At 46.4% G+C, this 71,857-nt stretch overlaps 3 protein-coding genes, 1 long non-coding RNA gene and 1 pseudogene across 5 annotated transcripts; 2 read left to right on the top strand and 3 right to left on the bottom strand.

Annotated features, from left to right (window-relative positions):
- Nucleotides 1-7,376: 7,376 nt before the first annotated feature.
- On the bottom strand, nucleotides 7,377-8,043 carry LOC141042626 (secreted RxLR effector protein 161-like). Its single transcript, XM_073511474.1, has one exon. It carries the CDS (start codon nucleotides 8,040-8,042, stop codon nucleotides 7,377-7,379), a length of 666 nt encoding a protein of 221 aa, XP_073367575.1. The 5' UTR covers nucleotide 8,043.
- Nucleotides 8,044-19,579: 11,536 nt separating this feature from the next.
- LOC109769244 (uncharacterized) lies at nucleotides 19,580-22,779 on the top strand. 2 transcript variants are annotated; one of them, XM_020327994.4, is made up of 3 exons: nucleotides 19,580-21,017; nucleotides 21,197-22,224; nucleotides 22,306-22,779. In XM_020327994.4, exons 1-2 carry the CDS (start codon nucleotides 19,873-19,875, stop codon nucleotides 22,182-22,184), a joined length of 2,133 nt encoding a protein of 710 aa, XP_020183583.1. In that variant the 5' UTR covers nucleotides 19,580-19,872; the 3' UTR covers nucleotides 22,185-22,224; nucleotides 22,306-22,779. The 2 variants fall into 2 exon arrangements, with proteins under 2 accessions (XP_020183583.1, XP_040259224.1); XM_040403290.3 differs by having other exon boundaries at nucleotides 21,197-22,779.
- Nucleotides 22,780-26,093: 3,314 nt separating this feature from the next.
- Nucleotides 26,094-27,632, bottom strand: LOC109769246 (reticulon-like protein B9). Its single transcript, XM_020327995.4, has 5 exons — nucleotides 27,455-27,632; nucleotides 27,189-27,369; nucleotides 26,889-27,030; nucleotides 26,728-26,797; nucleotides 26,094-26,631 (listed from the first exon to the last, which is right to left on the bottom strand). Exons 1-5 carry the CDS (start codon nucleotides 27,546-27,548, stop codon nucleotides 26,414-26,416), a joined length of 705 nt encoding a protein of 234 aa, XP_020183584.1. The 5' UTR covers nucleotides 27,549-27,632; the 3' UTR covers nucleotides 26,094-26,413.
- Nucleotides 27,633-45,819: 18,187 nt separating this feature from the next.
- LOC120975289 (reticulon-like protein B9) lies at nucleotides 45,820-46,933 on the bottom strand (annotated as a pseudogene).
- A 915-nt stretch (nucleotides 46,934-47,848) lies between these two features.
- Nucleotides 47,849-49,046, top strand: LOC120975287 (uncharacterized). The gene is made up of 2 exons (XR_005771070.2): nucleotides 47,849-47,975; nucleotides 48,695-49,046. It is a non-coding gene; the product is annotated as an uncharacterized lncRNA (long non-coding RNA).
- Nucleotides 49,047-71,857: the final 22,811 nt, after the last annotated feature.

The raw sequence follows: 71,857 nt of genomic DNA, 5'->3' as shown, positions 1-71,857 counted from the left end.
GACGGAGAGGTATCTCTGGGCCCACTCGGTATTGCATCATCATAACGAGCTCAATGTGACTAAGTAGTTAGTCACGGGATCATGCATTACGGAACGAGTAAAGTGACTTGCCGGTAACGAGATTGAACGAGGTATTGGGATACCGACGATCGAATCTCGGGCAAGTAACGTACCGATTGATAAAGGGAATTGTATACGGGATTGCTTGAATCCTCGACATCGTGGTTCATCCGATGAGATCATCGTGGAACATGTGGGAGCCAACATGGGTATCCAGATCCCGCTGTTGGTTATTGGCTAGAGAGGTGTCTCGGTCATGTCTGCATGATTCCCGAACCCGTAGGGTCTACACCTTAAGGTTCGATGACGCTAGGGTTATAAGGAAGGTTTGTATGTGATTACCAAATGTTTTTCGGAGTCCCGGATGAGATCCCGGACGTCACGAGGAGTTCCGGAATGGTCCGGAGGTAAAGATTTATATATAGGAAGTCACCATACGGTCACCGGAAATATTCGGGGGTATACCGGTATTGTACCGGGACCACCGGAGGGGTTCCGGGGGTCCACCGGGAGGGTCCACCTGCCCCGGAGGTCCTTATGGGCTGTAGGTTGAAGGGAACCAGCCCTTAGTGGGCTGGGCGCTAACCCCCCTAGGGCCCATGCGCCTAGGGTTTGGGGGAAACCCTAAAGGGGGGCGCCCCCCCTTGCTTGGGGGGCAAGCCACCTCCCCCTTGGCCGCCGCCCCCCCTCTAGATCCCATCTAGAGGGGCCGACCCCCTTTCCCCTTCTCCCTATAAATAGAGGGGTGAGGGGAGGGCTGCAGCACCACATCCAAGGCGCAGCCCCTCCCCTCCCCAACACCTCTCCTCCTCCGCGTGTGCTTGGCGAAGCCCTCCCGGAGAACTGTCACTCCACCACCACCACGCCGTCGTGCTGCTGTTGGAGCCTTCTTCCTCAACCTCTCCCTCCTCCTTGCTGGATCAAGGCGTGGGAGATGTCACCACTCTGTACGTGTGTTGAAAGCGGAGGTGTCGTCCGTTCGGCGCTTGGATCATCGCTGATTTGGATCACGGCGAGTACGACTCCATCAACCCCGTTCTCTTGAACGCTTCCGCTCGCGATCTACATGGGTATGTAGATGCACTCCTCCCCTCTCGTTGCTAGTAAACTCCATAGATTGATCTTGGTGATGCGTAGAAAATTTTAATTTCTGCTACGATCCCCAACAGGTTTTGTACCCTACAATAATCTCTTCGTTTGTTCTCCGCTATTAGTGACTTTGGAGTGACTCTTTGTTGCATGTTGAGGGATTGTTATATGATCTAATTATGTTATCATTTTTGAGAGAACTTGCACTAGTGAAGGTATGAACCCTAGGCCTTGTTTCGAAGCATTGCAATACCGTTTTCGCTTACTTTTATTACTTGTTACCTTGCTGTTTTTATAATTTCAAATTACAAAAACCTATATCTACGATCCATATTGCACTTGTATCACCATCTCTTCGCCGAACTAGTGCACCCATACAATGTACCATTGTATTGGGTGTGTTGGGGACACAAGAGACTCTTTGTTATTTGGTTGCAGGGTTGTTTTAGAGAGACCATCTTCATCCTACGCCTCCCACGGATTGATAAACCTTAGGTCATCCACTTGAGGGAAATTTGCTACTGTCCTACAAACCTCTGCACTTGGAGGCCCAACAACGTCTATAAGAAGAAGGTTGTGTAGTAGACATCACCTTTGCATTAAAGAGTATGGTGTTAGCCTCTCCCATCTGAATCAGTCTGACAAATGGCTCTCTTTTTCCAATAAATTCTCTGATGTTCCAAGAGTAGTTCAAGATATGTTTTGAGTACTTTCCTCCCATTAGATTCTTGAATAGTCAATGCTCTGAAATCCTCAAAGTAATCATAACAAAGAATTAGGAAATTAGTATCTGCAATGATTTTTCTCAAATCAGAGATTTCTCCGGACCAGTTTTTGAGCCCCTTCCTCAGCCTCTTGAATTTTGCAGTAATAATTTTGACAATATCCTTGAACTGGGAGTGTTTTAGCGAGAAGTTCCCAAATATGAATATTTTAGCTTTTGGAATTACAGATCCAATTCTTATGTTGATGGGTACATGGTCAGAAGTTGTCTTGGCCAGAGGGTAGGCAAATGTGGAGGGGTATTTGAGTGCCCAAGACTCTTATGTAAAACACCAGTCCAATTTTTCCAGAAGAGGTGCATCTTTGCATATTACTCCATGTGAAATTCCAGCCCTTCAATGGGATTTCTATAAGTGCCTGTTGGTTGATGGCTTCATTAAAGCTGAGCATGCCATTAATATTATCACCCTCTCTGTTTATGCTGTCAGGGTATCTTATATACTCCCTCCGTCCGGGTTTATTAGGCCTAAAGACAACTTCTCTTAGACCAAGACACATAGTAATTTTCTCACATTAATTCTTCAATTCCACTCCCAATGCACTCTCTCACATGCATGCAGCCAATGAAAAAGCACGCACGAAATGTATTATTTTTCCAGTCATGACACCAACAACAATGGCTTTTATTGTAACCAATGAAATGATTGCATGCATGCACCTTTCCAAAGCGAGATCTTATAAAAAGGGACATGCTTCTGATGCTAAGAGGCCTAATAAACCCGGACGGAGGGAGTAGTTGAAATCCCCTAAGATAATCCAGTTTATGTCATCCTGTATCTAAAAGTTTTGCAGCCAATGGATGAATAAAAGTCTCTCTTGCTGTTCACATGGTCCATAGACATTAGTGAGGATCCACTGTTCCTCATTGTGTCTTGAAGTGATTTGGATGGATAGGGCAAATGTATTAATATGATAGATTTGTCCACTAAAAACTTGGTCATTCCGTGCCACTAGTAGTCCTCCAGATGGTCCTACTGATGGGAGGAATTCAAATTTGTTAACTCTTTTAGGGAAAAAGTTCTTGACGTATTGAAAGGATCGAGATGGACCTAGAGGGGGGGGGGGTGAATAGGTACAATTACAAATTTTAATTGTTACTTAGCAATTTTAGGCACTAATGCGGAATATGAGAGTGAGCCTAACAATTGCAAGTGTAGTACTAAGTGCTAAGCAAGATAAACAAGTAACACAAGTATGTAAGTAAACAAGCACAATATGATATAAGTAAGTGCTAAGAGACAAGTAACCATAAGTAGAGAGTTAGGGTTAGGAATAACTACAACTCCGGGAGACGAGGATGTATGCCGATGTTCACTTCCTTGGAGGGAAGCTACATCACCGTTAGAGAGGTGGATGTTACCACGAAGGCACACCAACGCCACGAAGGCTCACCCTATTCTCCCTTTGAGACAACACCACGAAGGCGTTTCTCAACCACTAGTTGTAGACCTTGGGGTGGTCTTCAAACCCTCACAAACTTTTCCGGGGGTAATCACAAAGGTCGATTCCTCTCCGAAAGACTCCTACCGCCTAGGAGTCTCCAACCTCCAAGAGTAACAAGATCGATGGGGAAAAGCTCAAGACTTGCTCAAATCACGAATTCCTTGGGTGCAAAGAAGGGGAAGAGGTGGATCTATCACTTGATCGGACAACTTCTCTCCAAAGCTCTCAAATCCCTTGGGGATCTAAGATTTGGTGTGGAGGAATGAGAGAGAGAGAGTGAGAAGTGTTCTAGGGTTTGTTCAAAGTGAATGGGCAAACCTCTCTTGTGAAGAAGAAGGGCTATATATAGTGTGAGCACAAATATGGCCGTTGTAGTGCAAGTGAACGGGCAGGCCGGACATCCGGGCTAGGGGCCGGACATCCGGCCTGGCAAGCCACTTGAAGAACAAGGAAGAACAGAGTAGGAAACAGAGGGGCCGGACATCCGGGGGTCAAGCCCGGACATCCAGAAGATAGCCGGATATTCGGGGAGCCCACAAGCGTTTACAGAATCATATCAGTTTTACGGGCAGTAAGGGGCCGGACATCCGGGATAGGGCCCGGACATCCGGCGAGATAGGAAGGCCCGGATATCCGGCGAACACCCGGATATCCGGCGTAAAAAAGACAACCTTTTGTAAAGGGGAAAGGCAAGAGCCAGATATCCGGGGCATGAGCTGGACATCCGGAGAACGGCCCGGACATTCGGCACGAGGCCCGGACATCCGGCACTCCCAAAGACAGAATGATTCAAAGATAAGGATGGATAAAAAGAACTATGGGAAGAAGTATTTTGACTAGAGCAAGTCTTTTACGAACCCAATCGATCCCCTCTTAATAGTGCGGGATCCTATACTCAAGGAAACAAAATGTAACATCATTTTAACACTTCATCCTTGAGAGAAACCACTTCGTATGCTCTTGATCCACACACAATTTGACGAACTGGGGACCAACACCTGAGATTCACTTGACAACCATTGTTAGTCCCCTACATGTAGATTGTCATTAACATCAAAACATAATGTAAGGGCATGATTGCACTTTCAATCTCCCCCTTTTTGTTTGTTGATGACAATCATACATGTAGTATCATAGATGTAATAAATAATCTTAGCAATGACAATCATGAGAGAAAAAAAAGGATACAAAATATGTTTAGTTACAATTTGCTTTTAGCTCCCCCTCATTGTGTGCATGCGATGAATATATTAGGATGACCAACACAAAAGTTCGTATGGTAGCATATGTAACTCAAAGAGATAAAAAAATGAGAGACAAGCACATATGAAATCATCATAACACATCAAATAGACTGAGAACATTTCACGGCCACACGATAATAACATAGTCTCAGACGAACAAGTGCCATAGGTAGCAACATAAAGTTGGAATAACATATCATAGCTAACATATCATAGCATGACCATTTACTAAGATACTACTTCTCCCCCTTTGACAACAACAAGTACAAAGGGGCGAAGAACTAAACGGCCTCGGTCACTCCTGGTGGATGTCAGCATCAGCAACAAAGAACTCTGGGTACTCATCATGAGACGGGAAACCGAAGGTGGAGGTGGATGGAGCCGCAGGAATAGGATCATCATCACTCACGGGGCTCCCACGGTCACGAAGACGCTGCTTGAGCTGATTCTTGGAGATGATGAGGCGCTTCTGAACATCATGATTCTGCTGACAGCTGAAAATGATCGCCTTCATGATAGCAGACTGAGCCTTACCCAAGAATGATGCAAGACGGCCACGAGGAGCAGTCGAGGAAGATGGAACAGAAGAACCAGCGGGCTGAGTAGGAGCAGCTGTCTTCCCACCAGCAGACCTCTTAGGCTGAGTAGGAGCAGTAGCCACCACGCGCATATGAGGAGGAGGCTTCCAAATGGAGTGCACAACTGACTTAACCACCTCAAAGGGAGCAGTGTGATCAATCAGAGCCTGAATAAATGGAGCATGAGGGAACTGGCATGTCTGAATGAAACTGCAAAGACGGATCTCATGCCAAATGAAATTGGTTGTGTCCAGAGGCTCAGTGGGTTTGTCATGCATACGAACCATCAAGTCAATGCAATAGTTGCAAGCCATCGAGCGATCTCCCTTCTTAGGGTAGAGAGTGCGAAGCACACACTGATAGAGGATGAAGAAGGGAGCACAGAAGATGGATACCTCATTGACTGGATATGCTTTTTCTTCTTCAGTGAGCTGAGAGGGAGGTTTTACAAGTGGCAAGCAAGCATCAATCCCTTTGGGCTTGTACTCTGGATCCATACTGTGGATGCAATGGCCAACACCGGAGAGACCCAAAATCTGAACAAACCTATCATAGGTGATGCTCAGTGTAGTGTCATCAGTCATCCAAGTGAGAGTGTTGTCCGGACCAAAGAAACAGGTGGCATAGAACTGTAGAATGGCAGCTTCACTCCAATCACAGCTGAAGGTCATTGCGGGACCAAGAGTCATATCATCAATGATCTTGACCGGATCGTGAGGGAACATGGCAGGATTATCACGCAGGAAGTTTAGATCCAAGTATGAGTGAGGAGCAAGGCCACGCCCATGGACAAAACTGGAATAGAGATCCTGCTGCATACGCGTCCGGAACCGAGGATCTTCGGCATCAGCCACCATCTCATATTGATTGACATCCCGACGGAACTGAAGATATTTCCCCGCCCCCATAGTTGTGAAGTCGTGAGTGGGGCGACCTCCACTGTCAGGAAGCTCCATGGAGATGCGACGACCATGGACAATGGGCATTGCAGAACCACGAACTTGAGGCACCGGCGCCCTCCTAGTACCGGGCTTGGACTGTCCAACAGACTGTCTTGGTGCACTGTCATCCTCTTCCTCCCCAACATAGTCCGCATCATCTGGATTCGAGGCCGACGGACTGGTGGATGGTGCCCGCTTCTTCTTCTTGGTGGTGGTCTTCTTCTTCTTAGGCCGAGCATGCTCATCGGAGTCGGTTGAGCCTTGCCGGCGATCAACCCGGGAAGAAGGCACGGGGCGATTGGGGCCGCAGTTCTTGGTTTGTGCCATGAGGAACTCCGACGGTGAATCCACGGTACACCGGTCCCTCCCGAGGGATTCACACCACAACCCAAGAAATGGATTGGATAGAATCGTAGATCGGGAGGAGGGGAATCCATGAGCAGGAGATCGGGGCCGGAGGTCGGTGGAGAGGGTCGGGGCAGCACCGGAGCACCGGCCCGGCGGCGGCGGCTGTGAGACGAGAGGTGGATAGGAGCGAAAGAAGTGAGTAACCGCCCCCAAATCCCACGCCCCTCCCTAGTCATATGTGGCTGCGGGCGACGGGCCGGACATCCAGGGCAAGGCCCGGATATCCGGCGAGCGGTAGACAGAGAACAGAAGAAGCAGCGCCAATGGGCCGGACATCCGGGTATAACCCCGGATATCCGGCGTGAGGAAATCGGGCAGCATGGGTTCAGAGCCCGGATGTCCGGCTGAGGCCCGGATGTCCGGCCATTGGAGGTCCGGCGGGGGAGCCGGATGTCCGGCCACTGGACAGAAGAGCAGGGCAAGGGAAAGATGTGAAGGGGGCCAATAAGTATAATTTGATATAGACTCCGCCAAGAAGTTTTTTCTTGAGATTAATAGGGGTGAAAACCTGAGAGATCTAAGGCCATACTAAGATGTATGAACAATCCAAAATATATTAAGAAGGAAAGGTCCAGACAAGCATTGTACAAGCGGTGACCAAGGTCACCATGTTTGAGCATATGGAACATGGTACCACAAAGATGTAAACTTTGAGCACATGGTCACGACTCCATCATGTTAAAGTACCCTAGTTCGAAAACTATGATAACTTTGAGAGTGTTTGTTCTTTTTATGCATTATGTAAGGTGAGAGTACTCATGAATTGAGTGTATCCCCCTAAATATATGCCTACATCAAGACAAGACATTTAGTTTATGCATGAATGGGTACTAGATTTCACATAATGTTGTCAAGCTCCAAGATACCAAGTTCACGCCTAAGTTGAGAAACCTTGCTTCGTCCAATGGCTTGGTGAAAATATCTGCAAGTTGCTTATCTGTGCCAACATGAGCAATGTCAATATCACCCTTCTCCACATGATCTCTCAAGAAGTGATACCTGATATCAATATGCTTGGTGCGGGTATGATCTTTGGGGTTCTCAGCAATATTGATGGCACTTTCATTATCACATAGAAGAGGCACATGTCTATAGGTGATATCGTAATCCTTCAAAGTTTGCCTCATCCATAGTAATTGAGTTGCACAACTGGCGGTCGCAATGTATTCAGCTTCTACGGTGGAGAGGGCAACACAATTTTGTTTCTTCGAGGACCAACTTACCAAGGAGCGTCCAAGAAATTGACATGCACCGGAGGTGGACTTACGATCCACCTTGTCTCCGGCCCAATCCGCATCCGTGTACCCAATGAGATCAAACTTAGCATCCTTGGGGTACCATAGTCCTAACTTTGGGGTGTGAACAAGGTATCTAAGAATATGCTTAACCGCCTTATGATGGCTTTCCATAGGGAAAGCTTGAAATCTAGCACACATGCATACACTAAACATGATGTCTGGTCTAGATGCACAAAGATAAAGCAACGAACCAATCATAGAGCGGTATTTAAATGGGTCGAAGGGGGTACCGTTTGAGTCTTCAGTGAGTACAATTTTGGTTGGCATGGGTGTCTTACATGGGCTAGCATTAGTCATGCCAAATTTCTCTAGGATATCCTTGAGGTATTTTTCTTGAGACAAGAAAATTCCTTCTTGAAATTGTTGAATTTGAAATCCGAGGAAGAACTTCAAATCCGTATTGAGTGACATTTCAAAATTCTTGGTCATTGACGCCGCAAACTTCTTGCACAAATGAATGTTAGGAGAACTAAAAATGATATCATCTACATAGATTTGGCATAAGATCAAATCACCTTTGTCCCTCTTAGTAAAAAGAGTGGGATCGATCACCCCTCTCACAAAACCATCATCGAGTAAAAACTTCTTAAGATGATCATACCAAGCACGAGGTGCTTGTTTGAGGCCATACAAAGCCTTATGAAGTTTATACACATAATCTTTGTGATCGGGATCAACGAACCCAGGTGGTTGTGATACATATACTTCTTCTTGCAGAGGACCGTTAAGGAAAGCACTCTTCACATATGTAATGTAAAACCATTGAAAGCAGCATAAGCAAGTAAGATGCGAATGGATTCAAGACGGGCAACGGGGGTAAAGGTCTCACCAAAGTCCAAACCTTCAACTTGTGAGTACCCTTGTGCCACTAACCTTGCCTTGTTGCGGATGATTAACCCATTCTCATCTTGCTTGTTCTTGAAAACCCATTTTGTTCCAATGACATTGTGTTCCGTAGTTGGCCTTTTGACTAATGACCACACTTGGTTGCGCTCAAAACTATTCAACTCTTCTTGCATAGCAATGAGCCAATCATTGTCCATCAAAGCTTCTTGTACCTTGAGAGGTTCAACACTAGACACAAATGAGAAGTGAGCACAAAAGTTTGTCAATTGTTTACGAGTGACTCTACCTTCCGATATGCCGGTGAGGATTTTATCAATATCAACACGACCGGCCACTCGAGGCATGACGGAGGTAAGTATTTCACGAGGTTCAACTTCATGTCCATCATCCACGTCCTCAACATATGGATCATTAATGTGTGGTGGAAGATCTTCTTCTTCATCTTGTATTTGTTGAGGTTCATTGTCAATGATTGCACTTTCTTGTTCTTTCCCTTGAGGATGATCTTGCTCTTGATGATCACTATGAAGAGGAGCTTGATCATCATCTTGTATTTGGTCTACGGGCATTGGTTGAACAATAGGAGCTTGTGGTGGTATGGGTGTTGATGTAGTTTGATGATGTGCGAAGCTTCCATCTTCTTCATCATCATCATGAGGTTCTTGTTCCATTGGGAGAAGTGCGCCAACACCCATGGTCAAGATATCTTGTGAAGAATCGTCTTCACCTACATCACTTAGATTAACTTGCTCCCCATGGGAGCCATTAAATTCATCAAACACCACGTCACAAGTTTCTACAACACATCCATTGGATTTGTTGTAGACTCTATAGGCGTGAGAGTTTGATCCATAGCCAACAAATATACCCTCAGTTGTTTTAGATTGAAATTTTCCTAACCGTTCTCTTTTGTTGAGGATGAAGCATTTGCACCCAAATACACGAAAGTACTTGACATTTGGCTTGTTCCCGATTAGGAGCTCATATGGAGTCTTTTCCAACATCGTGCGGAGGAAGAGCCGGTTTGATGCATGACATGCAGTGTTGACGGCCTCGGCCCAAAAACTATGTGGCGACTTGTATTCATCCAACATGGACCTTGCCATCTCCACAAGTGTGCGGTTCTTCCTTTCTGCTACACCATTTTGCTGGGGAGTGTATGGAGCTGAATATTGATGCTCAATCCCTTCATCACTAAGGAACTCTTCCAAGGTGTAGTTCTTGAACTCAGATCCATTATCATTTCTTATTGCCAGAATTTCTTTGTCAAACTTGCGTTGTGCTTTCTTGGCAAAATCAATGAAGGTGATCGTCGTCTCGTCCTTGGATTTGAGGAAGAAGATCCATGTATACCTTGAGTAATCATCCACAATGACAAGCCCATACTTTTTCCCACCAAGACTATCCCATGAAGGAGGCCCAAAAAGAGCCACATGAAGGAGCTCCAAAGGCCTTGAAGTAGACACAATATTCTTGGGTGGGTGCTTTGATTGATGTTGCTTCCCGGCTATGCATGCACTACACACACGATCTTTCTCAAAAGAGACATTTGTTAGTCCAAGGATGTGATTTCCCTTTAAGAGATCTTGAAGATTTCTCATGCCGACATGGGCTAGCCGGCGATGCCATAGCCACCCCTTGTCGGCCTTGGCCATTAGACAAGTTGCATGGAATGTGCTCTCTTTCGAGAAATCAACCGTGTAAAGGTTGCCATCCAACTCTCCAACAAAGGCCACTTCGAGAGTATCTCTCTTAAAGACTTTCACATCCGTTAGTCCAAATAGTGTATCATAACCAACAGAAGCCAATTGGCGAACAGAAAGCAAATGATATTTAAGGGATTGGACAAGCATGACATTTGCAAGAGACATGTCATTTGTGATAGCCACCTTACCCAAACTGAGTACCTGTCCTTTTGATCCTCCACCAAACATAATGCTCATAAATGGTTGAATAACTTCCATGAAATCGTAGAGCAATTTGCTATCTCCGGTCATATGATTGGTACATCCACTATCAATCACCCATTTTACTCCACCGGAGAAGGCAACCTACACACAATTATTACTTGGTTAGAGGCACCCATTTTGCAATGGGACCTCTCAAGTTAGTCACAAGGGTCTTAGGGACCCAAATAGCATAAAACCGAAATGCATTTCGAGGACCAACAAACTTTGCATAAACTTCTCCATCCTTAGTCTTACGAAGTACATAGGATGGAGGCATGAACTCTTTTGGCTTGTTGAGAGTGGGCATGCCCCTTGTGGCCTTCCCACTAACAACCTTACCTTTCTCCTTGTGCCCTTCTCGTACAAAAGTTTCTTTTAGAGGGGTGGTGCACTTTTGAGAGGATGTCTTCTTCTTGCTTGTGCTCGGGTCAAACCCGAGTCCCTCTTTGGCAAACACCTCATTGTGTTGGCTCAACACCTCATTAAGGTTATTTTGCCCTTGAGCACATGTCATGAGCCCTTTCTCGATTTGAGCTTTGAGAAAGTGATTCTCCTCAAGAATAGATGCTAGATCACTACTAGAGTTAGTAGTACAAGCATCAACATTGATAATAGGAGAAGAGTAAGCCTTGGCTAGAGTTTCAAGATAAGTAAGCTTGAGTGTCTCAAAACTCTCTGTAAGAAGGGTGAGCTCTTCTTCCTTGGTCTTGAGGGACACAGATAGGAGCTCACAATCCTTAGAGAGAGAAGCATTAGACTTTACAAGCTTACTTTTATCATTCATCAACTCTTCGCAAGAGTCAATAGCCTTTTTCAAGGAGGCAAGATCTCTAGTATGAACATCAATGTTTGCACCAATTTTTAAGCATAGTTCATCATTGCGTGCTTCCTCATATTGGACTTTCCGCTCAAGGATTTCATATTTTTCCTTTTCCTCAGTGACAAGGGTTTCGAGTTCCTTAATGGAAATGGTGTGCTTACTCACCATCTCCATAAGCATACGAAACATAGTGAGCTTCTTTCCTTTAAGGGAGCACATGAACTTATTTAGCTTAGCAAGCATAGGATCATTTATATCATCATCCTCATAAACATCCTCCGCATCAAGATACTCATCACTAGGAGTAGGAGGAGTGAAAAGAGGAGGGTTTGATCGTGGGGTTACCTTGACCTTGTCAGGAGAGTGTTGGTCCTCTCCATCTTCTACCACGGCCTTTGCCATGAGACACTTGTGAGCGTTGCCCTTGTAATCCTTCATGTAGTTGTAGGTGACAACTTCACCACTCTTGTTGACTAGCCTCAATGTGTTTTGAGAATTTTGAGCAACTCCGGCAACACCACTAACATCATCTAGATCGGATTCTTCTTGAGCAACCATTGCTTTCCCATCTCTCTTCTTGAGCTTGGAGTTCAAAGGATTTGGCAATTTCTTCTTGGGAAAGGTCTTGGGAAACCTTGGTTTATCTTCTCTCTTCTCATAAGGGCACTCGTTGGAGAAGTGGTTGGTTTCTTCACAGTTGTAGCATTTTCTTACTTTCTTCTTTCGAAACCTTCCCTTGAATTTTCCCGCGCTAAACTTCTTGACAAAGAGAGCCATGTCTTCATATGAAGGGCCCTCATCGGATTCAACCTCATCACCATCTTCTTCTTCATCATCATCTTCTTCTTCTTCACTTTGCTCATCTTCACATACATGCTTGGCCTTCAATGCAAGATTGATCTTCGACGATGGTGTACCATGCATGGCAAGATGTTTTGTAGCATTTGCCTTTGACTCTTCAAATAGTTGGAAAGTGGATATGATGTCATCTGTAGTCATTTCCTTGAAGGCATGGTGTTGTCTTATGTCCCATACCATCTGATGGTGATATGGAGCAAGAGCATGGAGCAACTTGTCCACAAGGAATCGCTTAGTCATGTTGAATCCATCTTGTGTCTTGTCACACTCACACGACTCAATATCAGCGGTGAGAGTCATGAGACGCTCAAGGAGTTGATTTGGAGTTTCACCTTTCTCCATACAAAAGTTTTGCAATTGCCCCTTGGCAATTTCATATTGAGCACTCCGGAGGGTGGAGGTACCGGTCTTGGATCTTATAATACTTTCCCATAGTTCCTTGGCACTTGTGATGTGTATGAAAGGTCTCCTTTGCTTTTCAACCATACCTCTCCTTATACACATGATTGCAGTGTCATTGAGATTCTTGTCATAAATTTCTCTTGGTGTAGGATTCTTTTGATCAACCACATGGTAACCATACTCCAAGATCTCTAGCATCTCATCGTTTCCATATCGAAGATGATCCTGCATAGCAACTCTCCACAAGGCAAAATCGGAAGTGGCATCAAGTAAAGGAGGTTTGCCTTGAGGGTTATATTTTGGTTTCTCAACTTGGGGTCTTGCATAAAGCCAAGGAACACTAGAGTGTTCATTTCTAGGAGGTTGTTGACCAAGTGACGGAGTAGGCACAGTTGGCCTTGAAGCTGCACCACCCGAAAGTGGCGCAAGCACCGTGGACAATGTGGCTATCCTCATTTGGACCAAGGCCTCGACAGAAGCATCATGCTCCTCTTTTTGCTTAGCAAGGGCCCGTTCCAGATCCTCAGAAGTAAAGGACCTGACTTCAGAGGAAGCCTCGCCTTTATCCTTCGGATCTGCAACACGGGGAGTCCCATCGGGGTTCATCTCGCTCTACGGCGGTTAAGCCACAAGAATAGAGCACGAGGCTCTGATACCAATTGAAAGGATCGAGATGGACCTAGAGGGGGGGTGAATAGGTACAATTACAAATTTTAATTGTTACTTAGCAATTTTCGGCACTAATGCGGAATATGAGAGTGAGCCTAACAATTGCAAGTGTAGTACTAAGTGCTAAGCAAGATAAACAAGTAACACAAGTATGTAAGTAAACAAGCACAATATGATATAAGTAAGTGCTAAGAGACAAGTAACCACAAGTAGAGAGTTAGGGTTAGGAATAACTACAACTCCGGGAGACGAGGATGTATGCCGATGTTCACTTCCTTGGAGGGAAGCTACATCACCGTTAGAGAGGTGGATGTTACCACGAAGGCACACTAACGCCACGAAGGCTCACCCTATTCTCCCTTTGAGACAACACCACGAAGGCGTTTCTCAACCACTAGTTGTAGACCTTGAGGTGGTCTTCAAACCCTCACAAACTTTTCCGGGGGTAATCACAAAGGTCGATTCCTCTCCGAAAGACTCCTACCGCCTAGGAGTCTCCAACCTCCAAGAGTAACAAGATCGATGGGGAAAAGCTCAAGACTTGCTCAAATCACGAATTCCTTGGGTGCAAAGAAGGGGAAGAGGTGGATCTATCACTTGATCGGACAACTTCTCTCCAAAGCTCTCAAATCCCTTGGGGATCTAAGATTTGGTGTGGAGGAATGAGAGAGAGAGAGTGAGAAGTGTTCTAGGGTTTGTTCAAAGTGAATGGGCAAACCTCTCTTGTGAAGAAGAAGGGCTATATATAGTGTGAGCACAAATATGGCCGTTGTAGTGCAAGTGAACGGGCAGGCCGGACATCCGGGCTAGGGGCCGGACATCCGGCCTGGCAAGCCACTTGAAGAACAAGGAAGAACAGAGTAGGAAACAGAGGGGCCGGACATCCGGGGGTCAAGCCCGGACATCCGGAAGATAGCCGGATATCCGGGGAGCCCACAAGCGTTTATAGAATCATATCAGTTTTACGGGCAGTAAGGGGCCGGACATCCGGGATAGGGCCCGGACATCCGGCGAGACAGGAAGGCCCGGATATCCGGCGAACACCCGGACATCTGGCGTAAAACAGACAACCTTCTGTAAAGGAGAAAGGCAAGAGCCAGATATCCGGGGCATGAGCTGGACATCCGGAGAACGGCCCGGACATCCGGCACGAGGCCCGGACATCCGGCACTCCCAAAGACAGAATGATTCAAAGATAAGGATGGATAAAAAGAACTATGGGAAGAAGTATTTTGACTAGAGCAAGTCTTTTACGAACCCAATCGATCCCCTCTTAATAGTGCGGGATCCTATACTCAAGGAAACAAAATGTAACATCATTTTAACACTTCATCCTTGAGAGAAACCACTTCGTATGCTCTTGATCCACACACAATTTGACGAACCGGGGACCAACACCTGAGATTCACTTGACAACCATTGTTGGTCCCCTACATGTAGATTGTCATTAACATCAAAACATAATGTAAGGGCATGATTGCACTTTCACGTATGCACTGTCAAAGGTCGCTCTCTTAGTTTCTTGCAGGCATATAATGGTGCATTGTGATTCTTCAATTTTATTGGCAATAGTCGTCCATTTTTTAGGATCATTAATTCCTCTGATGTTCTAGTTAAGTATGATCCACTCTCTATTCATGATGTTGGGTTACATAGTAAACTACTTTATGCCTTTTATCTGACTCACACTTAACAAATTGTACCACATGGAAAATCGGGTAGAGATCAAAGATAATATATTTCACTAGACAGTAGCCCAGGTACCAAGGTAGATGTTCAGTGATACAACATATCTTACAGACCAACATTGCATAATCAGTATATTCAGGTAGCCTCAAAGTACTCAAAATATTACATCAAAGAAACTGTTCAAGTTCTATATAGAGCTAAATCCACTTCTTGCTTGGCTCCTTAGCAGCTTTGTTCCCCTCCAGGGTGGAGCTGCCACCCTTGTTCTTCTTGGGCCTCTTACTCAGCACTTTTTCAGTTGTGTCCTTTTCAGATACCTTGCAAAATGAAGTGTTCAGGCTTTTAACACTTTTGGCAATGATATATAGGAGGCGGTTTAGCATGACAAGCAAGACATTCCTTGTCCAAGCAAACAGATTTTTTGAAATACATTGACAATTTTTGAAGCCTAAAACTTCTCCTTACGTCAGTTTCCTTCCTCTTTTTGTGGTTGTGAAGGGCAAAGGTGGATAAAGCAGACAACACCTCAGTAGTGGTTGCCTCAGCAGGGGAGCAAATTTCTTGATCCTTGGTGCCCTGTTGTGGTGAGGAGAGAACACATGTAAGAGAATTATCAACTTGACACTTTTCTGGTATAGCAAATGGCATAGTGTTAGGGCATGATGACTCATGACTAATAATTTCCCAAACACTTGAGGAAATGAACTTTTTGCCCGCTCAAATTTATCTGGTGATAACAGATTAACTGACAAAAAATTAATCCAGTCAATAGGTACATGGATTACTTCTTTGTTGTGTACTGTTGGGGCGAAATGGGTCTTCCAAATTTTTGCACCTTCTTTGCCAATTAAAGCTTCCTTTGTCTGCTTGCTTGAGTTAGCATCTGCTCTGAGTGTTGGGTCTACTGCAACATCACTCATAAGAGGCAGCCCTGTGCATATAGTGTGAGACTGATTAATATATGCTGGAACAGGAAAGCCTGGGGGATCAGATAGATCCTAATATGAGGTCTCACCATCATTCACAGGGAGCAGATTTTTCTCATTGTTGACCACTACATCTACTGAGAGTTTTTGCATCTCCAAGTTCTGTGCATCCTTCTCTTTTCCAGTAGTCTCCAGTCTGGTGGTAGCAATCACATTTGCTTCTGGTCTATCCTTCTCTGTAGTGAATTGTGCTTTATCAAGCATGGTGTCTTTACTGTTGACTTGTGCATCTGCCTGGAGTTCCAACTGCATTGGATCCATTTGCCTGTAACAATATTGTATTGTGTGCCGTTGTATGATAACTTCCATGCTCAGATCCACCAGAGGAGGTTTCTGAATAATTGGAGGGTGCCAGTTAACAATAGCAGCAAGTTGAGGGGGGTTATCATCAGCAGCTAGCTGTTGTTGTTGGGCCTGAGGGAGCAGTAATGGGCCTAGCCCAGCAGGCTAAAAGGCCTAATTCGAACCAGGAATATTGGGAGCCAAAGGACCATTAGTAGAAGCTACAGAGTTTGCTGAGTTGCTTCCTGGGCCCCCTAATACAACGATGCTACTATTAGCATTGGCTGCTCCAAGGTTTCTTCTGCATCTGGTGGCTCCATAAGATCATTTAGAGCCAGCAAATTTACCCTGCTGGATTTCCATGTCAACTTCATTGTCTTGAGGCATAGCCCAATATCCCCATCCTGGCAGCTCAACATCATCATCATCATCATCAGCTGGTTCTCAAGACATCATCTGGGCTGAAACTGAGTTATGTCAAAAAATAGTTAACAACGAGTTTGGGGGAGTGATGCAAGACCGAGTTCTTGTGCAATACAAGCCATTCATTGTATCTGGCTGGTGGGCATCGCCACGGTCATAATTAAACTCTAGAAGGAACATCTACGATGTCGTGTTGAACACTCACATGTGTCATCCCCATGGTATCATCCGTCTTTGCTGTGAGGGTTTCTCTGTGTAGTACCAACGGTTTTCTCCTGCAGACCAAGCATGGATTGATGTCTTCATATTTTCACTAAATGTATTCGGCTGTAAACTCTACTATTCTCTCCCTCGTTGTACTCCTTATATGAACTATCTATGGCATTCCTTTGCCCCCAAAGGGGAGGGGAGGGCGACTTTCATTAGTCCCTTTTGAGTGTTATGTAACAAACAATGGGGGAGTAACCCTACCCCCTCTCACATTTTGAAAGAGTTATCTGAAAAATATAGTAAGTTGGAAATCCACTGATTCACTGTTGACCTAACCGGGGGCCCCATTTTACTCCAAAGCAGATGCTTCGAAACACAAAGTTTTCGAAAATATTGGTTGAATAATTTTTCTTGGTATGGAGTGCTAACTGTCAAAACTAATTTAGGAAACTTTTCAATCTATGTTAAATGCACATATTTAGCTGAGAAAGTAATGCTAGTTAGGCGGCTTCGCAACACACACGTGTTACACTCACCCTTACCATCTTACTATCGAATGACATGCACTCGTAAACTCAAAATCATAATTGTACATTATGCCGAAAAAGTTAACAACTAAACATGATCTATTTATCCATTCACCGCTAACCTAAGTGAAGAAAATATGTTTCAAAATAGGAAGTTCATAACTATCGGTTGAATGATTGTTCTTGGTCGGGAGTTCTAGCAACCAGAACTATTTTGATATAATTTTCAAATCCAAATTAAATGCACATATTTATTCGAGCAAAAATTACAACTGTACCCCTCTCACACCACCAGCCAGTGCCAGTGGGATACCAATTTGTATTTGGCAGGTGGGCATCACAACGGTCATCTAGAATCTCTAGAAGGCACGTTTACGATGTTGTGCTGAACTCTCACATGTGTCATACCCATGATATCATCCGACATTCCCGCGAGGGTTTCTCTGTGGTGTCGACGATTTTCTCCTATGGACCAAGCATGGATATATGTCTCCATAGGTTTTCACAAAATGTTAGCGCAAATATCCTCTTCCTCATTGCCCCTCCCCTCTTAGCATTTGTAAACTTTTTTTTTGCGATTTTATTTTTGCATTCATCAAAATTAAGTGTTACAATATCGCCCAACAATTGTCAGGACATCATCACGAAAAGGCTTCCGTCCGCTTTATAAATAAAGCACAATTTCCAAGTCATCATCTGGGCTAAAACTGCTTTTATCCCAAAAAGGTTAACAACTAATTTGGGGGCAGTGACACAAGACACAAGACGGGGCTCTTGTACAATACAATCCATTCATTGTTGTTTCATTATTACTTAAAGAAAAGGGAAACAATTTCACTAGTTCCTGGTCCCTATACCTAGAAGGCGGACCAAACACATGCATCTGGATTTTGAGGAAGCCGTTATTCGATTCACTCTACCAGAAAACCAGCAAATATGGGCTTGTGAGCCAAGTGAATTTTGGGGTCTCACACTAAAAATGGTCTTCATCAGCATCCCAAAAAAAAATCACTAAGTACCAACTATACTTGTTTTGCTTTCTGTCACACGAGTGGCGGAGCGGCAATTTCTTTCTCTACTAGGTGGCGTGGCGTGACAAGAAAAGAAAAAAGTGGAACGCGGGAGCGGAGGCGGCCGCCGCCATGTGCCGCAGCTGTATACACCTAGGCTGAGCTGAAAGTACAACTGTACCCCCTTCCACACCCCACCCCAGTGCCAGCGGGATACCAAATTGTATTTGGCAGGTGGGCATCACAACGGTCGTCTAGAATCTCTAGAAGGCACGTTTACGATGTTGTGCAGAACTTTCACATGTGCCATACCCATGATATCATCCGACATTACCGCGAGGGTTTCTCTCTATGATGTCCACAATTTCTCTCATGTGGACCAATCATGGATAAATGTCTCCATAGGTTTTTCACAAATGTTAGCGTTTGTAAACGCAAATATCCTGTTCCTCGTTGCCCCCTCTCCTCTTAGCGTTTGTAAACGTTCTTTTTGCGATTATTTTTTCATTACTCAAAATTAAGTGTTACATTATCGCCCAACAATTGTCAGGACATCATCACGAAAAAGGCTTCCGTCCGCTTTATAAACAAAGCACAATTTTCTAGTCATCATCTGGGCTAAACCGGTTTTACCTCAAAAAAGTTAACAACTAATTTTGGGGCGTCGATGCAAGCCGGAGCTCTTGTACAATACAAGCCATTCATTCTTGTTTCACCATTTATTATTTAAAGAGAAACAATTTCACTAGTTCCTGATCCCTATACCTAGAAGGTGCACCAAACACACGCATCTGGATTTTGAGGAAGCCGTAATTAGATTCACCCTAAAAAAATCAACAAATAAGGGCTTGTGAGCCAATTACATTTTCAGGGTCTTACACTATAAATGATGATCATCTTCATCAGCATTTCATCAAAAATAAAAATCATCCAGAACCAACAACCTAACAGAACTTGTTTGCTTTCTGTCACACGAGTGGCCAAACGGCAGTTTCTTTTTCTACTACTAGGTGGCGTGGCGTGGCGTGGCGTGGCGTGGGGTGACGAGAAAAAAAAAAAGTGGAAGCAAATGGAGGGCCGCCGCCGTGTGCCGCAGCTGTATACACCTAGGCTGCCAGCCGCGGCCAACTCCCCATAAAACCATCGATTTTCCCCGGCGGCGGAGCCCACTCCCCCCCTTCTCCCTCCCTCCCTCCCTCCCTTCGCCCCCATCTTTCCCCTTCTCTCCCCGATAAATTCCCCTTCCAATCCAGCCCCCGAAATCCAATCAAAATCCCCACCCAAAACCCGCGGAGAATCGGCCCCTCGGGAGATCCATCGATCCCCCTCCCCTCCCCCATCCCATCCCCTTTCCCCCATGGACTCGGCGCCGCCAGCCGCCGGCGGCGGCCCCGGCGCCGGCTACCCGGAGTCAACGGACTCGTCCCCGCGCAGCCGCGGCGGGGACTCGTGGGACGAGCCCTTCCCCTCCTCGGCCGCGGCGGCGGCCGCGGGCGGGGGCGGGCGGCTGCGCCTCATGTGCAGCTTCGGGGGCCGCATCGTGCCGCGGCCCACGGACAAGTCCCTCTGCTACCTCGGCGGGGAGACCCGGATCGTGGCCGTCGACCGCAACGCGTCCCTCGCCGACGTCCACGGCCGCCTCTCCCGCTCGCTCCTCGCGGGGCAGCCCTTCACGCTCAAGTACCAGCTCCCCAACGAGGACCTCGACTCGCTCATCTCCGTCTCCACCGACGAGGACCTCGACAACCTCGTCGACGAGTACGACCGCGTCGCCGCCACCTCCTCCTCCGGCGGCGGCGCCTCCCGCACCTCCCGGATCCGCCTCTTCCTCTTCCCCGCCAAGCCCGAGTCCTCCTCCTCCCTCGGCTCCCTGTTAGACGACTCGTCCAAGTCCGAGAACTGGTTCGTCGACGCGCTCAACAGCGCCATCTCGGGGTCCTTCGACGGCATCCCGCGCGGGATCTCCACCGACTCCGCCTCCGTCAACTGCCTCCTCGGCCTCGAGGACGACAACGCCTCGCAGCACTCCCGCAGCGGGGTGCCCAACTCCGGCCCGGCCGAGGACCAGCGGGCCAACCAGCAGAAGCTCGCCGCGGCGGCGGCGAGGCACCAGCACGACGTGCAGTCCGTGCCCGACTCGCCGATGCTGGACAAGAACTCCTCCTTCGGCTCCACGTCCTCGGCGCCGTCCCTGTCGAATCTGCCGCCGATTCGGGTGCGGCCCGAGGATCGGCAGCCTGTGGCGCCGCCGGTCTCTGTGGAGGATCACTTTGCCCAGATGGGGATCTCGGAGCAGCAGGGCCTGCCTCCGCCGGTGATGGGATATATGCAACCGCCGCCCCAGGCGCCGATCCCCGCCATGGCGATGCAGGCGGCCAGCAGCATCTCGCCATCGGAGCCGCCCAGCAGGGCCTTCTCAGATGATGACAGGTCCGATCACGGGGGTCGGATGCAGCAGCCACCAAAGCAGGAGGTTCCACCTACCGCCGACCCCAACAACAGGTAGCCGCAATTTTCACCTTGTTCTTAGTTATTATGCTTGCAAATTAGAAGTAGAAAAAACTGATGCCTGTCATTTGAAAAGTAGCAGCAATTCCTACTTCATTAACGGAGTGCTTGTCCCCATTTGATTAGAAAGAAAGCTTATTGATGCCTGTCATATGTTTGATGAAATGTTTCAGGGCCATGTTCTACAATGATATGTCGCCTCGGAATGAGATGAAGCGAGACATGCCGGTGGGAACTGATGCCGCCAGCTATCGCGCTCCAGCGCCAGCTCCAGATGCTGCCACATCGGCAGCCGCTGCACAGCCGCCGCCTGGTTATGTCTATGCGCAGATGCAGCCACAACAGCAGTTACAGCAGCCACCACAGCAGCAATTACAGCAGCAGCAGCAATTACAGCAGCAGCAGCAGTTACAACAGCAAGCTCAGCAGCAATTGCCACAACAAATACAGCAGCAGCCACAGCAGCAATTGCCGCCGCAATTACAGCAGCAAGCACAGCAGCAGCAAGCACAGCAGCAGCCTCCGCAGCCGCAGCAAGCACATCAGCCAGCTCCACAGCAGTATGTCACCGCGGGAAATCAGCATTTCATTCACAACCCAGCCACGGGCACATTCATTCCAATCCAATCTTATTACCAGCAGACTGTCCCTCAGCAAGCGCCGCAGCAACAGCAGTCGCCTGCATTTGACCCAAATACTGGCATGTATTACATCCCTATGCAGCGTCCAAATGCACCTCAGCAGTATAGCATTCCTGCTGGTGCTGTAGCCCCTATGGCTGCCCCGACACTTGTTGACAGCGTACCGAAGCCAACCGTGCCGATTCCTCAGCAATATATGAAGCCTGAATTGCAGCAGCCTGGCATGTACCGAACCGCGGCGCCCGCTGCCCCTGCTCCAGGGGCTAACACGGCCCCTAATTATGCTGGAATGGGGTACCACCATGTAATGCAATCCCACCACCATCCTGCATCGCAGCCTCCGCCGACCATGGCGGGAAACTATGGGTACCCCGAGTATGCTGCTGATCCCCGCGCACAGGTATTCTACTCCCAGGCAGGAGCACCACCAGCATCATTGCCGCCTCAGTATCAGCTGCCCATGGGAGCACCTGATGCCAGCGGTCAGGCTGACATGAATCAGAACCGTGGTGGTTCATAGCGAAGGACGGGTGAATTCTGTTATTCTGCGTATCCTAGAGGTAAACCTGCTGTTACTTATCATTATTGTTATTACAAGTTGCGCGAGTCGATGGCAAACATTGGATGGTGTGATTGGGCAGTTGCGCATTCGGGATCAAATCAAGCATGCGTCTGGACTTGTGATTAGGGGTGGGGGGTCCAAAATAAGATCAAAACGGTACTATGTTCGTCCCTGTGTTGCCGAGCCTGAGGGGGAGTTTCTGATTTGGTCCTGGAGAGTCCATTTGCCGATGTTGCAGTAAGCTGGGGTGGAAGGAAGGCCTGTGAATGAAGTGTTGGATTACAGTTCCAATTGCTTGTCTTAATTTTTGAATAAATATATAGTTGTCTAAAAAGCTCAGTAAAAACTTCCGAATCGAGAACTCATCATTTGTGTAGCCCCTCTGTATATTTAAAACTCATGGATGGTACCGAGGTTGAAATGTCAGATATGTGTTTATTATTTAGCCTGCCTGTAGAAACTTCATCCCGAGTTAAATATCATCATACACCCTTGTCCCATATTTTTGTACCATTATTGATATTGATGTCGATACATTTTCTTCTGGTTTTAATACACCCTTGCCCCGTGCTTCTGTGTGCTTGTGTGCGTGTTTCCTTTTGCTTCAAGCATTCAACTATATTTGGATTGACATACAAGTGTGGCATCACAGTTTGACAATTCTAGATATTCTTCTTTTAGCGCGCTCTATATATGCCAGGATGACTGGCAAATGATTGTAGTATCGGTAGTGTTATCATGCCTGTAGATTTTCGCCCATGGATTTGCTTTGCTTTGACATGGTTGTTGGAGTGGATTCTTTTCCTGGTGTTGATCCAAGGAGAACAGGTGTTTTTCTTTAGATCGTATTGGATCATGTTTGTTGGACTTAGTTATGTGGATAGTTATATGTGGGATGTGACTGACCAACCAATTCAACCGGGGGGCATGTTCCTAGCTAGCATAGTTGTTAGAGCTTCCCTTTCCAGTGAGCCTCACCAGCCACATATGTATCTAATAAAGTTCTAAACTAGCATACCTGGTATGCAGAACCCCAGCAAACTGTTTGGGATAGTTTATCAGGCAAGTTGCCTGCTCTGTTTCTTGGTGGAGCAAAATCTGGCTGAGGGGGTAGCATGATCGGAAGGAAGCACCGGCGCTCTTTTCCTAGGCACTCGAGTAGGCGGTGCTGCCGATGCGATCTGCCGGGGATCTCATTCCTCTCCGGTGGCGTGAGTGGAGGCGCTTTACGACGATCTCCAGGAGATGGCCCGACGGCCCTCCCTCGTCGACCCCCCCTGGTGCCACGGCACGCCATGATAATCCGATGTGATGATCGTCCGTCCGCCCATGCATCCACGCAGCCCGCTTTCCTGCTTGTCTGCAAAGCGGTTGTTGGAGTCGAGAACGCTGAAACTGAAACACACCTCCTGGGCATGCACAAGTGCACGGCAATCAGTGGGAGAAGAGCAAGTGTGCGGTGCGGTGTAAACAAAAGGGTTTGGCGCAACAGAATGATGGTAATACAGCACCGGCAACAGGGCATAACCGCCGCTTTACGGCTGTGTTTGCGTAGTATTCAAAGGGTTCTGGGAGGAGCAAAGCACATTCTTTACCCACTAATCTTCCCCCCAACTTGGCTTACTTTTCTTATCTTATTGCGTGTGTGTGTGTGTGGGTGTTGGGATCATGTCAATAATTTGGTGGCATACTACGTTCGCTTTGGAGCCAAGAAGGGCTTTAGCATCAAATTGGCGTTCCATTATTTGCAGTCCATACCATGCACTGTGTAGGCTGTCATATAGGTCGATGATGGTAGGTTCTTCGCTAGGTCCGGCGATCCTAGTCGGATAGGGGCGTGGGCGTTGGATCCGATCCGGTCTGGGGCCGCCGGGAAGGAGAGGCTGAGTCAGCCGGCCTCGGGATCTGCGCGGATGGGGGTGGGGGTGGCACCGGCCCGGCGCAAGTGCCGCTGCTGGCGGAGGGAGCACGGGCCATGGCATGGCGGTAGGCCGGTACACAGTCCGAGCTGGCCGGATGCCCAGACCCAGTGGGGGGTTGGGGGTGGCACAGTCGCACGTGGGGCTGGCCGTGGCCGACCCTCTGCCGCGGCCACGACGGCGAGGACGGCCCGGTCCGCCACGTGCGCTCCCAGCAAGTACCACCAGTAGACTAGTCCCAGGAACGGATTCTCTGCTCCCGCAGGAACGGGACGGACGGTGCCTCGGCCGCACCGCCGGCGCATGCGAGATCTCCTCCCCCGTTGTTCTTTTGGCGGTCCGAGGTCGCAGGCCGAGCCCAAGCGTGGCCCCCGAAAGGCCGAACGGGCGCGTGCACGGGTTCCCTCGCTGCCACGGCCAGCGGTCGCCTTTGCGACGAGACGGGCGAGCGGTGGAGGCCGGCAATCATGCCATCCGGCGGCAACCGGACCGGACCACTCGACCCACCCCCGCACGGCGCACGGCTCCCACCCCTGCACTGCACGCCTTTCTTTGGCGCGCCAAAAGCCGGACCCCGGACGCGCAAACCCAACCACGCATGTCCCCCGTCCACCCGTCGGGCCGGCCGGCCGGGCGCAGCGCCATGTGCCCGGTCTCGCCGCCGCCGGCACACCACCGCCCGGCTTTCCTTTCCCACCCCTCTCCGGCACACAGCGTGACAGCGGTAGACAGTCTCGTCGCCCCACGTACGTAGTTGCTTACCGACAGAGCGTCTCCACTGAACCGCGTTCGAGTGCGGCACTTCGCTTTCGTACTTAGTGCACGTTCTCCCAACAACAATTCTTGCTGTTTGGTCAACCTTTGTCCTCCTCCAGTCTCGCTCAGCCTGGTGGCACGTACGTACGCGAACTCGGACTTTGGCCCCTCGCCGGCCGGCCGTCGACGGCGACCCCGCCAGTAATCAACTGCGCGCGCCCGCCTGTCGCCGTCTCCGCGCACACGTTGACCGACTGCCCAGGCCGGGCTTCAGGTCACCTAACACGAACGCACGGGACGGGGTTGGTTAGCGGCTCAATAGATCAACACACTGAGCCAGACGTGCTGATTCCATATGCGCAAAACTCCAAAGAAAAGAAAAATATCTACCGCGACGTGACGCTGGGTAGAAAGAGACCTGATAAACACCCAATTAAATTAATCAACCCTGCTTTCGTTTTCATCGGCCGGAAACGTTCCACGAAACGCACAATTATTGGGTCGTGGAAACCGTCGGATGGTACTGTGCGCGCAAAAGGATGGACGAGACAAGACACGGCAAAGCGAAGCTGACGAACAGCTCTGCACTCGAACCCGAGACCCGTCGTCCGTCGCCACAGTGTAAACGTACTGCCGCACTGCTGCTACCCACTTCATGTCTCCATGTCTGCATGCTGAGCCTCTCGAGTCTCCATCCCGTGTCAAAAGTTGCGATATCAACCGTGTGTGACAGGCAAGCGGGAGATGGTCGCTGCCTGCGCGATCGACGGTGCATGCAGGGTGGATCCATTTCTTTTACGATACGCATGACGGAGAATGTTAGTAATTAACAAGAGTTAGTAGTAAGATAGTTAGATAGAGAGCGTCGGCGAAGTAGGTCTCGCGAGGGGGCGTCCAATCCAATCCTCCCAAGATCGTAACCAGATCATCTTCGATCCAGGCGGAGACACGGCAGGGGCGACTGCTGATTGCCTCAGCTCCAGGGAATATAATCTCTATCCATCCGTCCGATACCGATAGCTATGGCTTCGCCAGGTGCGTGTCGCTGTCTGTCCTCCTCGATCCACCATGCATCGATGGTGGAGCCCATGTGTTCTCTTCTTCCTTTCTTTCCATGGCGGTCAATCAATCACGTAACACATACACTGATACGCATACACGGGAAAGCGGAAAGGAGAAGCAGAGGAAGATGGAAAGAAGATATCGCACCACCGTAAAGCGCACGCATGCGTTGATAGAGTAGATTTACAGGATCACCGTGGTCGCACGGGCGGATTGGATGCATGCATGTACGCATCATCATGTAGGATGGTAACAATAACGAAACACCTTACATTCAGGTCTTATTCTGAACCTAAATCGACATCCGTCTGCAGAGCTGCTCGCTCTCTGCATGTTGGTTCGTTCAGGCCTTGTTCTGAACCTTGATTTACGTCTGTCTGCAGCTCGCTCACTCTGTACTGTACTTTATTACAGGTTAGTTAGCAGTGACATGTTGTTGGCTGGGCAGGTTTAGTTGACGTGTGAGCGATGCCACCCGTGCACGTTGTTGGCCGTCGTCCCGTGTGCGGCGGTGGTGGCACCTTTGCCCCTGGGGATCTTCCTGAGCACGCCGGAGTCCATCTTGGCGAAGTGGGTACGGACGTCGCGCGCCCCCGTGGCCACCAGGTGGTCCACCTCGTGCTCGTACCGCTCGTACAGCGCCGGCACCGTCATCGTGCACAGCACAACTGTTGCAAACGGAAACATGATGAGCTACTCAGTCCATTGCGCCAAGGATCGGCAGTCTCTGCTAGCACTGAAGATGTTAGTTGCTGAATACTGACCGAGGTAGAGCAGGGTGAGGGAGCTGAAGCAGGTCGCGACGACCGACGCGATGTACAGGGACACCACCGTCTGCAGCAGTTCATATGTGTATGATTTTATCAGACTTCAGGGTTCAGAAATAGATCAGGTCAGCCTGGACCAGGCCATGTATGTTGGTTACCATGATGAACTTCTTGATGTCCTCCCCGCAGGCGATGGCGTACAGCCGGTGCACGAACCAGGTGAGCCTCCGGTGCAGGCCCAGGATCACCTGCTTCGCCGTCCTCTCCGACAGGATCGTCTCAGGGATCCTTGGAACCGGCCTGCATGCAGTTCACAATGGCTTAATTTCATGTTTACAATGGGTTAATTTGATGTTTAGTGCGGCTGGAAAGGTGGCCGAAGTAGTACTGCACCGAAACACAAATTCAGAAACAAAACTGTACTAGTAAGGATGAAGAAATGGGTTGTGGTGCGGTACAGGTTCATGAAAGCGGAGGCGTTGGTCCAGATGAAGAAGGTGAGCATGGCGATCATGGCGGCGTAGCACGCCAGCGTCAGGAAGTGGTACTCCGCCACCTCGAACAGAGCCCACGCCGCCGTCGCCGCGCCGAGGATCGACGCCGAAACCTTGGGCCTCCTCCACAGGATGATGTCCGCCGCTGCAACGCGATGCACGCATCCATTAAGAATCAGAGGGTGGATTGATTTCAGTAAACCCGTGCAAGGATGTAGTTTGCTGGTCACCTTCGCGTCCACCGAGGGCGGCATGGACGGGCCTTTCCCTGCCAAACAGCCTCGGCGCCCGGTGTCCGTTAAAATGCGATCCTCCCGTTGCCATGTTTGATGTTGGTTTGAGGTTTTCGGTATGCAGCTTGCCATCGAGGTTGTGATTCTTATAACCTGAATGTGCATAGGCTTGGAAACTTTGGCAACCTTCAAGGGAGAAAGCAAAGAATAGCTTTGGCTCAGGTCTTTGGTTTGATACTTTGGCGTGCAATCTTGTTCAGCAAAAATATACTTTGGCTCCCAGGTGCCTTTTGGAGTTGGGATATGATCCAAACCTTGTGATTCTGGATTCTGCTGATAGATAGAGCCGCGTTCGGTTTCTCTTTGGGGAGGAGACATGCGTTCCTTGCCCTACAAATGACTCTTCTTCAATGAGCGTAATGTGAGTCGGTGCATCCTTCTTGGACTATCAAACACACGTGGAACTTCATCAAACTTACAACAACTGTGCACAAGGGGACATACCAACATTCACTCGAGTATGTATTTAGTGTTAGGAATGGGCAACTAGCTTTACCGAGGGCCAAAGGCCAATACATATACATGTGCGGTAAAGTGCAGGAAACCCCTTATACAATGGGGATAAACCAGAAAGAGACTATACACATCTAACACCCCCCCTCAAACTCATGGTGGATCAACAACACTGAGTTTGGAGAGGAAAAAGGCATGCTGCGCCCGAGTCTGTGCCTTCGTGAAGAAGTCAGCCAACTGTAACTCAGAGGGCACATAGTGAAGAGCGAGAGTCTGATCCTGCACAGCAGCACGCACAAAGTGGGCATCCACACCGATGTGCTTAGTGAGCTCATGCTTCACCGGGTCACGCGCAATACTGATAGCACCAGTACTGTCTGACAGTAAGGGAGTCGAGGTAGCAGCAGACACACCAAAATTCTCAAGTAACCACCGTAACCAGATCACCTCAGCCGTCAGCATAGCCATGGCTCGCAACTCAGCCTCTGTACTCGAGCGAGAAACTGCAGTCTGTATCTTTGTCTTCCAAGCAATAAGAGAGCCACCAAGAAAGACACAATAAGCAGACAACGAGCGTCGATCAGAGGGATCACTAGCCCAGGTAGCATCAGAGTAAGCCTGGAGCTCAAGAGAACTGGAGCGGGGAAAGAAAAGGCGCTGAGAGATCGTGCCACGAAGATATCGTAGAACACGGAGGAGGTGACTATAGTGGACAGAGGTGGGGGCTGAAACAAACTGACTCAGGATGTGAACAGGATAGGAGATGTCAGGACGCATAACAGCAAGATAGACAAGGCTACCAACGAGGTGACGATAGCAAGTGGGATTAGGAAGAGGGTCACCATCAGAGGCACGAAGCTGAACATTGAGCTCCATAGGAGTCACAACGGTGCGGTCATCACTGAGAGCAGCTCGAGCGAGAAGATCCTGAATATATTTCTCTTGAGAGATGTAGAAGCCATCAGAGGTCGAGGAGATCTCAATCCCAAGAAAATAGCGAAGAGGACCAAGATCAGTCATGAGGAACTGGTCGTGAAGGCGGGCCTTAACAAAGGCAATGTAGTCAGAGTCGTCACCAGTGATGATCATGTCATCAACATAAAGAAGGAGAAGAGTCCGACCACGAGGAGATGTGTGAACAAACAACGCGGGATCATGATCACTGGGCAAGAAACCAGCGGCAGTCACCACAGAGGCAAAGCGCTCAAAGCAGGCGCGAGGGGCTTGTTTAAGACCATAGAGGGAGCGGCGAAGTCGACAGACCATACCGTCAGGAGCATAGTACCCCGGTGGTGGCTGCATGTAAACCTCCTCACGCAACTCGCCATTAAGAAAAGCGTTCTGAACATCAAGTTGAGAGATAGACCAATGACGAACAGAAGCAACAACAAGAAGAGTGCGAACAGTGGTCATATGGGCCACAGGAGCGAATGTCTCATCATAATCGCGTCCCTGCTCCTGCTGAAAACCACGGGCCACAAGGCGCGCTTTGTAGCGCTCAAGAGAACCATCAGAGCGAGTCTTAATCTTGTAGACCCACTTGCAGGTGATGGGACGGACACCGGAAGGGAGGGAAACCAGATCCCATGTGCCAGAGCGCTCAAGGGAAGCAAGCTCTTCGGCCATCGCAAGCTGCCATTCAGGCTGAGTCATGGCAGTCCGATAGGAAGTGGGCTCAGCAATAACAGAGAGACCGTACCGATCAGGAGAGTAGCGATCAGGCGGGGGGCGAGGCCGAGCACGGAGGTTATGAACCGGGGGAGGCGTGAAAGGAGGTGTACCAGAGGTGGAAGGCGCATCAGGGGAAACATCCTCAGAACGAGGGCGACGAGTATAGTGAAGAGGAAATGGTGAGAGAGGACGACGGACTGGAGATGATGGTGGAGAGTTGGAGGAGGAGGATGGGGAAGATGGTGTCGGTGGTGAAGGAGAAGGAAGAAGAGGTGCAGGCGGAGGAGGAAAAACATGAGGAGGCACATAGCAGGGTGTATCAGGGAGAAGAAGAAAAGAAAGATCGTCCACAGAGAAGCTCGAGGTAGAAGGACGTGGGTGGTAAGAGCGAGACTCTTCAAAGGTCACATCACGCGAGATGCGCAAACGACGACCAACAGGATCCCAGCAGCGATAGCCCTTGTGCTCATCGATGTAGCCAAGAAAAACACACTCAACCGACTGAGCAGTCAGTTTGGTGCGTTCTCGCGGGGCAAGAAGGACATAGCACACACATCCAAACATACGAAGAGCTGAGTAGTCAGAAGAGCGACCAATGAGACACTCCATAGGAATACCACCCTGCAGAGCAGTCGATGGCTATATGTTGATGAGATAGGTGGATGCAGAAACAGCCTCAGCCCAAAAATGGGGTGGGAGAGAGGCGGCAATCATCAGAGCACGAGCCGTCTCAAGTAGATGACGATGCTTACGTTCGGCAACGCCATTCTGAGCATGTGCACCAGGACATGAGAACTGGGCAAGAGTACCCTGTTCCGCAAGAAAACTACGCAACAGCTGGGAGATAAACTCACCAGCGGAGTCAGCACGAAAAATACGAATGGGCGTGGAAAACTGGGTGTGAACCATGGCAGCAAAACGTTTGTATATAGAAAGAACCTCGCTACGAGATTTCATAAAGTAGAGCCAAGTGTAGCGAGAGAAATCATCAATAAACAATATATAGTAGCGGTGACCACCTTTCGAATCAAAGGGAGCAGGACCCCATACATCAGAATGAACTAAGTCAAAAGGACACTGAGATACCGACTCACTGGTAGAATAAGGTAACTGGGTCTGTTTGCCAAGTCTGCAGCCAGTACAAGGTAAGGAAACATCTCCAGATACAGACCCTAAGAGGCCCTGACGAACTACAGAATACAAGCGAGAGCCACATAGGTGACCAAGGCGATGATGCCACTGCTGGAAGGACGCAGACGAAGAGGCAGCAAGAGCATGGGAGCTGGCTGAAGTGGTGGCAGCGGAAGGAACACAAAGCCAGTCAACCTCCCAAAGGCCCTCTGACTCACGGCGCCGGGGGCCAGCACCAATCAAAGCCTTGGTGCGACGATCCTGAATGGAGCAAGAGTCGGTATCAAGAATGACACGACAACCAGAATCAGTAAGTTGGGTAGCGGAAAAAAGATTCATGGTGAGGCGAGGAACATGTGAAACACTAGGAACAGAAAAAGATGGAGTGGAAAGAAGACCACGGCTAGCAACAGGAAGAGGTGTGCCATCAGCGGTAAGAACATTAACAGGCGAATCAAGAGGTCGGAGAGAAGACAGCACAGAAGAATTAGAAGACATATGAAAAGAGGCGCCGGAATCCAGAACCCACGAAGATGTACCTGACTGTGTAGATGCCTGCGGTGGGGGAGCAGTGGCTGCAGTCACAGCAGCAGCGGAACCGGTCGACGAAGAGCCTGAGGAAGCTAAGAGACGCTTGAGCCTCATAATGTCCTGGTCAGTGAGTGACGGGGTCGAGGAGGATCCAGGAGTCCCACTGGAAGAGGAGCGCCTCTGGTCTCGCTTCTTCTCACGGCAATCAGACTCTGGGTGACCTGACCGAGAGCAGTAGCCACAGAAGGTGTCACAGCGCGACCGGCCCCTCTCAGCATAAGAAGGACGACCCACCCCCCTGAAGGAGTAGGCAGGAGCGGTGGAGCAGTGAGGCGAGTAGGTGGCAGAGGAGCTCGGGTGGCCAACACTGATGGAACCACAAGTAACCCAGCAGAGCGTAGGCGGGTCTCTTCAGCACGAAGCTCAACAAGTACCTCCGAGATAGGAACACGACCATGAGCGAGCAGGTGAGCACGGCGAGGCTCGAACTCAGAGCGAAGATGAGACAAGAACTCGTGAACCCGCTGAAACTCCAAATCGGACCGTGTAGTCTGACAGCAATGGCAAATTCCACAAACGACGGTCCGAAGAGAGTCAAGCTGACGCCGGATGGCAGAGCACTGTGAATAGAACTCATCAACAGAGGAATCACCTTGCTGGAGTGCATGCTCCTGACGCACCACAGATAGGTAGAGAGCATCACCAGAGGGCTGATAGCGCTGACAGAGATAAGACCACATCGCTGCAACTGTGCCAAGTCCCATGAACTCCGAGGCAAACCGAGGAAGGACACTCGCAGTAAGAATAGCAGCAGCACGAGCGTCATCATTGCACCACTGAGTGTAAGCAGACAGATCATCACGATAGGCAGAAAGGGCATCCGAATAGGCTGACATCTGCTGATCATAGGCATCAACTGCAGTATCATCGAGAGCCTTGGCGGCATCGCGATCAGCCTGAGAAGCATCAGCAGCAAGAACCGGCGGTGCTGGCGGGGTAGGAGCCACTGGAGCAACAGGGCAAGGCGGACAGGGGACCTCGCCAGAGAGAACACCCCACAGAAGGAGACCACGCATGTGGATACGCATAAACCCCGCAAACTCGGCATAGTTGGTGCCATCGAAGATCACCGAGCACCGAGGAACGGCGACATAGCCCGAAGAAGACATGAGGAGCTCTTTTTTTGGTCAACTGCTACAGGAGACCCCGATCCAGATCGGGATCGGGCTCGCGCTGGCTCAATCCAGCCTCGATGGAGGAAGCGGGGGGGAAGGGCGAGCGTGGGAGTGGCCGGCCCTGGGCAGCACTGGCTACAGCAGGAGGCGGCCAGGGGCGGCAGGGCGCGGGGAGGCGCGGGGAGGTGGCTGCCGGGCACGGGGAGGTGGCTGTCGGCCGCGGCCGAGCACGGGAAGGCGCGGGGCGGCGCCGGTAGGCCGCGGCCGTGCTCGGGGCGGCGCGGGACAGCGACGGCAGGCCGCGGCCGAGCTCGGGGCAGCGCAGGCCGGGGCGAGACGGCGTGACGGCGGGGAAGGAGAGAGCCGGGGGCGAGAGGTGGCCGGCGCCGGTGACGAGGTAGAGGGAGGCCGGCGACGGGGGAGCTAGGCACGGAGCTGCGAGCGCGCGGGAGCGGGAGAGGAACCTAAGCATCTGATACCATGTTAGGAATGGGCAACTAACTTTACTGAGGGCCAAAGGCCAATACATATACATGTGTGGTAAAGTGCAGGAATCTCTTATACAATGGGGATAAACCAGAAAGAGACTATACACATCTAACATTTAGGAAGCACGAGAGACGTATATATTTTGGAAGTATTCATGTGAGCCCGAGCTCAGTATTACGACAATGAATGGTTACCACGCTATCCTAGAGCCTGTTCGGCAACACTCCACTCCTCTAATTTCTCAACTCCACTCCTTACTTCTCAACTCCCAACTCTACTTGCAAATTTTAGAATTTTGCAAAACGTTCGGCAGCCAACTCCAGCTCTTCGACGTGTGCGCATGTAGGAAGGGAATCGGGGGGCAAGCGGGTAGGATGAGAGATTTGTGGGGTTCTGTTTCCTGTTTTTTCTCTCGAACTGGTAAGTGGCTGGTAAAAATTGGTATGAGGCATCGAGACGGAGCGCGCGGAGTGTCACTTTCCCGACTCCAGCGATTTGTACTACGGGCCGCTCCGCTCCGGATTATGAAATCTACGGAGTTGACGCGTTCGGTGCGGCTCCGCCGGCTCCCGTAGCGGAGTTGAGGAGCGGAGGGCTCGCGAACACCCCCCTAGTCGGTCATATAAAATTCACACGGTCTCCTTGTGTATCCCCGTGTATGTTTTATGTAAGCGTCATCAATAGAATTAAACATATCTAGACTATTTTTTGCAGTAAACAACTTCAAGAATCCTATAAACGTGCCTATTTTTCCTAACCAAAATAGGCAAACTAGGGTGTGCCACTCAGTGAGCCCTCTGTGCAACCAAATGTGTTGGAAGTCATTCAACATGGACAATAAAGTTGTCGCAAGTAAAATGGCCCACCTACATTCATTTGTAAGTAGTTAGTTAGTGCTTTCCCTCTCTATATAGACAACCCATCTTCCTCAAAGCAAACAACAAAATCCACCATATCATTTATCCATATTTGACACCCCGGTAGTACAAACTCCTCATTTTCAGTATTTCGGTATAGTGATTGGTGATGGAAATCCCCGCAAGCATAGGAAATAAAGTCTGAAAACCAACACGGTGTATGTTGTAGACAATGTGCAGGAATAAGAGACATAGGGAAGTATATACGAGCGTAGCAGATACTTTCTCTGTTCTGAAACTAGCCAGATACTTTCGTCGTTCTCAAACATGTCGTTGCTGCATAGAAATTAGTGACAGAAAAATCTACTGCCCTAGGGAACACAACCATTCGAGCATGTGTTGAGGGAGGTGTATGGTTCCCCACAGGGATGGCACTTACTTGGGCGTAGGATTGCATGTGTGTTTCTCATTTTGGGCTGCTTTCGAAAGTCCTTCGGTTTTTTCGTCGTGTGAACTTCTGGCGAGATGCTAAGTTACAGCTGATGTTTCTCATTTTGGATTGCATGTGTGTTTCTCATTTTGAAGTAGGCTTGCGGCTGATGTTTGACAACTGCTAACGGTAGAGCTCTCTTCTTTGGTAGGATCCATGGTGTTTCTAGCTGATACTCGAACTGGGGTAGTATCCAGATCTAGTTGAAGGGCCTTTTTTGCTAGTTTTATATAATTGTGAGTGGGGACCCCTTGAACTTCTATAATTGTTGAAAGGCATTGTTTGTCCAGAAGAAAAATACTTTGGTTCCCAGGTGCCTTTTGGAGTTGGGTTCTGATCCAAACCTTGTGATTCTGGGTTCTCTAGATAGACCCGCGTTCGGGTTCTCTTTGTGGAGGAGACATGCGTTTCTTGCCCTACAAATGACTTTTCTTCAGTGAGGGTAATGTAAGTCGGTGCATCCTCCTTGGATTATGAAACACACTTGAAACTTCAAACTTACAACAATTGTGCATAAGGCCACGGACCAACATTCAATCGAGTATTTAGGAAGCACGAGATATTTTAGCAGTATTCATGTGAGCCCGAGCTCACAATTACGAGCACAACATTGAATGGTTAGCAACGCCCACCTCCCTCGATCTGTGGTGGTGGCTCCGGCGTGGCGGTCGTTGAGGCAATGGTGGTCTTGGCATTGCTCCGGCCACGCGGTCTCTGGATTGTTGGGGCTGCGGTGTTGAGCTGGATGGTGGAGGAGATTTAGATCCGATTGGCCGGATGGTGGCATATGTAGATTATTCTGCAGCGACTTCCTACGGATCTACGACAGCAGGGTCATCAAAAAGACTTCGGGAGGTTTTATCTCCTGATCCGGTGGATGACTTCAGTGGTGGGTTACAAATTATTGACAAGACGCAGAGGGATGTTTGTGGAGTAGTGGCGATCCAATTGTAGCTGCTCGGATAGCGGAAAAGCGATGGAGACAACACATGTGAGATTTGGATGGTGGTGCTGCATGCACCCAGTCTCAAGCTCCGGGGCGAAAGCCTAGGACAGACCCGAGAGGTTATTCCTGGCAATGGCGCTGTTTTTATACGTCGTCACCTTGTTGGAGGCATTACTCGGATATATTCAGACTGATTCTTCAGGGTGAAAACTTTGATACTGGCCTTTGTGGTTGGATCCGGTGACTGCGCTCTTGAGTGTCGCTTCCTTCCTAAAGGCGTTGCTGTTGAAAATCCTCGTCATTCATGTGGTGTCAATGGCTGCTGCGGATATGGTCTCAGTTGTAGTTTTTTGATCGTTCATCTGATCGCTTGGGGCTTATTTCTTGTTTCTTTTTTCTTTTTTTCCACACCTACACATAGCTTTTGGTCTTATGACTTTGCTAGTTGCCGGTGTGTTTCCGTGTGTGTGCTGGGTTGGCTGTGTGCATCTTAGTTATGCAGAGACCGGGTGTGTGATCAGTGTGATGTATCCCCTTGATGCTTCATTTGAGCCAATAAAATCCACCCTTTATCGAAAAATATATATGTGTATCCCATGTGTATGTAAGTGTTACCAATAGAATTAAACATATCCAGAGTATCTACCCTGCAAAATAATAATATCCAGTGTATTTCAAAGTGAACAACTACAATCCTATAAACATGCCCATTTTTCTTTTTCAAAATAAGCAAACTAGTGTGTGCCACTCAATGAGCACCGTGGAAGCAACCAAATGTGTTCAAAGTCATTCAACGTGGATAATAAAGTTGCCGCAAATCAATGGTCCACCAAGGTAAACTTCATTTGTACGTAGATACAATTTTCACTTTCTATATAAACAAACTATCTTCCTCAAAGCAAGCAACAAACTCCACCATTTCATTTTTCCATATTTTACACTTCGGTAGTAGAAACTCTTCATTTCTAGTATTATCGTATAGCAAATGATGATGGCAATCTACACAAGCATAAGAAAGAATAGACTGAAAACCGAAACGGTATATGCCGTTGACGATGTGCAGGAATAAGAGACATAGGGAAAGAACCAGTCACAAGACTAGCGTAGCCGGTAGTATCGCTGTTCTGAAACCGGCCAGATACTTTCACGGTTCTGAAACCGGTCGTTGTTGCATTGAAATGAGTGAAACAAAAATCAACTGGCGTGTCGAGCTAAGCGGTTCGAGCAGGTCTCGAGGGAGGCGCATGGTTCCGAACAGGGCTGGCACCCGCTTCAGCGTACGATTGCAAATGTGTTTCTCGTTTTCTACTTCTTCTGGACCTGATTTTGTTCCTCAGTCATGAACTTCTGGCGGGATGTTAAGTTGCCAGACGTAGACTTGGGTCTAATGTTTGATGACTGTTGACTGTGGAGTTCTTTTCTTGGGTTGGATCACAATTTGTAGTTGATAGTTTGGGTAGTGTCTAGGCAAACTAGCGTGTGCTGCTCAATGAGCCCCATGCAACCAAATATGTTGGAAGTTATTCAACATGGACAATAAAGTTGTCGCAAGTAAATGGCCCACCAACCTTCATGTGTACTAAGTACTTAGATAGTGCTTTCCCTCTCTATATAGATAACCCATCTTCCTCGAAGCAAACAATAAAGTCCACCATCTCATTTATCCATATTTGACACTCCGGTAGTACAAACTCCTCATTTTCAGTATTTTGGCATAGTGATTGGTGATGGAAATCCCCACAAGCATATGAAAGAATAGTCTGAAAACCAAAACAGTGTATGATGTAGATAATGCGCAGGAATAAGAGACATGGGGAAGTATGTACTCTCTGTTCTGAAACCAGCTAGATACTTTCGTGGTTCTCAAACATGTTGTTGCATAGAAATTAGTGACAAAAAAATCTATTGCCCTGGGGAACACAACCATTCGAGCATGTGTTATTAAGGGAGCTGTACGGTTCCACACAGGGATGGCACTTACTTGAGCGTAGGATTGCACATGTGTTTCTCATTTTGGACTACTTTCTTCTGTTTCTCGTGGCGTGAACCTTTGGGGAGATGCTAAGTTGCGGCTGATGTTTCTCATTTTGGATTGCATGTGTGTTTCTCATTTTGAAGTAGGCTTGTGACTGATGTTTGACAACTGCTAACGGTAGAGTTCTCTTCTTTGGTTGGATGCATGGTGTTTCTAGCATATACTCAAGTTGGGGTAGTATCTAGATCTAGTTGAAGGGCCTTTCTTGCTAGTTCTATGAAACTGTGAGTGGGGACCCCTTGAACTTCTGTAATTGTTGAAAGGCATTATTTTTTCAGAAGAAAAATACTTTGGTTCCCAGGTGCCTTTTGGAGTTGGGATCTGATCCAAACCTTGTGATTCTGGATTTTTCTGATAGATCTGCGTTCAGTTTCTCTTTGTGGAGGAGACATGCGTTTCTTGCCCTACAAATGACTTTTCTTCAGTGAGGACAATGTAAGTCGGTGCATCCTCTAGATTATCACACACACTTGGAACTTCTTCTTTTTTGCGCTGATACACACTTGGAACTTCAAATGTACAACAATTGTGCATAAGGCCAGGGACCAACATTGAAGCACGGGATATTTTAGCAGTATTCATGTGAGCCTGAGCTCACAATTAGGGCATTAAATGGTTAGCACACTCTTCTAGTCGGTCTTATAAATTCACATGGTCTCCTTGTGTATCCCCTGTGTATGTAAGTGTTACCAATAGAATTGAACATATCCAGAGTATTTACCCTACAAAAAAAACATGTCCAGAGTATTTTGAAGTGAACAACTATAATCCTATAAACATGCCCAATTTTCCTTTCCAAAACAAGCAAACTAACATGTGCCACTCCATGAGCACCGCGGAGGCAACCAAATGTGTTACAAGTCATTCAACATGGATAATAAAGTTGCCGCAAATAAATGGGCCACCAACATAAACTTCATTTGTACGTAGATACAACTTTCACTTTTTATATAAACAAACCATATCTCCTCAATGCAAGCAACAAACTCCAACATTTCATTTTTCCATATTTTACACTTCGGTAGTAGAAACTCTTCATTTTTAGTATTTTCGTATAGCAAATGGTGATGGAATCTACACAAGCATAAGAAAAAATAGAATGAAAACCGAAATGGTATATGCCGTTGACGATGTGCAGGAATAAGAGACATAGGGAAAGAACCAGCCACAAAACCAGCGTAGCAGATAGTATCGCTGTTCTTAAACCGGCCAGATACTTTCACGGTTCTGAAACCGGTCGTTGTTGCATTGAAATGAGTGAAACAAAAATCTGCTGGTGTGGAGAGCAAAGCGGTTCGAGGCTTCGAGTAGGTCTCGAGGGAGGCTCATGGTTCTGCACAGGGCTGACACCTGCTTTAGCTACGACTTTTGAACCTGATTTTGTTTCTCAGTCGTGAACTTCTGGCAAGATGTTAAGTTGCCTGATGTGGACTTGGGTCCGATGTTTGACGACTGTTGACGGTGGAGTTCTCTTCTTGGGTTGGATCACTATTTCTAGCTCATAGTTTGGATAGTGTCTAGGCCTCGTGAAGGGGGCCTTTTTGTTCTCGATTTTGTTCAATTGTGAGTGAGGACTTTTGTAATTTTCTAGTTGCTTGATTTTGTACTACAACCAAAGCCAATGGTACGAACATTGAGAGCAATATGCTTAGATGATACGTAGTAGCTAGTGTCTATTGTGAATATGATCTTGGTGTTTCGTAGTATTTTGAAGAACCAATAGATTAACCATTATAAACCGTTTAATTGTGTGTACTTGTATGGTCCATCTAGTGTGTAACCGTGTATAACGCCCATCTAGTTGTGGAGAATGAAATATGAACAAAATCTTTCTTTAGGTAACCTGAAATTTATACGGTCCATTTATCCTCGGCATGCTTCCTCCTCAATCTCCGGCCAACCAGGGTTCAAGTCCTAAACTTGACACTATGTACATAATGTTGGGTGTATTTGTGTGTACATGAGCATTTGCGTTGGTACTGTCTTTAAAAAAATTATATAAATTTTTTCGCAGGGAAATATATAACTCTAGTACGTACAATATTTAAAAATATATCAAATATAAATGCTAAAAGACTGTACATTTATTTTGAAAAGCAACTATCTTGAAAATCTTGGGTGTGTGACAGCTTGAGCAACTAGGCAACTACCATCCCAAAACAATTCCTACGCAAACAAAATATGAAAATTCCAAATTAATAAACTAATGCACACGTACAACAAAGGTGAAAATGAATGAAAATAACAAAAGAAAGGAGCTCTATTCGCACAAAAAATGGTGCTTCCCTACCAAAATTAATGAAATTATTTAATATCTCAACTCCCTAGCACGCGCTCGTGCAAGTGCATATGTGGTCGTGTCCTGCGGCTACCACCATGCGGGGAAATATCAGGTGATATCGAGGCTTAGATGATACAGACTCTTGGGAGCCATTGGATCTTAGCGGGGAGCTCTTGAACAGTTTGCAAAACAGCCATCCAAGAGTCTTAAAATTGCCCGTAGGTACAAGAGCTACTCAGTTGCCATCGGATATGAGATCCAACGACCCAGAAGCCCGTATCATGATATCACCTAAAACTTTCCCACCACCTTGTAACATGATCTAGCCTCCTTGCATGATTTTCAGCGAGTCGAGTGTGTGATTGTTGATGTTTCTTTAGGCAAAGATAACTAATCGATCAAGGAAATGGGGAACCAATGCGTAGCTGCCTGGGCACCGCTGGAGCTATATCTCGCTTATAGCGAGATAGTAGCTCCCCTCGGCTGAAGATTCCCCACAACGCACACGCCGACCCAATAGCGTGTTACTTGGTTGTTCGTTTGTCAGCCTGTTTGCTGATGAGTTTTTTTTGTTTTAAATGTTTTCTTTTCTTTGTTTGGTTTTCTTATTTCTTCATCAGTTTTCTATGGTTTTCTCTTTTCTTCATCGTTATAACTATTTTTGTATCTTTCTTGGCATTCATCGATTTTTCTTTTCTTCTGCAATTTATTTTTTTCTTGGTTTTGATAGAGTTTTTTGTTTCTTTCTTAGTTTTCGTTGTTTTATATTATTTTGCACTTGTTTCTTTGGTATTATCATTTTTGTTTTCATTGTCTACTTTTTGGTTTTCATTGGTTTTCGTCCTTTTCCTTTATTTCATTTTTCGGTTTTCATTATATATTTTTCGTATACGTCAAGAACATTTTTAATACACATTTAATTATTTTAATACATGATTAAAATTTTAAAATAATTTTTATATGTCTATTGTTTTCATGAAAATTATACTTTTTTCTTATACATCTAAGACATTATTTAATACAAGTTTCACATTCCTTTCATATATATGAGTAACATTATTTGAAATACATGTACGGCTGTATATTTTTAGTACACATCATACATTTTTCTTACACATATGATACATTTTTTGTACATGTTTTCCATTTTATATATGCATGTTTAATTTTTTTCGAAATACACGATTAACATTTTTAAAGCATATAATTTTTGATATCTACTTTTCCCATGCGCATTGTATATTTTTGTATACTTCAAAAACATTTTTTATACATGTTTAACATTTTTCAAATACATGAATAACTTTTTTGGAAAACTTATATTTTTGATGTAAAAATTTTCCATGCACATTGAATATATTTTTATACATCGATTTTTTTAACAAATTTAACATTTTTCAAATGCATGATTAACCTTATTTTAGAAAATCATGTCAAATGCTTATATATAAAACATAAAAAACGAAATATAAATATGAAAAGAAACTGTGAGAAAACAAGTGATCTTGAGGCCTGTTGCCTCCGTGTGCTTCAGGGGAGGCAACCATATGTGTTCGCTGTAAGCGAGCCATCGGATCGCCCGCGGGTATTGCGAAACATAGGGCAGCCTCACCTTAAGGGAGCATTGTACTGGGGCATACTGCCAAGCGTGCAGGAGGCAGGCCAGAATCTCATTTTTGTTCACTTTCTGTTTTACTTTTTTTCATTCTTTTCTTTTTCTAATTTTATTTATTTTTTCACAAGATTTGATTATTGTTTTATACTTCCAAATATTATATATATTCATTTTTTTAAAATCCCACATAAAAGATTGGAAAATGTTCACCAAGCATTTAAAAATGTTAAATGTGTATAAAAAATGTTTCCCATGTATTAAAAAAATGTTTATAAATATTTGCAATGTGTATGAAAAAGTTGATCATGTATTTTGAAATCATGTTAATCCAGAGTATTTAAACATTTGCTGGCCCCATAGGGGCCCCTACGTCTCGCCAATAGCAAGAAGTAGGGCAGCCTCGCCTAAAGGGAGCTCCGTACTAGGGTGGCCCAGCGCGCCGGGTGCAGGGCCCAACCTCATTTTTTTCTTTTTTCTTTTCATGTTTTTCTCTTGTTTGCTTTATTTTTCACTATTATTTATACTTTAAAATATTAAGATTTGATTAATATTTGATTTTTAATTAAGCATTAATGTTAAATGTGCCTAAAAAATGTTTGTCATGTAAACGAAAAATGTTAATCCAAATCATTTGATTTTTCAATCAAGTACTTGAAAATGATGATCAAGCATATTTTCTTATGTATAAGAATAATGTATACACAAAACATTACAATGTGTTTGAAAAAGTTGATCATGTATTTTTAATAAAATCTTAATCTAGAGCATTATAACATAGTCTTGGCCCCTTGGCGCCCCTATGTCCCGTTAATAGGGCAGCTTCGCCTGAATGGAGCACTTTACTGGGCGGCCTAACAGGCGAGAGGCAGGCCACAACCTCCTTTTTCTGTTTTATTTTCATTTTTTTGTACGTCTTTTTTCATGTTTTTGTTTCATTTACTTGTATTTTTTAAATTTTGTTTACACTTTCAAATATTCTAAACATATAATTTACAAAAAACATGCTAACATAAAACATTTGGAAAGTTTAATTTTTTTCTCATGTATATGAAAAATCTATAAAAATAAATAAATAAATATATAAATATAAATATAAATATATATATAAATACAAAGTTCATCATGTATTTTTAAAAAAGTTAATCCAAAGCATTTGAAAAGTGCTAATCAAATATTTTAAAAATGATACTCAAGCATATTCCCTATGTTAGCTTGTGAAATGGTCTTATATTGTGGGATGGAGGAAGTATTTGAGAAATGGTAATCAAGCATTTGAAAAATGTTTTCCATGTATACGGATAATTTATACGCATAAAATACAAATAATTAATCATATATCTAAAAAATGTTACTTAAGTATTTGAAATATGTTGATCTAGAATTTGAAAGATGTTAAATATGTATAGAAAAAATGTTTCGGATGTACATGAATAACATATACAAAAAATATACAATGTGTATGAAAATATGTTGATTATGTATGTAAGAAATGGTAATCAAGCATTTGAAAAATGTTATTCAAGTATTTGAAAAAAGTTAATCTAGCATTTTTCTGAAAGAAAAGAAAACCGAAGAAAACCAATGCATGACAATGAAAACAATGAAATGATGAGAATGAAACAAAGATAAACGATAAAAAAGAGAAAGAAACCAACAAAAGCGAAGAAAAATGAGAAAAAAAGAAACAAAAACAAAAAAGACAGCAAAAATCAAGAAAGAAACAACAAAAATTGAAGACAAACAAACCTAGTGAAAACCGAGAAAGAAACGAAGGAAACAGATGAAAACATATAAAAAGTATTTTGCAGTAAACAACTTCTAGAATCCTATAAACATACCTATTTTTCCTAATCACAAAATAGGTAAACTAGCATGCGCCGCTCAATGAGTCCCATGCAACCAAATGTGTTGGAAGTCATTCAACATGGACAATAAAGTTGTCGCAAGTAAAATGTCCCACCTACCTTCATTTGTAAGTAGTTAGATAGTGCTTTCTCTCTCTATATAGACAACCCATCTTCCTCAAAGCAAACAACAAAATCCACCATCTCATTTATCCATATTTGACGCTCCGGTAGTACAAACTCCTCATTTTCAGTATTTTGGTATAGTGATTGGTGATGGAAATCCCGGCAAGCATAGGAAATAATAGTCTGACAACCAAAACGGTGTATGATGTAGACAATGCGCAGGAATAAGAGACATGGGGAAGTATATACTCTCTGTTCTGAAACCAGCCAGATACTTTCGTGGTTCTCAAACATGTTGTTGCATAGATATTAGTGACAGAAAAATCTATTGCCCTGGGGAACACAACCATTCGAGCATGTGTTATTAAGGGAGGTGTATGGTTCCGCACATGGATGGCACTTACTTCAACGTAGGATTGTATGAGTGTCTCTCATTTTGGACCTCTTTCTTCTGTTACTCGTCGCGTGAACCTCTGGGGAGATGCTAAGTTGCGGCTGATGTTTCTCATTTTTGATTGCATGTGTGTTTCTCATTTTGAAGTAGGCTTGCGGCTATTGTTCGACAACTGCTAACGGTAGAGTTGCCCTCTTTGGTAGGATCCATGGTGTTTCTAGCTGATACTCCAGTTGGGGTAGTATCTTGATCTAGTTGAAGGGCCTTTTTTTGCTAGTTTTATTTAATTGTGAGTGGGGACCCCTTGAACTTGTGTAATTGTTGAAAGGGATTGTTTGTTCAGAAGAAAAATACTTTGGTTCCCAGGTGCCTTTTGGAGTTGTGATCCGATCCAAACCGTGTGCTTCTGGATTCTCTAGATAGACCCGTGTTCGGTTTCTCTTTGTGGAGGGGACATGCGTTTCATGCCCTACAAATGACTTTTTTCCAGTGAGGGTAATGTAACTCGGTGCATCCTTCTTGGATTATGAAACACACTTGGAACTTCCAACTTACAACAATTGTGCATAAGGCCATGAACCAACACTCAGTCGAGTATTTAGGAAGCACGTGATATTTTAGCAGTATTCATGTGAGCCCGAGCTCACACTTACGACATTGAATGGTTAGCACGCTCTTCTAGTCGGTCATATAAATTCACATGGTCTCCTTGTGTATCCCCTGTGTATGCAAGTGTTACCAATAGAATTAGACATATCCAGAGTACTTACCCTGCAAAAAATAAATATCCAGAGTATTTTGAAGTAAACAACTATAATCCGATAAACATGCCCATTTTTTCTTTTCAAAACAAGCAAACTAGTGTGTGCCACTCAATGAGCACCGTGGAGGCAACCAAATATGTTCCAAGTCATTCAATGTGGATAATAAAGTTGCCGCAAATAAATGGGCCACCAACCTAAACTTCATTTGAACGTAGATACAACTTTCACTTTCTATATAAACAAACCATCTTCCTCAAAGCAAGCAACAAACTCCACCAATTCATTTATCCATATTTTACACTTCGGTGGTAGAAACTCTTCGTTTTTAGTATTTTCGTATAGCGAATGGTGATGTTAATCTACACAAGCATAAGAAAGAATAGACTCAAAACCGAAACGGTATATGCCATTGACGATGTGCAAGAATAAGAGACATAGTGAAAGAACCAGCCACAAGACCAGCGTAGCAGATATTATCGCTGTTCTGAAACCGACCTGATACTTTCACGGTTCTGAAACTGGTCGTTGTTGCATTGAAATGAGTGAAACAAAAATCTACTGGCGTGTCAAGCTAAGTGGTTCGAGCAGGTCTCGAGGGAGGCGCATGGTTCCGAACAGGGCTGGCACCTGCTTCAGCGTACGATTGCAAATGTGTTTCTCGTTTTGTACTGCTTCTGGACCTGATTTTGTTAACTTCTGGCGAGATGTTAACTTGCCAGACGTATACTTGGGTCTGATGTTCAACGACTGTTGACGGTGGAGTTCTCTTCTTGGGCTGGATCACTATTTCTAGTTGATAGTTTGGGTAGTGTCTAGGCCTAGTGAAGGGGGCCTTTTTGTTCTCGACTTTTTTCAATTGTGGGTGAGGACTCTTGTAATCTATTGTGAATATGATCATTGTTTTTCGTAGTATTTTGAAGAACCATTAGATTAACCATTATGAACAAACTTACCTATGTGTACTTGTATGGTCCACCTAGTGTGTAACTGTGTATAACCTCCATATAGTTCTGGAGAATGAAATATGAACAAAATCTTTCTTTACGTAAGCTGGAATTTATAGGGTCCATTTATCCTCGGAATGCTTCCTCCTCAATGTCCCGCCAACCAGGGTTCAAGTCCTAGACTTGACACTACATACATAAGGTTGGGTGTATTTGTGTACGTGAGCATTTGCGTTGATATTGTGTTTAAAAAAATTATATAAATTTTTCAGAGAGAAATTATAAAACTTTAACATGTGTGTTCTTCTGTACGATATTTAAAAGTATATCAAATATAAATGCTAAAAGATTGTACATTTATTTTGAAAAAGCGACTATCTTGAAAATCTTGGGTGTGTGAGTGTGACAGCTTGAGCAACTAGGCAACCGCCGTCCCAAAATAATTCCAACGCAAACTAAATATGAAAATTCCAAAATTATTAAACTAATGCACATGTACAATAAAAGTGAAATTAATGAAAATAACAAAAGAAAGGATCTCTATTCGCAAAAAATATGGTGCTTCCGTACCAAAATTAATGAACCAAAGGAGGGCTAAATATCTCAGCTTCCCTAGCACCCGCTCTCTCATGCAATTGCATATGTGGTCGTGTCCTGCGTGCTGGCTACCATCATTCGAGGGAATATCAAGTGATACTAAGGCTTAGGTGATACGGTGATAACTCTTGGGAGCCATTGGATTGCAAAAAGGCCATCCAAGAGTCCTAAAATTGCCCGTAGGTACAAGAGCTACTCAGTTACCTTCGGATCTAAGACCCAACGACCCAGAAGCCCGTATCACGGTATCACCTAAGCCTCGGTATCACCTGAAACTTTCCCACCACCCTGCAACATGATCTAGCCTCCTTGCATGAGTTGTCAGCGAGTCGAACCACGTCAGCCGGTGCACGAACCACGTGAGCCTCCTGTGCAGGCCCAGGTTGCCTGCTTCGCGGTCCTCTCCGACAGGATCGTCTCAGGGATCCGTGGAACCGGCCTGCATGCATGCAGTTTACAGGCGTGAGCATGGTGATCGTCTCAAGCCCTGAAGCTAATTCTGAAACAAAACCGTGACACTGAAGAAATGGGGTTTGGTGCACTACAGGTTCAGGAAAGCGGAGGCGTTGGTCCAGATGAAGAAGATGAGCATGGTGATCATGGCGGCATAGCACGCCAGTGTCAGGAAGTGGTACTCCGCCACCTCGAACAGAGCCCACGCCGCCGTCGCCGCGCCGAGGATCGACGCCGACACCTTCGGCCTCCTCCACAGGATGATGTCCGCCGCTGCAACGCAATGCACGCATGATCGGTTCAGAAATCAGAAAGCTTAGCCTCGTAGCTCTGCAAGAATGCAAGTAGTTTGCTAGCCACCTTCGCGTCCACCGAGGGCCGCATGGACCGGCCTTTCCCTGCCAAAGAGCCTCGGCGCCCGGTGTCCGTTCAAATGCGATCCTCCTCCCATTGCCATTTTGGTGTTGGTATGTGGTTTTAGATATGCAGATTGCTGTTGAGGTTCTCGTTTGTTCTTATAACCTGAATGTGCATAGGCTTTTGGGAACTTTGGCAATTTTCAAGGGAGAAAGCAAAGCATAGCTTTGGCTCAGGTCTTTGGTTTGATACTTTGGCGTGCAATCTTGTTCAGCAAAAAAATACTTTGGTTCTCAGGTGCCTTTTGGAGTTGGGATCTGATCCAAACCTTGTGATTCTGGATTCTGCTGATAGACAGACCCGCGTTCGGTTTCTCTTTGTGGAGGAGACATGGGTTCCTTGCGCTACAAATGACTCTTCTTCTGCAAGGGTAATGTAAGTCGGTGCATCCTCATTGGATTATCAAACACACTTGGAACATCAAACCTATAAGAATTGGGCATAAGGCTACAAACCAACATTCACTCCAGTATTTAGGAAGCACCAGAGACATATACTTCCTCCGTCCCAAATTACTTGTATTAGATTTAGCACGGAGGGAGTATATTTTAGCAGTATTCATGTGAGCCCGAGCTCACCATTAGGAAACCGAATGGTTAGCACGCCATCCTAGTCGGTCATATAAATTCACACGGTCTCCTTGTGTATCCCCGTGTATGTATTATATAAGCGTCATCAATAGAATTAAAATATATCTAGACAATGCACTAAATAACTTCTAGAATACTATAAACGTGCCTATTTTTCCTAATCAAAATAGGCAAATTAGCGTGTGCCGCTCAATGAGTACCATGCAACCAAATGTGTTGGAAGTCATTCAACATAGACAATAAAGTTGCCGCAAGTAAATGGCCCACCAACCTTCATTAGCATGTACTTGGTACTTTCCCGAGAGCGGACGTCCTGCACGCAGCGGCAGCTGCACGCAGTTATCTCGCCGGTCGCGCGTCGCGTGGTGATGCGTGCTATGTGATTTGCAGAAGGAGTAAAAAGGAGATACGTCGTGTGATACAGATAAATACACTGCCCCACGTCGGTTTAGTGGGCTCGGTCCGTGGTACATCTCTGAGCCGGCCTTCGTATTTATCTGTGCTGGCCTTCGTCTCCAGCTGCCCCAAGGCGACGAGGAGCCGGCCTTCGTCTCCAGCTGTGCTGTGCAGTCCTTACGCCACAGCGGCCCGGCTTCGGCAAACACCACCATCCGCGTTGGCTGGAAGTGCAGGTGCAGCGGCCTAGGCCAAAGGTGTAAGTTTTTGGTCGCAGTCATGCGAGCAGCTGCGAAATGTTTATATTAGTTAGATGAATTTTTGTAGCACTCTGAATAAAGTATGGGAAAAACAAAAGGAGATCTGAATCAATCTTGGCCCAAAAGTCCTTAGTAGTCTTTCTTAAGCCCTACCCCGTGGTTGGTTAGCTAAAGTACCCGTGCCCCTGCGGTATATATACTGGTTAAATTTCATTGACAACAAGCCGTGAAATGCTAGTAATACAAAAAGGAAAGATATACTTCAAAAGGAATCTCTGTCGGGATGGTGACATTTTTGAATGTTCAAACAATGCAAAGGGAAAGATATACTTAGTATAATCAAACTGTTGAAGTTTGGTGCGTTTGTGCAGCACTCTGCATATAGCCTAGGGGGAAGAATATAGTCTGAATCAAGCTTGGCAAAAATGGTCCTTGATCGTTTTTTTAATCATGAGCCCGTGTTTTGGTTACAGAAGTACGCGTGGCCCGGCATGTGTAAGGTGTTTGGCTAATGTTGTTTCTGGTATGTTGTAACTGTTGATTCTCTCTCGGTGTAGTTACAATTTTCAATGCACATACCATGAAAAAAAGGGAATCTATGCCTAGTATAATCGCACTCCTTTCATTAAAGGTCCTCGTTATTTTTTAACTCTTTTGGTTCAGGTCTGTGTAATAGTTAGTATTTATAACTATGCGGATTGTGCTTTTCTAAATGCAGGCCAAGAGGTCCTCGTGCGCCAGACGAGAGGGTTGTAGTAGTTGATCGTGTGCCGCGGCTCGAAGCTGCCATTAGAGGATTCGCTGATAGGGGGACTGAGGTCGTCGTCAACCCGGTGATTTGTTCAATTCAGCGTTTTGATTTGGACCTATGATTTCCTGCAGTTAGGCTTAATTTGGACCTGTGATTTGTTCTTCCAATAAGCGACATGCCTTGCTGGATAGTACTGTAATTTGAACACCTGCTGTTAGGCTTAGTTTGGACATGTGTTCTGATTTACAAATAAGCGATGTCACAACTTGGTGATCTGTAATTTGATTTAGTGTTGTTATGTTTGTTTTTCCTGCTTCGACACGCCGCCTTGTGATTTTGATTTCGAAAACGAGGTGATATACTGGCTCGCTGTGTGGTGACATCTCTTTTATATAGGTGGAACCTTTTTTTGTCAGTTCAAATTATGATATGTGCCTACTTTCCTGCGCAAGTGGCGATGGGAGCAGGTCGCATGTACTACGGCCTTTCAGAATTGATGACCGGGTGCCGTGCAGCCCCGTGTATAGTGAGATGGGTTGGATTGGCATCCAGTTTTTGAACATTTGAATTGTTGTCCCGGCGCACCTTGGGCACAGGATCAATGGCAGCGGAGGCGGGGGTGTCCGGAGACGACGAGCAGACAATGAGCTCTGGGACATCGCGGCACACCGGCGTCGGTGGATCAGGTCAACGCGAGGTGCTTGTGCAGTTGTGCGTGTTTGAACAAGAACGTGCAAAACGATCGGTACTGTCCACGGCTGGTGCATGGGCCTTAAATACATGCGACTGGGTAAAGTGTTTACGTTATACAGTGTTCGGTACAACGTCCTCTCGCCTGCACATGTACAGTACTCTGCAGCGGTGCGTCAATCCGTCTGTCAGTGTATGGTACATCGAATACAACAAAATACGAAACATATCGCACGCCGACGGACTCTGTACTCCCAGTAGCACTTCCAGCTAGTACTAATCGCGACGTCCTGTCAGCCGTGGATGCGCTGCCGCTGCGTGCAGCTGCACTTCTCGTACTTTCCCTCTCCATATAGACAACCCATCTTCCTCAAAGCAAACAACAAAATCCACCATCTCATTTATCCATATTTGACACTCCGGTAGTACAAACTCCTCATTTTCAGTATTTTGGTATAGTGATTGGTGATGGAAATCCCCGCAAGCATAGGAAATAATAGTCTGAAAACCAAAACGGTGTATGCTGTAGACAATGCGCAGGAATAAGAGACATGGGGAAGTATATACTCTCTGTTCTGAAACCAGTCAGATACTTTTGTGGTTCTCAAACATGTTGCATAGAAATTAGTGACAGAAAAATCTATTGCCATGGGGAACACAACCATTCAAGCATGTGTTATTAACGGAGGTGTATGGTTCCGCACAGGGATGGCACTTACTTCAGCGTAGGATTGCACGTGTGTTTCTCATTTTGGACTACTTTCTTCTGTTTCTCGTCGCGTGAACCTCTGGGGAGATACTAAGTTGCGGCTGATGTTTCTCATTTTGGATTGCATGTGTGTTTCTCATTTTGAAGTAGGCTTGCGGCTGATGTCAGCCAACTGCTAACGGTAGAGTTCTCTTCTTTGGTTGGATCCATGGTGTTTCTAGCTGATACTCCAGTTGGGGTAGTATTTATTTCTACTTGAAGGGCCTTTTTTGCTAGTTTTATTTAAGTGTGAGTGGGGACCCTTTGAACTTCTGTAATTGTTGAAAGGCGTTGTTTTTTTAGAAGAAAAATACTTTGGTTCCCAGGTGCCTTTTGGAGTTGGGATCTGATCCAAACCTTGTGACTCTGGATTCTCAAGATAGACCCGCGTTCGGTTTCTCGTTGTGGAGGAGAAATGCGTATTTCGCCCTACAAATGCCTTTTCTTCAGTGAGGGAAATGTAATTCGGTGCATCTTCCTTGGATTATCAAACATACTTGGAACTTCAAACTTACAACAATTGTGCATAAGGCCACAGACCAACATTCAGTCGAGTATTTAGGAAGCACGGAGCACGGGATATTTTAGCAGTATCCATGTGAGCCCGAGGTCACAATTACGACATTGAATGGTTACCACGGGATATCCCCCCAGCCGCCGCGATCCCATCCCTCCTTCCCCTCCGCCGCTGCCGGGGGACAGCGCCGGGCAGAGCCCGTGCGGTCGACGGCGGCGGCGGAGGGCCGCTCCTCCTTCTCGGGCTGTTTGTGGTGGTGTGGGGTGAGATGGCCAAAGGCTGGAGGCGGGGCCGGGTGTGGCCAGTGGTGGCGGAAGTGGCGGCCGGCCTGAATCCGATCTTGGCAGAGGCGGCAGCAACTCCGGCCCGAATCCGAACATGGCGGTGGCGGCGTCCCCTCCGCCGGGGATGACGGGCCAGATGGTGGGTTCTTGTGGTGGCGGATCTTGGGATCCCGCACCCGGGGACGTCGCAGGATGCGAGTGGCAGCCGGAGCTTCCTCCGGCGTCGACGGCGCTTGATGCGGGATCGCGGCGGCGGTTGTTGTTGTATGAGGAACGACAACCACTGGCACGACGGTGGGTGCTCCCTATAGAGCCCATAATCGGGGCGGCGGACCCTTTTCATCAACGGCGGCGGACTTCGGGATTGTGTGGGCGATTCAGAATCTGGATCTCGAGGTGGGGCCTTCTGAGGCTGGTGGCGGTATGGGACGTCCCTTCCATCAACATACCAGGTTCAATGGGGCTCGTCAGGTTAGACATGTGCCTCTTTCGGAGTTGTCGAGCGGTGCCCATCGCCGACAGGTGAAGCCACCAGTGGATGTGCTACCGGCCGATGCTACGCATGGCGTCTTATATGGAGACGTCAAGTCATGCCTGCTACCGGCAGGTGATGCACGGTGGCTCTTGCGGAGGTGTCATGTTAAGTCAGTTCCTGTCGGATCCAAGGTGATGCGACAGTAGAGGGAGGTAGGCGGTATGTGACGTCTTTGTCTTTCGTTGTATCCTCAAGAGGTTTCCGGCTATCGAGGTGTCAGTAGACGGATAAGGGCGGATGGTACAGACGGCTTCAACGACGAGTTTGTGCACTCCGGTGGAAACACAAAATCTCTGATCAAACTATGTCGTCGCGCGCCTGTGTCTTGTCCTTGCTGAACATGGTGGATTGAAGCTTGGCTTTGGGGATGAGAATCCGGAGTTCAATCTTGTGATGGACTCGCCATCATCGGCGCACGTGCGGCTATCCCTTCTTGAAGACGTAGCCTAGGAGTTTTGTATTTTCTGTTTGTGTTGTGTCTTGTATCATAGGGATTAGTGGCTATCTGGGCGAGGTACTGTCGCGAGGTATAAGGCCTCAGGGTTTGTTTTCCGCTTTATTTCCGGGTCGATGGTGTTCGGCTGCTGGATTTTGCACTAGTAATAATATATAGCTGCATGCATCGTCCTGATGCAGAGGCCGGGGATTATTCTCCTTTAAAAAAATAATAATTCACATGGTCTCCTTGTGTATCCCCTGTGTATGTAAGTGTTTCCAATAGAATTAAACATATCAAGAGTATTTACCCTGCAAAAAACAATAATATCCAGAGTATTTTGAAGTAAACAACTACAATCCTATAAACATGCCCACTTTTCCTTTTCAAAACAAGCAAATTAGCGTGTGCCACTCAATGAGCACCGTGGAGGCAACAAAATGTGTCCAAGTCATTCAAGGTGGATAATAGAGTTGCCGCAAATAAATGGGCCACCAACGTAAACTTCATTTGTACGTAGATACAACTTTCACTTTCCATATAAACAAACCATCTTCCTCAAAGCAAGCAACAAACTCCACCATTCCATTTTTCCATATTTTACACTTCGGTAGTAGAAACTCTTCATTTTTAGTATTTTCGTATAGCGAATGGTGATGGCAATCTACACAAGCATAAGAAAGAATAGACTGAAAACCGAAATGGTATATGCCGTTGACGATGTGCACGAATAAGAGACATAGGGAAAGAACCAGCCACAAGACCAGCGTAGCCGATTGTATCGCTGTTCTAAAACCGGCCATATACTTTCACGGTTCTGAAATCGGTCGCTGTTGCCCTGAAATGAGTGAAACAAAAATCTACTGGCGTGTTGAGCAAAGCGGTTTGAGCAGGTCTCGAGGGAGGCGCATCGTTCCGAACAGGGCTGGCAACTGCTTCAGCGTACGATTGCATATGCGTTTCTCATTTTGAACTGCTTCCGGACCTGATTTTGTTTCTCAGTCGTGAACTTTTGGCGAGATGTTAAGTTGCCAGAGGTAGACTTGGGTCTGATGGTCGACGACTGTTGACGGTGGAGTTCTCTTCTTGGGTTGGATCACTATTTCTAGCTGATAGTTTGGGTAGTGTCTAGGTCTAGTGAAGGGGGCCTTTTTGTTCTCGATTTTGTTCAATTGTGAGTGAGGACTTTTGTAATTTGCTACTTGCTTGATTTTGTGCTACAACCAAAGCCAATGGAACGAACATTGAGAGCAATAAGACGGTCCCCCCCCCACCCCCGTAATCGGGGCGGCGGACCCTTTTCATCAACGGCGGTGGACTTTGGGATTGTGTGGGCGATTCAGAGTCTGGATCTTGAGGTGGGGCCTTCTGAGGCTGATGGTCCTGTGGGACGTCCCTTCCATCAACATACCGGGTTCAATGCGGCTCATTAGGTTAGACATGTGCCTCTTTCGGAGTTGTCGGGCGGTGCCCTATCGCCCGCAGGTGAAGCCACCGGTGGATGTGCTACCGGCCAATGCTACGCATGCGTCTTATATGCAGACGTCAAGTCATGCCTGCTACCGGCAGGTGATGCACGGTGGCTCTGGCGGATGTGTCATGTTAAGCCAGTTCCTGTTAGATCCAAGGTGGTGCGACAGTAGCGAGAGGCAGGCGGTATGGGACATCTTTGTCTTCTGTTGTCTCCTCAAGAGGTTTCCGGCTATCGAGGTGTCAGTAGACGGATAAGGGCGAATGATACAGACGGCTTTAACGACGAGTTTATGCACTCCGGTGGAAACACAAAATCTCTGATCAGACTATGTCGTCACGCGCCTGTGTTGTGTCCTTGCTGAACATAGTGGATTGAAACTTGGCTTTGGGGATGAGAATTTGGAGTTCAATCTGTGGTGGACTCGCCATCATCGGCACACGTGCGGCTATCCCTTCTTGAAGGCGTAGCCTAAGAGTTGTGTTTTTGTGTGTGTTGTGTCTTGTATCATAGGGATTAGTGGCTATCTAGGGGAGGTACTGTGGCGAGGTATAAGACCTCAGGGTTTGTTTTCCGCTTTATTTCTGGGTTGATGGTGTTCGGCTGCTGGATTTTGCACTAGTAATAATATATGGCTGCATGCATCGTCCTGATGCAGAGGCCGGGGATTATTCCCCTTAAAAAATATAAATCCACACGGTCTCCTTGTGTACCCCCTGTGTATGTAAGTGTTTCCAATAGAATTAAACATATCAAGAGTATTTACCCTACAAAAAATAATGATATCGAGAGTATTTTGAAGTAAACAACTACAATCCTATAAACATGCACACTTTTCCTTTTTAAAACAAGCAAATTAGCGTGTGCCACTCAATGAGCACCGTGGAGGCAACCAAATGTGTTCCAAGTCATTCAACGTGGATAATAAAGTTGTTGGGGAGCGTAGTAATTTCAAAAAAATTCCTACGCACACACAAGATCATGGTGATGCATAACAACGAGAGGGGAGAGTGTTGTCTCCGTACCCTCGTAGACCGTAAGCGGAAGCGTTTATCAACGCGGTTGATGTAGTCGTACACCTTCACGATCCGTCCCGATCAAGTACCGAACATACGGCACCTCCGCGTTCAGCACACGTTCAGCTCGATGACGTCCTTGCCTTCTCGATCCAGCAAGAGGGGCGAAGTAGTAGATGAGTTCCGACAGCACGACGGCGTGGTGACGGTGTTGGTGAAGAACAATCTCCGCAGGGCTTCGCCTAAGCACTACGAAAACTATGACGGAGGACAAACTAGAGGGGACGGGGTTGCCGGCACACGGCTTGGTGTTTCTTGATGTGTCTTGGGTGCTAGCCCTACCCCTCTATTGATATGTTGAGCCTTGAGGTCGAAACTTGGAGTAAAAGCCTCCACAAAGTCGGTTTCACCTGAAAGGCAAGAGTCCTTCTCGGACTCCAGGGCCAGACGCCAGGGACCCTGGCGTCTGGCCCCTAGACTCCGCAAAACTTCCTTTTGCGCTTTCCAAAAACCTTGTGGGCTTTCCCCTTTGGCCCAGATAAAGTGTTCTCGTGCCCAAACATTTCGGGAAACATTCGGAACCCCTTATGATGGATTCCGGAACCTTTCCAGATATCAAACACTACTATCCACATATCAATCTTTACTTCCGGACCATTCCGGAGTTCCTCATCATATCCGTGATCTCATCCAAAACTTTGAACAACATTCGGTCACCAACATACATAACTCATAGTACTATATCGTCAACAAACTTTAAGCGTGCGGACCCTACGGGTTCGAGAACTATGTAGACATGACCGAGACACCTCTCTGGTCAATAACCAATAGCGGGACCTGGATGCCCATATTGGCTCCTACATATTCTACGAAGATCTTTATCGGTCAGACCGCATAACAACATACGTTGTTCCCTTTGTCATCGGTATGTTACTTGCCCGAGATTCGATCGTCGATATCTCAATACCTAGTTCAATCTCGTTACCGGCAAGTCTCTTTACTTGTTCCGTAATACATCATCCTGCAACTAACTCATTAGTTGCAATGCTTGCAAGGCTTATAGTGATGTGCATTACCGAGTGGGCCCAGAGATACCTCTCCGACAATCGGAGTGACAAATCCTAATCTCGAAATACGCCAACCCAACAAGTAACTTTGGAGACACCTGTAGAGCACCTTTATAATCACCCAGTTACGTTGTGACGTTTGGTAGCCCACAAAGTGTTCCTCCGGTAAACGGGAGTTGCATAATCTCATAGTCATAGGAACATGTATAAGTCATGAAGAAAGCAATAGCAGAATACTAAACGATCAAGTGCTAAGCTAACGAAATGGGTCAAGTCAATCATATCATTCTCCTAATGATGTGATCCCGTTAATCAAATGACAACTCATGTCTATGGCTAGGAAACATAACCATCTTTGATCAACGAGCTAGTCAAGTAGAGGCATACTAGTGACACTCTGTTTGTCTATGTATTCACACAAGTATTATGTTTCCGGTTAATACAATTCTAGCATGAATAATAAACATTTATCATGATATAAGGAAAGAAATAATAACTTTATTATTGCCTCTAGGGCATATTTCCTTCAGTCTCCCACTTGCACTAGAGTCAATAATCTAGTTCACATCGCCATGTGATTTAACATCGATGGTTCACATCTTTATGTGGTTAACACCCATAGTTCACATCGACATGTGACCAACACCCAAAGGGTTTACTAGAGTCAGTAATCTAGTTCACATCGCTATGTGATTAACACCCAAAGAGTACTAAGGTGTGATCATGTTTTGCTTGTGAGATAATCTTAGTCAACGGGTCTGTCACATTCAGATCCGTAAGTATTTTGCAAATTTCTATGTCAACAATGCTCTGCATGGAGCTACTCTAGCTAATTGCTCCCACTTTCAATATGTATCCAGATTGAGATTTAGAGTCATCCGGATCAGTGCCAAAACTTGCATCGACGTAACCCTTTACGATGAACTTTTTGTCACCTCCATAACCGAGAAACATATCCTTATTCCACTAAGGATAATTTTGACCAATGTCCAGTGATCTACTCCTAGATCACTATTGTACTCCCTTGCCAAACTCAGGGCAGGGTATACAATAGGTCTGGTACATATCATGGCATACTTTATAGAACCTATAGCTGAGGCATAGGGAATGACTTTCATTCTCTTTCTATCTTCTGCCGTGGTCGGGCTTTGAGTCTTACTCAATTTCACACCTTGTAACACAGGCAAGAACTCTTTCCTTGACTGTTCCATTTTGAACTACTTCAAAATCTTGTCAAGGTATGTACTCATTGAAAAAACTTATCAAGCGTCTTGATCTATCTCTATAGATTTTGATGCTCAATATGTAAGCATCTTCACCGAGGTCTTTCTTTGAAAAAACTCCTTTCAAATACTCCTTTATGCTTTCCAGAAAATTCTACATTATTTCCGATCAACAATATGTCATTCACATATACTTATCAGAAATGCTGTAGTGCTCCCACTCACTTTCTTGTAAATACAGGCTTCACCGCAAGTCTGTATAAAACTATATGCTTTGATCAACTCATCAAAGCGTCTATTCCAACTCCGAGATGCTTGCACCAGTCCATAGATGGATCGCTGGAGCTTGCACATTTTGTTAGCACTTTTAGGATCGACAAAACTTTCTGGTTGCATCATATACAACTCTTCTTTAAGAAATCCATTAAGGAATGTAGTTTTGACATCCATTTGCCAGATTTCATAAAATGTGGCAATTTGCTAACATGATTCGGACAGACTTAAGCATCGCTACGGGTGAGAAAATCTCATCGTAGTCAGCACCTTGAACTTTGTCAAACACTTTTTTTCGACAAGTCTAGCTTTGTAGATAGTAACACTACTATCAGCGTCCGTCTTCCTCTTCAAGATCCATTCATTTTCTATGGCTTGCTGATCATCGGGCAAGTCAACTAAAGTCCACACTTTGTTCTCATACATGGATCCCATCTCAGATTTCATGGCCTCAAGCCATTTTGCGGAATCTGGGCTCATCATCGCTTCCTCATAGTTCGTAGGTTCGTCATGGTCAAGTAACATGACCTCCAGAACAGGATTACCGTACCACTCTGGTGCGGATCTCACTCCTGTTTACCTACGAGGTTCGGTAGTAACTTGATCTGAAGTTACATGATCATCATCATTAGCCTCCTCACTAGTTGGTGTAGTAGTCACGGGAACAGATTTCTGTGATGAACTACTTTCCAATAAGGGAGCAGGTACAGTTACCTCATCAAGTTCTACTTTCCTCCCACTCACTTCTTTCGAGAGAAACTCCTTCTCTAGAAAGGATCCATTCTTAGCAACGAATATCTTGCCTTCGGATCTGTGATAGAAGGTGTACCCAACTGTCTCCTTTGGGTATCCTATGAAGACAAATTTCTCCGATTTGGGTTTGAGCTTATCAGGATGAAGCTTTTTCTTATAAGCATCGCAACCCCAAACTTTTAAGAAACGACAACTTTGGTTTCTTGCCAAACCACAGTTCATACGGTGTCGTCTCAACGGATTTAGATGGTGCCCTTTTTAACGTGAATGCAGCTGTCTGTAATGCATAACCCCAAAACTATAGTGGTAAATTGGTAAGAAACATCATAGATTGCACTATATCCAATAAAGTACGGTTATGAGGCTCGGACACACCATTAGGCTGTGGTGTTCCAGGTGGCACGATTTTGTGAAACTATTCCACATTGTTTTAATTGAAGACCAAACTCGTAACTCAAATATTCGTCTCCGCTATCAGATCGTAGAAACTTTATTTTCTTGTCACGATGATTTTCCACTTCACTCTGAAACTCTTTGAACTTTTCAAATGTTTCAGACTTATGTTTCATCAAGTAGATATACCCATATCTGCTCAAATCATCTGTGAAGGTCAGAAAATAATGATACCCGCTGCGAGACTCAATACTGATCGGATCGCATACATCAGTATGTATTATTTCCAATAAGTCAGTTGCTCGCTTCATTGTCCCGGAGAACGGAGTCTTAGTCATCTTGCCCATAAGGCATGGTTCGCAAGCATCAAGTGATTCATAATCAAGTGATTCCAAAATCCCATCAGCATGGAGTTTCTTCATGCGCTTTACACCAATATGACCTAAACGGCAGTGCCACAAATAAGTTGCACAATCATTATTAACTTTGCATCTTTTGGCTTCAATATTATGAATATGTGTATCACTACGATCGAGATCCAACAAACTATTTTCATTGGGTGTATGACCATCGAAGGTTTTATTCATGTAAACAGAACAACAATTATTCTCTGACTTTAAATGAATAACCGTATTGCAATAAACATGATCAAATCATATTCATGCTCAACGCAAACGCCAAATAACATTTATTTAGGTTTAACACTAATCCCGAAAGTATAGGGAGTGTGCGATGATGATCGTATCAATCTTGGAACCACTTCCAACACACATCGTCACTTCACCCTCAACTAGTCTCTGTTTATTCTGTAACTCCTGTTTCGAGTTACTAATTTTTTAGCAACCGAACAAGTATCAAATACCCAGGGGCTACTATAAACACTAGTAAGGTACACATCAATAACCTGTATATCAAATATACCCTTGTTCACTTTGCCATCCTTCTTATCCAGCAAATATTCAGGGCATTTCCGCTTCCAGTGACCATTTCCTTTGCCATAGAAGCACTCAGTTTCAGGCTTTAGTCTAGCTTTGGGCTTCTTCACGGAAGTGACAACTTGCTTGCCATTCTACATGAAGTTCCCTTTCTTTCCCTTTGCCCTTTTCTTGAAACTAGTGGTCTTGTTAATCATCAACACTTGATGCTCTTTCTTGATTTCTACCTTCATCGATTTCATCTCATGAAAAGCTCGGGAATCGTTTTGGTCATCCCTTGCATACTATAGTTCATCACGAAGTTCTACTAACTTGGTGATGGTGACTAGAGAATTCTGTCAATCACTATTTTATCTGGAAGATTAACTCCCACTTGATTCAAGCGATTGTAGTACCCAGACAATCTGAGCACATGCTCATTGCTTGAGCTATTCTCCTCCATCTTTTAGCTATAGAACTTGTTGGAGACTTCATATCTCTCAACTCGGGTATTTTCTTGAAATATTAACTTCAACTCCTGAAACATCTCATATGGTCCATGACATTCAAAACGTCTTTGAAGTCCCAATTCTAAGCAGTTAAGCATGGTGCACTAAACTATCAAGTAGTCATCATATTGAGCTAGCCAAACGTTCATAACGTCTGCATTTGTTCCTGCAATAGGTCTGTCACCTAGCGGTGCATCAAGGACATAATTCTTCTGTGCAACAATCAGGATAAACCTCAGATCACGGACCCAGTCCGCATCATTGCTCCTATCATCTTTGAACTTAGTTTTCTCTAGGAACATATATAAAACATAGGGAAGCAACAACGCGAGCTATTGATCTACAACATAGATATGCTAATACTAACAGGACTAAGTTCATGATAAATTAAAGTTCAATTAATCATATTACTTAAAAACTCCCACTTAGATAGACATCCCTCTAATCATCTAAGTGATCACGTGATCCAAATCAACGAAACCATGTCCGATCATCACGTGAGATGGAGTAGATTCATCACTATATTGATCATATCTACTATATGATTCACGCTCGACCTTTCGGTCTCAGTGTTCCGAGGCCATATCTGCATATGCTAGGCTCGTCAAGTTTAACCTGAGTATTCTGCGTGTGCAACTGTTTTGCACCCGTTGTATTTGAACGTAGAGCCTATCACACCCGATCATCACGTGGTGTCTCAGCACGAAGAACTTTCGCAACGGTGCATACTCAGGGAGAACACTTATACCTTGAAATTTAGTGAGAGATCATCTTATGATTCTACCGTCGATCTAAGCAAAATAAGATGCATAAAAGATAAACATCACATGCAATCAATATAAGTGATATGATATGGCCATCATCATCTTGTGCTTGTGATCTCCATCTCCGAAGCACCGTCATGATCACCATCGTCACTGGTGCGACACCTTGATCTCCATCATAGCATCGTTGTCGTCTCGCCAACTATTGCTTCTACGACTATCGCTACCGCATAGTGATAAAGTAAAGCAATTACAGGGCGATTGCATTGCATACAATAAAGCGACAACCATATGGCTCCTGCCAGTTGCCAATAACTCGGTTACAAAACATGATCATCTCATATAATAAAATATAGCATCATGCCTTGACCATATCACATCACAACATGCCCTGCAAAAACAAGTTACACGTCCTCTACTTTGTTGTTGCAAGTTTTACGTGGCTGCTACGGGCTGAGCAAGAACCGTTCTTACCTACGCATCAAAACCACAATGATAGTTCGTCAAGTTAGTGCTGTTTAAACCTTCTCAAGGACCGGGCGTAGTCACACTCGGTTCAACTAAAGTTGGAGAAACTGACACCCGCCAGCCACCTGTGTGCAAAGCACGTTGGTAGAACCAGTCTCGCGTAAGCGTACGCGTAATGTCGGTCCGGGCCGCTTCATCCAACAATACCGCAGAACCAAAGTATGACATGCTGGTAAGCAGTATGACTTATATCGCCCACAACTCACTTGTGTTCTACTCGTGCATATAACATCTACGCATAAAACCTGGCTCGGATGCCACTGTTGGGGAAGCGTAGTAATTTCAAAAAAATTCCTACGCACACACAAGATCATGGGGATGCATAGCAACGAGAGGGGAGAGTGTTGTCTACGTACCCTCGTAGACCGTAAGCGGAAGCGTTTATCAACGCGGTTGATGTAGTCGTACACCTTCACGATCCGTCCCGATCAAGTACCGAACATACGACACCTCCGCGTTCAGCACACGTTCAGCTCGATGACGTCCTCGCTTTCTTGATCCAGCAAGAGGGGCGAAGTAGTAAATGAGTTCCGACAGCACGACGGCGTGGTCACGGTGTTGGTGAAGAACAATCTCTGCAGGGCTTCACCTAAGCACTACGAAAACTATGACGGAGGATAAACTAGAGGGGACGGGGTTGCCGGCACACGGCTTGGTGTTTCTTGATGTGTCTTGGGTGCTAGCCCTACCCCTCTATTTATATGTTGAGCCTTGGGGTCGAAAATGGAGTAAAAGCCTCCACAAAGTCGGTTTCACCCGAAAGGCAAGAGTCCTTCTCGGACTCCAGGGCCAGACGCCAGGGTTCCCGGCGTCTGGCCCCAGACGCCAGGGACCCTGGCGTCTGGCCCCTGGACTCCGCAAAACTTCCTTTTGCGCTTTCCAAAAACCTCGTGGGCTTTCCCCTTTGGCCCAGATAAAGTGTTCTCGTGCCCAAACATTTCGGGAAACATTCGGAACCCCTTCCGATGGATTCCGGAACCTTTCCGGAGATCAAACACTACTATCCACATATCAATCTTTACTTCCGGACCATTCCGGAGTTCCTCCTCATATCCGTGATCTCATCCGAAACTCCGAACAACATTTGGTTACCAACATACATAACTCATAGTACTATATCGTCAACGAACGTTAAGCGTGCGCACCCTACGGGTTCGAGAACTATGTAGACATGACCGAGACACCTCTCTGGTCAATAACCAATAGCGGGACCTGGATGCCCATATTGGATCCTACATATTCTACGAAGATCTTCATCGGTCAGACCGCTTAACAACATACGTTGTTCCCTTTGTCATCGGTATGTTACTTGCCCGAGATTCGATCATCGGTATCTCAATACCTAGTTCAATCTCGTTACCGGCAAGTATCTTTACTCGTTCCGTAATACATCATCCTACAACTAACTCATTAGTTGCAATGCTTGCAAGGCTTATAGTGATGTGCATTACCGAGTGGGCCCAGAGATACCTCTCCGACAATCGGAGTGACAAATCCTAATCTCAAAATACGCCAACCCAACAAGTACCTTTGGAGACACCTGTAGAGCACCTTTATAATCACCCATTTACGTTGTGACGTTTGGTAGCACACAAAGTGTTCCTCCGGTAAACGGGAGTTGCATAATCTCATAGTCACAGGAACATGTATAAGTCATGAAGAAAGCAATAGCAGAATACTAAACGATCAAGTGCTAAGCTAACGGAATGTCAAGTCAATCACATCATTCTCCTAATGATGTGATACCGTTAATCAAATGACAACTCATGTCTATGGCTAGGAAACATAACCATCTTTGATCAACGAGCTAGTCAAGTAGAGGCATACTAGTGACACTCTGTTTGTCTATGTATTCACACAAGTATTATGTTTCCAGTGAATACAATTCTAGCATGAATAATAAACATTTATCATGATATAAGGAAATAAATAATAACTTTATTATTGCCTCTAGGACATATTTCCTTCAAAAGTTGTCGCAAATAAATGGGCCACCAACGTAAACTTCATTTGTACGTAGATACAACTTTCACTTTCCATATAAACAAACCATCTTCCTCAAAGCAAGCAACAAACTCCACCATTCCATTTTTGCATATTTCACACTTCGGTAGTAGAAACTCTTCATTTTTAGTATTTTCGTATAGCAAATGGTGATGGCAATCTACACAAGCATAAGAAAGAATAGACTGAAAACCGAAATGGTATATGCCGTTGACGATGTGGACGACTAAGAGACATAGGGAAAGAACCAGCGACAAGACCAGCGTAGTAGATTGTATCGCTATTCTAAAACCGGCCAGATACTTTCACGGTTCTGAAATCGATCGTTGTTGCACTGAAATGAGTGACAAAAATCTACTGGCGTGTTGAGCAAAGCGGTTCGAGCAGGTCTCGAGGGAGGAGCATGGTTTCGAAAAGGGCTGGCAATTGCTTCGGCGTACGACTGCATATGTGTTTCTCATTTTGTACTGCTTCCGGACTTGATTTTGTTTCTCAGTCATGAACTTCTGGCAATATGTTAAGTTGCCAGAGGTAGACTTGGGTCTGATGTTCGACGACTGTTGACGGTGGAGTTCTCTTCTTGGATTGGATCACTATTTCTAGCTGATAGTTTGGGTAGTGTCTAGATCTAGTGAAGGGGGCCTTTTTGTTCTCGATTTTGTTCAATTTTGAGTGAGGACTTTTATAATTTTCTACTTGGTTGATTTTGTGCTACAACCAAAGCCAATGGTACGAACGTTGAGAGCAATAAGACGCCCCCCCTAAATCTGGGTGGCGGATCCTTTTCATCAACGGCGGTGGACTTCGGGATTGTGTGGGCGATTCAGAGTCTTGATCTCAAGGTGGGGCCTTCTGAGGCTGGTGGCAGTATGGGACGTCCCTTCCATCAACAGGCCGGGTCCATTTCGGCCCATTAGGTTACACATGTGCCTCTTTCGGAGTTGTCGGGCAGTGCCCTGTCGCCCGTAGGTGAAGCCACTAGTGGATGTGCTACCGGCCAATGCTACGCATGCGTCTTATATGGAGACGTCAAGTCATGCATGCTACCGGCAGGTGATGTACGGTGGCTCTGGCGGAGATGTCATGTTAAGCCAGTTCCTGTCAGATCCAAGGTGGTGCGACGGTAGCAGGAGGCAGGCGGTATGGGACGTCTTTGTCTTCCGTTTTCTCCTCAAGAGGTTTCCGGCTATCGAGGTGTCAGTAGATGGATAAGGGCGGATGATACAGACGGCTTCAACGACGAGTTTATGCACTCCGGTGCAAACACAAAATCTCTGACCAGACTATTTCGTCACGCGCCTGTGTCATGTGTTTGCTGAACATAGTGGACTGAAACTTGGCTTTGGGGATGAGAATTCAGAGTTCAATCTGTGGTGGACTCGCCATCATCGGCACACGTGCGGCTATCCCTTCTTGAAAGCGTACCCTAGGAATTGTGTATTTTTTGTGTGTGTTGTGTCTTGTATCATAGGGATTAGTGGCTATCTGGGGGAGGTATTGTCGCGAGGTATAAGGCCTCAGGGTTTGTTTTCCGCTTTATTTCTGGGTCGATGGTGTTCGGCTGCTGGATTTTCCACTATTAATAATATATGGCTGCATGCATCGTCCTGATGCACAGGCCGGGGTTATCCTCCTTTAAAAAATATATAAATTCACATGGTCTCCTTGTGTATCCCCTGTGTACGTAAGTGTTACCAATAGAATTAAACATATCAAGAGTATTTACCGTGCAAAAAATAATAATATCCAGAGTATTTTGAAGTAAACAACTACAATCCTATAAACATGCCCACTTTTCCTTTTCAAAACAAGCAAATTAGCGTGTGCCACTCAATGAGCACCGTGGAGGCAACCAAATGTGTTCCAAGTCATTCAACGTGGATAATAAAGTTGCCGCAAATAATTGGGCCACCAACGTAAACTTCATTTGTACGTAGATACAACTTTCACTTTCCATATAAACAAACCATCTTCCTCAAAGCAAGCAACAAACTCCACCATTCCATTTTTCTATATTTTACACTTCGGTAGTAGAAACTCTTCATTTTTAGTATTTTCGTATAGCGAATGGTGGTGGCAATCTACACAAGCATAATAAAGAATAGACTGAAAATTGAAACGCTATATGCCATTAACGATGTGCACGAATAAGAGACATAGGGAAAGAACCAGCCACAAGACCAGCGTAGCAGATAGTATCGCTGTTCTAAAACCGACCAGATACTTTCACGGTTCTGAAATCGGTCGTTGTTGCATTGAAATGAGTGAAAAAAAATCTACTGGCGTGTTGAGCAAAGTGGTTCGAGCAGGTCTTGAGCGAGGCACATGGTTCCGAACAGGGCTGGCAACTACTTCAGCGTACGGTTGCATATGAGTTTCTCATTTTGTACTGCTTCCGGACCTGATTTTCTTTCTCAGTCATGAACTTCTGGCGAGATGTCAAGTTGCCAGAGGTAGACTTGGGTATGATGTTCGACGACTGTTGACGGTGGAGTTCTCTTCTTGGGTTGGATCACTATTTCTAGCTGATAGTTTCGGTAGTGTCTAGGTCTAGTGAAGGGGGGCCTTTTTGTTCTTGATTTTGTTCAATTGTGAGTGAGGACTTTTGTAATTTCCTAGTTGCTTCATTTTGTTCTACAACCAAAGCCAATGGTACGAACATTGAGAGCAATAAGACCCCCCCCCCCCCCCCCCGGTAATCGGGGCAGCGGACCCTTTTCATCAACGGCGGCGGACTTCAGGATTGTGTGGGCGATTCAGAGTCTGGATCTCGAGGTGGAGCCTTTTGAGGCTGGTGGCGGTATGGGACGTCGCTTCCATCAATAGACCGGGTTCAATGCGGCTCGTCAGGTTACACATGTGCCTCTTTCGGAGTTGTCGGGCGGTGCCTGTTGCCAGCAGGTGAAGCCACCGGTGGATGTGCTACCGGCCGATGCTACGCATGCGTCTTATATGGAGACGTCATGTCATGCCTGCTCCCAGCAGGTGATGCACGGTGGCTCTGGCGGAGGTGTCATGTTAAGCCAGTTCCTGTCGGATCCAAGGTGGTGCGACAGTAGCGGGAGGCAGGCGGTATGGGATGTCTTTGTCTTTCGTTGTCTCCTCAAGAGGTTTCCGGCTATCGAGGGTCAGTAGACGGATAAGGGTGGATGGTACAGACGGCTTCAACGACGAGTTTATGCACTCCGGTGGAAACACAAAATCTCTGATCAGACTATGTTGTCGCGTGCCTGTGTCGTGTCCTTGCTAAACATAGTGGATTGAAACTTGGCTTTGGGAATGAGAATTCGGAGTTCAATCTGTGGTGGACTCGCCATCGTCGGCGCACATGCGGCTATCCCTTCTTGAAGGCGTAGCCTAGGAGTTGTGTATTTTTGTGTGTGTTGTGTCTTGTATCGTAGGGATTAGTGGCTATCTGGGGGAGGTACTATCGCGAGGTATAAAGCCTCAGGGTTTGTTTTCCGCTTTATTTCCGGATCGATGGTGTTCGGCTGCTGGATTTTCCACTATTAATAATATATGGCTGCATGGTGATCATGGCGGCGTAGCATGCCAGCACCAGGAAGTGTACTACGCCACCTCGAACGGAGCCCACGCCTCCATCACCGCACTGAGGATCGACGCCGACACCTTCGGCCTCCTCCACAGGATGATGTCCGCGGCTGTAACGCAACACACGCATGATCGGTTCAGAAATTTGGAAGCTTAGCCTCGTAGCTCTGCAAGAATGTAAGTAGTTGAGGTAATTGCAATATCCCCGCACGTCTTGCCCAGCCTGCTCCCACGAGCGCGGGGGGGGGGGGGGGGACCCACGTGCCACCGCCTCCAACCCTTCCCTGTCCCCTCCCCCTCCCCGCCGCCGGGTAAAGCCCGGCCGGCAACTGGGAAGCGGGCCCTCCTATGCGCGCAACTATGCAGGGCCGCGCGACGCGGCTGCGTCCGGGGCGGCCGGATGGCGGCTCTCTAGCGTGGAGGCACGGGTGGCTGCAGATTCATGGCCAGGCGGGGCATGCCGGTGCGGGGCGGCCGTGGTGAGCTTCGCGGTCCAGATCTAGATCGGGGGGGGCTCCTCCGGCATGCTGCACGTGGGCGGTGCGTCATGTCGGCGGCGGTGGCTGGATCCCGGGGTGGCGGCCTTGGAAGGTGGCGGCGGGTGAAGCTTGGGCTTCCCGCGGCGGCATGGCGTGGTGTAGTCCCTATCCAAGGCGGATCTGCATCGGCGATCTCGTGGTTTTTCCATGGATTGGTTCAGATCAGAGACGGTGATGAGCGTGCCAGATCCATCTCAGCGGCTCTCGCGGTTTGGCGAGGTGGGGTGGGAGCCCTCCTCCCAGGCTCCAGTGGTGGTGCATTCAGGCTGTGGCCGGTGCGCCAGGGCTCCTACGGTGGCACACTGTTGCGGTTGGTCGCCGGATCTAGGCGGCTAGATCTGGGGCTTTGAAGGCGGTCGAGACAACGTATAGGTTGTCGGGTGGATTTCTTGGGACGGATCCGGGTGAAAACTTGGTCTTCGGTCATTGGCCGGAGCCGGTGATGACGATGCCCTTATCATTGTTTCCTTCATGAAGGCACCATCGAGGTGAAGCTCCCAACCCCACCCAATACCTCTGGGGGAAACCCTAGATCAGTTGATCGGATGACGGCGGCATTCATGTGTCGTTACCCCCTTGGGGCGGCATTCTTGGAGATGCACTCGGGCTCGAGGGACCAGCGGATGGCATCTGCGGTGGAGCGGTGTTTCTTTCTACATATTCATGGTGGCGGTTCTCGACGGCATGGAGCAGCGGAGGCTTGGCATCAGATGTGTGGCGAGGGCCACGCGCAGGAGGTCGACATTGTCTGGCGTCGTGGTGGCGTCGATGTCAGAGAGGCCTGACAAGGTCGATGCGTCAGTACTTGCTTTGAGGATGGATCGAGAGAAGACGGAGGTGACAGCCCTTTGCAGCGTGCGTGTGTGGTACTCACTGAGAGTGCGCCGGACCGGAGTGTTACCCAGTCCCGCCTATGTGGATTGGATGGGGCATCTGGCGTTAGATGTTAGGCTTTCGTGCGATGTCTGTTTGGTATTTGGCCCGGACATTCGGCACCCCTTCATCAAGAGGATAGGAGTAGCGACAGGTGTCGTCTAGATGGTGGCCTCGGGTTTACTGTTGTATTACTTTGTAAGGTCTTTGTGAATAATAAATAATATGGTCGCATGCATCATCCAGATGCAGAGGCCGGGGGTGCTTCCTCCTTTTCTAAAAATAATAATAATAATAAAGAATGTAAGTAGTTTGCTAGCCACCTTCGCGTCCACCCAAGGCGGCATGGATCGGCCTTTCCCTGCTGAACAGCCTCGGCGCCCGGTGCCCCTGCAAATGTGATCCTCCTCCCATTGCCATTTTGGTGTTGGTATGAGGTGTTCGATATGCAGATTGCTGTTGAGCTTCTCGTTTGTTCTTATAATCTGAATGTGTATAGGCTTGGGAACTTTGGCAATTTTCAAGGGAGAAAGCAAAGCACAGCTTTGGCTCAGGTCTTTGGTTTGATACTTTAGCGTGCAATCTTGTTCAGCAAAAATATACTTTGGTTCCCAGGTGCCTTTTGGAGTTGGGATCTAATCCAAACCTTGTGATTCTGGATTCTTGCTATTAGAACTAATCCGAGGCGCTCCGTCGATCTACCGAGGACCAAGCAATCACACGGGGCACGACACGAAGATTTGTTAATGAGGTTCACCATCATGGCTACATCTCCGGGGCCTGACTACGGGCGCTCCTCCCCATGACACCGCTACAATACCGCACCGGTCGCCCTGGACGCCTGCACATGCCGCCGGCTTCCCCCGCGTTCCTATGCTATTATGTTGACATATGTTACATCATGTGTCTACCCTCGCTATATATGAGAGGCTTATGATACAAGTGTCCTATTAGAAGACGACTCTATATTCTATCTAAACACAATACTACTGTCACACCCTGATTTTCATGCCACAACACTTAAACTAATAAATCATGATAAAATGTGGTTTTACAAAAACTTTTGAGTGTTTTGGACTTTGCTTGATTGGATTTTTGTTTGCTGTTTGCAAGTGCTCTAAAAATCGAATAAATCCTCCAACACTTATACTCCTTCTCCTTGATCCATAACTTTGTTCAATGATCATGCCATGTGTATAGGATAGAATACTATTTTCTTGCAAAAATAATTTGGCCAGAAAGTATTTTCTAAATTAGGTTTTCCAAAAACCCCTGAGTTAAGGCTTGAACTACAAGTACTTAATTTGGGATATGAAAAATCTTTCAAAAATTATATTTGAATCCTATTAGATATAAGACTCCGTAAAACCACAAAAATATTAATTTAAAAGTTATTTTGCTATTTTATTTAAAGGCTTTTCTTTAGGCCAGAAATGGTCTTTAATAGGTTAAAATTATTTTAAAGTTTCAAAAGTATTTAAGAAAATGGAAACTCAGTGGACATATATTTTCCATATATATGAGTTTCAACACATGGTCATGTTCAAAATATTGGACAAAACTCTCCAAAACCATTTCTGTACATTTCAAGTATTTGAAATATTTCTATAAGAAATATTTTCAAATAAATCCAGGAAAATTCTAGCAAGTCACATATGCATAATGTGATGATATTGCAAAGTTTCATCTCAATCAAAATAATTTTGGTTCACAAAAGTGCCAAAACCCTCTCTGTCCAGATCCAAGTTTGAACAACTCTACATTGGAAAAATTCTCCTTTTTATCCCAAATTTTGTGGACATGCTCACATCTCCAAATGATGGCACTACACCAAGTGGTGCATCAAGGAGAATAGTTTTGATGAATAGATCTTGAAAAACCCATTTCTGTTGATTTCTAGGGTTTACAAGAATTGCATTGTCAACTTTCCTCAAATGACCTCAAACTTGGTGATCAGGCTAATTTTCATATTCCATTTGATCCTATTAAGTCTCATGCCAAATGGAATCCATTTTATAGCCCAAACCAACATCAAACACCTTATGCCAATTTTCCAAAAACATCACTTTAACCTCTTCCACTAATCTCCATGGGCTCAATTTTTTTTACCACAGCCCCTCCTAGTCCTCTTCTACCTCCAGTAACTCTCCCCTGGCCATTGCACAATGATTGAGGGGTAAAACACCCCCATTTACCTCCCTGGACAGCAACTCCTCTCTCTTCCTCACCTCCCTCCTCACTCCAGTGGCTCTCCAGAGCATCCAAAGCTCCTCCCCACATTCTTTACTCCTCCCTAGCTTCACCAGACATGAGTGGGCACACCCTGCTCCCTTAAACAATGCCATGGTGGCCATTTGCATGCTCCAGAGTGCGCTACAGTGCGGCCAGGCACTGTAGCCACCCTCTCCGAACAGCCTCCGGTCACCTCGGGCCTCCCCAGCGCGCCCGACGATGCGCCTCGACGTCTGCGACACGGCAGCTGGTCGACCCCCTCCTTCCTCTCTCTCTCTCCTGCCCCTGCTCGCACGCGCACGAGCCGCCCGAGAGCTCCAGCGAGCGGCCTCAGCGCGGTGCCTCTACCCTCCTCCTGCTCTCTCTCTTCACTCCCCTCGCCCTGGAACAACCCCACCAGCACCCCCAACACCTCGCTGCGAGCCCCCGTGACCCGTAGCGACGGCAACGACCTCGCCGGCGCACTGGTCCACGGTGGACCATCGCCAGCCTATTTAAAGGCCTCCCCGAGCCCTCCTCTCCTCACCACTCGCCCTCTGCGACACCTAATCAGCCCCCTGCTCCACCCACTTCGCCGCCTCGGGTCGCCGTCGATCTCGTGGTACAGGCCTCCCATGCCCCCGATCTCTCTTGATTTGGAACCGCCTCACCTCGCTGACCATTTCCCCTCTCTATTGCAGCCGGAATCGACCGATCAAGCACCTCCCGAAGCCCTTCCGCTGGCTTCCTCGTCGCCGGCGAACCCCTGCACCCCGGCGACCAACTCCACCTCCACCCGAACGGCGACTCCGTCCTGAGCACGTCGGTGCCCTCAGATCACCTCGCCATCGACTACAGCGACGCCAGTGAGCTCGCCGCGCCCTCTGTCCAGAGGTAGACGACGACGACCGTGGGGCCCGACTGTCAGCCACACACCCTGACGGCAGGGTCCCACACGTCAGGTTTAAAACGCACGCGCGCGCGTACCGGTTCGCCGCGTCGGCTGAAGGCATATTTCCGAAATACGCCTTCGATGTGGTCAGCCGCACGGGTTGGATCCCCTCTGGGCCTGCTGCACTGTGGCTAAATCGGCCTAGTTGAACAGTGCCATTTCTTCTTTTCTTTTTACAGAAACTTGCAAAAATTCCACAGAATAAAATATTTATCAAAATCCAGAAATACTAGCTCCTATATTCTTCTAAAAATACCACCAAATTAATGGTATAACTTTCATGCAAATCCATTACACTTCTCTATACTATTCAAATTCAAATTCAAATTTGAGCAATTAAATCCCTCTTTGAAAATCCATTAATCTATTACTTTAGCTCCAAACCAAAAACTAGTAATTTTCCCCTTTTTAGTTTTCATCCTAGTAATAAAACAAGTTGACGTTTTTAAGAGCACTTCTATTTTTCTGTTTTGTTATTGCCTTATTTTTCTCGTTGTTATTTTGCGACAATAGATTGCGTTGTTGACGAAGGAGTTAGACCAGAAGACTTTGAAGACCCAGAAGACTTTGCTGAGCCAGGCAAGCAGCCCTTTGACCATGTCCATGAAACCCTTTTGTATGCAGTCATATACCACTTTATTACCGTTTGCATTGGAATCATGATGATGGTGGTAACCACTTTGGTGGGTTGCCTCTGTTACTTCCATGTTGATACTTGCATTGTGCATAACCCTACCTTCCTATGAGGGTTATGCGGGTGGGAGTAGATAGGATGCTAAAGTAGTTGCTACGCAAATGGGACGGGTATGCATGGTGTTGGAAACAAAAGTAATCTCAAAGACTTTTTGAAAACCCCGTCGGGTGCCACTAATGCCCGA

Source organism: Aegilops tauschii, chromosome 3 (genome assembly GCF_002575655.3).
Source record: "Aegilops tauschii subsp. strangulata cultivar AL8/78 chromosome 3, Aet v6.0, whole genome shotgun sequence".
Classification (NCBI taxonomy): domain Eukaryota; kingdom Viridiplantae; phylum Streptophyta; class Magnoliopsida; order Poales; family Poaceae; genus Aegilops; species Aegilops tauschii.
Note: the sequence above shows the minus strand (reverse complement) of the source record. Positions and strands in the feature narration are given on the sequence as shown.

Bases quoted from the DNA above. Each gene is read 5' to 3' on its own strand.
- LOC141042626 (XM_073511474.1), bottom strand. From the start codon at position 8,042: ATGATTGGTTCGTTGCTTTATCTTTGTGCATCTAGACCAGACATCATG.
- LOC109769244 (XM_020327994.4), top strand. From the start codon at position 19,873: ATGGACTCGGCGCCGCCAGCCGCCGGCGGCGGCCCCGGCGCCGGCTAC. The intron at 21,018-21,196 runs GTAGCCGCAATT...GAAATGTTTCAG, and splicing joins ACCGCCGACCCCAACAACAG to GGCCATGTTCTACAATGATA.
- LOC109769246 (XM_020327995.4), bottom strand. From the start codon at position 27,548: ATGGCAACGGGAGGATCGCATTTTAACGGACACCGGGCGCCGAGGCTG. The intron at 27,031-27,188 runs GTACCGCACCAC...AACTGCATGCAG, and splicing joins GCCTCCGCTTTCATGAACCT to GCCGGTTCCAAGGATCCCTG. The intron at 26,632-26,727 runs GTCAGTATTCAG...CGTTTGCAACAG, and splicing joins CCTCACCCTGCTCTACCTCG to TTGTGCTGTGCACGATGACG.